The sequence below is a fragment of the Telopea speciosissima genome, chromosome 2 (genome assembly GCF_018873765.1).
Source record: "Telopea speciosissima isolate NSW1024214 ecotype Mountain lineage chromosome 2, Tspe_v1, whole genome shotgun sequence".
Lineage (NCBI taxonomy): Eukaryota > Viridiplantae > Streptophyta > Magnoliopsida > Proteales > Proteaceae > Telopea > Telopea speciosissima.
The window spans coordinates 25,039,025-25,110,913 of record NC_057917.1 but is presented as its reverse complement, the minus strand read 5'-3'; the positions used below and the strand labels follow the sequence as shown (position 1 = coordinate 25,110,913).

Below are 71,889 nucleotides of genomic sequence, written 5' to 3'. Positions count from 1 at the left end.
CCTTCAGGGTTTCTCTTGAAAACATTTTTCCTTTTCAGGGTCTTTTTGAAAACATTTTCCCCTTCAATGTTTTTCTTGAGAACATTTTCCCCCTTTTGTGCCTTTCTTGAAAACATTTTTCCTTTTAGGATTTTCTTGAGAACATTTTCCCCTTTTTGGGCATTGGGCAGTGCTGCCACCATTCTGCAGCGCGGTGGAGCTCTGGTCGCTGCTCGATGGCGTCGTGGAGGCGTGGCTAGCCTATAAATAGAGGAGCCTTGCCCCCTCCTCTCTCATTCAATCTCTTCCTCTCCTCTCTCTCCCTCTTCCTTTGCTCTCTCTCTTCTTTCTTTCCCTCTATCTTTCTCTCCTTTTTTTCTTTCTTTCTTTCTCTCTATTTTCTTTTGCTTTCTTTCTTTCTCTCTCTTTGTGCTCTTTTCTTTTCCTTCTTGATCATGTCGTCAAGAAAGAGGGCCCCGTAGAGGGGAATCCCCCATGGGGTCAGTAAGTGACGAGTGGGTAGAGTGGCACACGGGTACCATATTGAAGGATACTGCCTACCACAAATGTTGTTGTGTTTGGGGGCAGGGCCTTAAGGAGGTAAGTGATCCTTCCTTTTATCCTCTTTATTATGATATCATTTGGGTTTGTATTGATTCTTGCTCCTTAGCCTGTAGGATCTCCATTGTCCTCATTATAAGAAGTATTGCCGCACAGATGATGTTCGAGCATGGTACTTACTGCTTTGCCCCGCAGTGAGGGAGAGAGTTGATTGGACAAGACTTGGCTGTACAACCTAGTTGATTGCTTCAAAGTTGGATACCTCGGTGGTGCAGGCTCTCGTGGAGCATTGGTAGCCGGGCAAACATACTTTCCACCTTCCAGCGGGGAAAGTGACCATCACTCCTCTTGACTTCCATATGATTACGGGACTACCTTTTGGTGGGACACCCGTCTAATTATCCAAGGAGGATTGCTTGAGGACACTGAAGGATATTAGCAGGCTCCTCGTATTGGAGGTAACAGAGCGCTCAATTTGCCTTACTGCTCTACTGAAGAGTCCTCTCCAGAGCGTTTGGACCAGGCTGCTATGCGCTTTCTCCTGTATCTGATTGCGAGTTTTTCTTCTGTTACCTCCGAGGGTTCACGGATACTTCCTTCGCCCATTTCTTTACGGATCTTGACGAGGCAAAGTCTTGACTGGGGAGGGTCGGCATACGCCCACTTCTTGGGGATGCTTGACTTACTCCCCTTGGCATTCCTGGCCTCACAGGCTATGCCTACGTCCTCTGGGTACGCCTATCTCCTTCTTCTTCTATTTTTTTTACTCTTGCATACGTCATGGTATTTTCTTATGCTCTTTATTATTTCTTGAGAGGTGTGTGCTATAAGGTACTGGGGGTTCACACTCCTACATTGACAGATGCGACAACTCTCCACTTTCTAAGGGCTATGCGATGGGGACTGGGGAAGACTGGGAGAGGTGTCGTTGTCTCAGAGGAGCAACTGCACCTTTGGCTTGATGATCTGACCGTCGAGATGGTATTACTATTTCTTCCTTCCCCTTACTGCTCATTCATTTTTCAGTACGCCTATGCCTTTGCATTCACCCAGAGGCAGATTCTTTTTTATGGTCTGAACAACAACGCCCTTTATCTAGGAGAACAGGTCACTCTTCAGTGGTCCGATGGTCAGCTGGTGCCACAGCTTCCTCCTCCTTCTATGCATGTTATCCTCTTGGCTGCTAACCTTGTAGAGCTGAGGGTAGGGCTTCATGCTTCTGAGTCGACCTTGTCTGGCCAATCCTACCCCTATCAGGAGACAGTCTTCGTCCTCTTGACTAAGAGGGCCCTGTGATAAGTGCTTATTCTTTTGATCCTTTGACACTCTTTTATTTACTCTTCTCCTTGACATCTTTTTTTTTGAGATAGTATCCAAGTCATCCCCTTATCCCAGGCGTATATGGGTTACCCACTTCTACTAGGGTTGGAGCTAGTTCTTCTCGACCTGTTCCTGGTAGGGCTCCCACTTTGCCGCTTGCCGGCATGAGCAACCACATTCCAGGGTTTCGAGGGTGTACTATGCCCTCTGTGATGGATCCTCATTCCACCATTGCTCCTAGTGTGCTCGACCCTTGATCATGATTTAGGGCTCCCACTTCCTTCCGACAGAGTAAATCATCCATTCTTCAATTTTAAATTTCTTATAAAATTATGGTGCTGACTTAGCCATGTTATGGCAGATCGATGCTGAGAGATATGTTGACATGCGTTGAAAGCAGGGGAGCATGGACGTAGTCTTCTTTGAGCAAACGAGCATGCTTCGGGAGTTGGTGAGTACCTTTCCTCTTTTGGTCTTGGTACTTAGTATTTCGGAAAAAATAATTACGTCCTTCTTGTTAAGGGGGCAAGCTGTTGCTTTTGAGGATATCCTATGATGCATTAGAGGACCCTAGACAAATTTATGAAGGGGAGATAAAGAGGCTCTAGAAGCAGGTTTAATCCATGGGAGGTGACCCTGGTCCCTCAGTAATGGATCGCAGTGATGGACGAGGAGGTGGCCTTACTTTTTGATGATCACTAGACTTTTTTCTTCTTTTCTAGGATGATTTTAATTATTCTCTTTTTGTTAAAGATTTTAGGATGCTTTTTTATGCAAGAAAGAAAAACCCTTCTTCTTCTCTTCTTCTTTTCTTATAAGATGCAACAATAGAAAACAATATTATGCAAAAGATGATCTTATGCAAATATGAAACAAAAATGAAGAGCAATCTCATAAAAATTATTATTATTTTTATTTTTATTTTTTGTCTTATGCAAAAGGTAAAAAATAATCTTATGCAAATGCTTGCTACAAATATAGCGCAATCATGTACAACCATAGATAGGTGATTATGCTTACCAAATATTTCTCATTTTTGTACTGCACAACACTTGTCTTACACAAATGGTTAGTTCACAATTATAGATGACAACATCAACAAAAACCTTTGGATTGTCTAACTTGTAGAAATGATCTGTGAGTCCACTACAAGAAAAAGGGTCTTTCGCGGCATTTTTAGACGGGCCTTAGCAGGGTTTATTAGTAAACGCAGTCATATAGGAATATTCAACGGCGTTTACTAACAAACGTCGGTATATAAAGTATAATACATAGAAATCATGGCGTTTATATGTAATTGCCGCTACACATACATCTTTGGGGACGCTTGGTTTGAATTGCCGGGGTATGTAACAATACAACTGCGTTTATTTGTAATCACCGTAATATCATACATCTTTTGGGGCGTTTGTTTCGAACTGCCGGGGTATGTAACAATACAACAACGTTTATTTGTAAACGCCGTAGTATCATACATCTTTGGGGGCGTTCGTTCTGAATTGTCGGGGTATGTAACAATACAATGGCGTTTATTTGTAAATGCCGTAGTATCATACTATATTATCACTTAACATATGTATTTTCGGGCGTTTAGGAATAAACGCCGTTATATGGGAAACAATATAACGACGCTTATTAATAATCGCCGCTTAATATAATACCTTTTTTTGCGAAAAAACTCCAAGCTCTATTCATTTCCCGCCTCTTGCCGCGCGATAACTGATCGATACCCTCTCTAAATTCTTAAATCCCAATCCCTCACATTTCTCTCTCAATCTAGCACGATCGTTCTCCCTTAAATCCCAATCCCTCACGTTTCTCTCTCAATCTCTCGCATTCTCCCTCAAATCTATCTCAATCTCTCATAGTCTCTTTCACTCTCGCTTCCGCTGCAAGCTCAAGACTATTTGTGGCTTCAGCAGACAACCCAAACTATTCACTTCCTGCCAACTGATCACCGTCCCTCTGTCCCTCTCTAATCTTCACTCTCTCAAATCTATCTCAATCTCCCACATTCTCTCTCAGATTTCTCTCAAATCTCTTTCAACCTCGCTCCCGCTGCAACCGTTGTGGACCATTTGGGGCTAAAACAGCCGATTGAGGATCAAGGGGAAGATTCTAGGGTTGGTGTTGCTCCAGCTACCACTGCCAGGACCTCCAGCCTGCTGTAGCTGACGGCGGTGTTGCTCTTGGCCTCCCTGCTCGGGGACAAACTCAACTCTCTACAAAGAACAAAAAGGTAATTCTTTTCCAAGGATTGAAGCTTCAGCATTAGTACATTTTTTGCAATCTTGTATTTGTAGATGACTGATGTTTTGCTTACAAACTTTCATGTCTACTAATTTGTGCTAGAGAGGATGTCATGCATCTACTTGAACCAGAGTTTACAGGATGCTGTTTAATTTTTAATCATGTTTGATTGCTTGCTTATTTGTACATCTTGAAAGCTTCAGTTAAATGTGATCCAGAGAAAGAAATCTAATGTTTTTGGGAAATTATAATGTATGGTGGATGTTTGTAAGGCTGGTTCTGACCTGGGAAATTCATGTTTTTTTCTGTAGTATCTTTCTCTTATTCCTTCCATTATCTCTTTAGGTGGTGTTGACAAAATTATTATGTATATCTTATCGAGGCAGCAAACTAGATATTTATTGTTGTGCTGGGTAAGCTGTGATGCTATCTAGCTATGCTTACATCCAGAGCAATAAGAGTGGTGAACCAAAGTGTTTGAGATGCCGGGCATCAGAAAAGAGCATGTTTGACTGATTACAGTTCAGTTCCACAGTGGGAGCATATATAAAAAGTTAGCATCTATCTCCCTGTTGTTGGGTAACAACCATAGCTCCTAGTAATGATTTCCACAGTAAAGTCTTTAATCTTCAGAGGAAGCTAGGCTGATCATATGATAGGATGACTATTAGGGATCTTACTAATTCTGAAATAGGGTGTAGAGTCCCTGATTTATAACTGGGCAGCAATGCTGGATCTTACTAATTCTGAAATAGGATGTAGAGTCCCTGAATTATAACTGGGCAGCAATGTTGTAAGCTGATTTTATGGTGAATCTCCCAGTTTTTGCAAGTATCCAAATAATCTTTATCTTGTCCACCATGACCACATCAAATGTAGAAAATAAAGCTCTATATTTTCCTTTGAAAACACAAAGTGCTCTAGTTAGGTAGTGATGGAGCAATGCACTAGTGAGTATTGAGTATTTAAAAACCTTGAAATGTGAGAATAGAGTATTTAAAAAGCTTGAAATTTCATGATTTTCAAGATATGATCCACCAAACATTACTAATGGGAGTTGGTGTTAAAAGACTCAAAAAAAGAAAATTCTAAGGCACAATCATCGGGTCTGTATAAAAATTGATTCAATCTCAAGCAACCAAAATAAAGATGCAGCAAGGGACCCAAGAGGGGATGACATGTGAATCTCAAGAAAGAAACATGTCACTCAGCTTCAAGTGTAATGAAAAATATCTGCAAATTCGCAATAAGTAAAAGATTTGACCTTACAACCCCTTCTACTCTAAAGTCTAAACCATTGGAAGCTAGTTTTGTTTGCAAAAATGAGTAAAACCCATCTTAAACAAAAGCTTGTGGAGGTATAGGAGTGATTCTATTACCACTTAAGAAAGAAGTAACACTTAAGAAAGAAGTCAACTAGCAAACATGAGTTTGAATGGTTCTTGTTGAGTTATCTTGTCTTTTGTTTTCTTTTAGTATGCCCAAATATCATGAAACTACATGACAAGTTCATGGAGAAAGTAGCAGAGACACCCAGCAAGGCTCTGGTTAGCATTGTGGCACTAGATGAGTGGCAGTGTAGTTTCAAGCTTTGCCTCCTCTATGGTCTTCTGTATAGACTGTTACCTTAGAAACTAGAGTTTGATGCCCTCAGTTTAGAAGTATGAAATTGCAGGAATGCTTGGGATCGGGTTCGAATAGGTATAATATATATTATTTCTAATCTATATATATATATATATATAAAACCAGAGAGTTTATAGTAGGCTATTTCTGTCATTCTAGTATTGGGAGTCTGGATTGACTGGGTAAAGATCAGGAACAGATGTGGAAGACCCAGTCCATGGTCCATCTATAGATGTACTATGGGTGAGGCTCTCAGTTATGCTCTGATCTTGGCCATTTTGACAATGATTCCTGATAGCCTTGAATCTCATATCTTCACTAGAGATACTTGAATCTGGAACAAACTCCCGAACTGCAGCTCAGCCTTCAAGCATGCTTACCACAACTGACATGGTAGGTCTAAGAGTTGGAGATGCATTAGTGAATAGCAAAGCCACATTTAGCACCCCCAACAGCTCTTCCTTTTTGAATTCCAAACCCAACTTTTCATCCACTAATTCCATTAAGTTTCCTCTTTCATTCAGAAAGAGGGCCTGAAAATTAATTAAGGGATAAGAGTTGTTGTATTGAATTTGAGTACAGTCACATAAAGTGATCTTCCACAACGTGCAAACATATAAAAAGTAAAGAGGGACAAAACTGAAATATAGCAAATTAACAAAGTTACCCAGTCTAGAAGGTAAACACATTCCTCCTTTCGCCTGAAGTTGGTGTTGCTCTTCCCACTGACAATTTCCAAGGCAACTACCCCGAAGCTGTAAACATCCACTTTAACAGTCAGGTAACCTCTCATGGCATACTCTGGTGCCATATATCCTCTGTAAAGTAAAGATAATCTCCACATATCAGGTCAAATTTAACTACAAAAAATTCACTCAAAGTCCTGCATGGACAATAGTTCTCATAGAGTCCTTCTAGTTTTCAGGATGGTACATATATGAAACTTTAATCAAATATTTTAGAGAAAGAGATACTGGATTTGGAAATCTCATGATGTCAAATATATATGTATTAAATTTTGGAAATGATAAAAAAAAATAATGGTTTTCTCTTTTTTGTTTATTGTAGAGGATTTTCTGAGAGGAATTAAAATGACTCACATAGTTCCAGCAATTCGTGTGCTGATGTGAGTGTCCTCTTCATTAAGCTTGGCCATGCCAAAGTCAGATATCTTGGGGTTAAGATTTTCATCGAGTAAAACATTAGTAGCTTTGATGTCTCTATGAACAATCTTCAATCTAGATTATGCGTGGAGGAAAGCTAAACCTCTTGCTATCCCAATGCAGATCTTGTGTCTCGTAGGCCAATCCAATTTCAGTTTACTTTCTTCTGGACCTTTAAATGATCAAATAAAGAAAAATTAGAGATGCTCATATATTTTGAGAAAATGTTTCCTACACACACATTGTAATAACCTTTTCTGATGCCCACTTTAAATATCATCTTGTGGAGAAATTATGTGGCTATTCTGAACATTGGATAGAGAGAGCATGGTCTGGATTGGTTGCATGTCAAATTCAAAGACTAATACATCAAATACTATACTGTGTAATGGTCTGCATCGCCATGTATTTCAATGCACATGTACGGCACTCCAACTACTAATGCATACTTTCCCATTGCCAAGATTTTCAAAACTCTGTTTTGCCATGTGGCAAACTCTGATTGATCTGAAGCTTGACATGTGAGCAGGGGGCCAGGGGGTCATCCCTACAGTTAGATTTTAGTTATGGCATTCACCCATCTGACAACAAATTTCGCATTTATGTGCATCCCAGAGACGACTCCTCCCCCTCTCGTCCCATCCTCGAAGTTCCAATGAAGTAAGATTTCTATTTTTCAACAACTTCCTCCTTCCTACAAAAAAAAACAAAAAACAAAAAGGGAAAAGAAAAAGAACTGTTTTATTGGCAGAAAAACACAAAATCACAGATCAAAGAGATAAGAGGTGCTACAAAGTACTTGTTCTTTAAGCTTTATCTGAGGGTAGATGTATTGGTCTGAGATAAGACCCATGTCTCTAAGGACTGATCAAACCTGAAAACCTCATGTCAAAGGGAATAATGGCTGCTGAAATAACTCAAAAGAGTCACAGAATTAGAAGGTTAGAGGATAAACACAAACCAGCCAGCAACTCAGGCTCAAATTTGGACCGAATGGAGGCCCATGTGAGGGGGATATTATGCTTTCAATATTCCCCTGATCTAGTGAGAGGTTATAGAGATACAGGCCTTTCAATCTGCAGCAGGAAACTTATTGAACAAACCAACCGCAGGCCTATTCTGGAGGTCTCTAAAATTGCAATCAGCAGACCTATTGATACGAATGTTGTTGTGGAAGAATACTTTACTCGAGATTATCAACATATGAACATGCAGACTAGGGATCTGAGACGAGTAAATATTGGTGGTGTTGATCTTAGTTGGGAAAGGACAGACTTAGAAGGAACAACAGTTGATGCAACTCTCCAATAATAATTCGATAATTATTTTGTGGATTGTATATCTTTCATATTATTATGACTTTTCATGGCAAGGTGTTTATTGTGCTTAACTTTTATTTATTTATGTAAGTTCACAATTGATATATCTGATATACTTACTGTGATTGTGATCTTGTTCCAATGCAGGTTTAGGAGATGAATGAGCACCAGAGTTCCGAGGGCCCTAATACTAGCTCTGAGGGCCCTAGTATTAGTTCTGGGGGCCCTAGTTCGTCATCGTTATCTAGAAGTATAACTTTCAATTTCTAATTTTGAAAACATAATAATTATGCTAATTACATTAAATGAATACCATTTTGCTTACTAATAATGTCATATTTTTTTTATTGTAGGGCGTAAGAGAGGCCATACAAGAGCCTTTCATGTCTATAATAGGCCAAGTATTGATAAAAAAGATATGCGGACAAATGATTTTGATGTTATAGTTGGTGATTACAGAGCTGAATTTTCCACATTCTGTGGTACCCTTGCTAGGTCCCCAACACTACTACCGTTAGCTTATCATGATTGGAGAGTGATTCCGAAGCATTACAAAGAAGATACGTGGAATACGATTAAGGTATGGTGATATCACATCTTATATGCATGTATAAAGGAACTAAGAATGCATAGGTATGTTGTTATTGTTGATGAGTTTAGACTTCTATCTACTAATTCAATATGTTTAATAGGAAAAGTATAATGTGCCGGACTCAGCCCAACGTGTTGTGTTTATGAGAATTGGCCACTCATGGAGGGATTACAAGGGAGAACTGAAAAAAGTGACAAAGGAAAAATATCCTAATCTATTGGATGCCCCTCGCCCTATTAATCCTGTAGAAATTCCAGAAACTCAGTGGGAGTACCTCATTGGGAGGTGGACATTTTCAGACTTGCAGGTAATATGATTTTTTTTAATCAATTTATTAACATAATTTCATTGAGTGAAATAATTATGATACATATTTTGCTTATGAGTTTTATGTATGCGATAGGATAAATCTACAAAAAATAAAGAGAGTAGATCGAAACAAACTATGTCTCATACGGCCGGCAGGAGGGGCTTTGCACAGGTTATTGAAGACATGCGGGCTGAAAACTCAGATGGCGAGGGACCTTCCAGAGTACAATTATTTAAGAGAACCCATACAAGGAGAGATGGCAGCATCATAGATCAGGCTACGAGAGAAATCATAGTAAGTATTCCAAGGCTATTGTTCGATAGTAATCTCAACCCCTTTCATACACTGTTGCTGTATTTTTTGAAAGCAATTCATTATCAGATTTTGGGACTCTATTTTTTTCCTTTTTCTCTTCTCAATTTGTGATGCTTGAGATTTTTCTGGATCTTGCAAATGTATATGAGTCAGTCTGAAAGCACAATGCTGGCTAGCTTTCAAAACGCCCTTTAAGATACGTCATCTGCAAAACATGAATTCTGGGCAGATTTGCGCGTCTCTATGGAAATGACCATAAGTTTCTCACCCAAGCTCCATTTGACCTGATTAAAATTTTCCTGGAAAGCCAGCTCATATATCTTCATTTCTTTTGTTTTGATCTCATCCAAATTCTAATTATATCATAGCTCAAAAAAATCTGAAGCCGCTGCTGCTACTAGTCTCTGCATCTGCTACTCAACTGGGTGCCTATATATATATACAACCACATTGCCCATAAATGTACTAAGTATGGAATGTATGTTATTTTCTATTTTGATGTTAACCTGTTTTACATTGGTTTGTAGAACAAGATTGATGAGAAATTGGAGGAACAACCCCCAGAAATGAGAGAAATGAGACCTGTCCAAGACAAAGCGTTTGTGGAAGTGGTTGGCCCAAATTCAAATGGCTGAGTGCTCGGTCAAGGCTTAGGTGTATAGCTGACTACTTTTGGCACCACACCAAAAAATATTGAGGCAAGACGGCAACAAGAAGAAGCGCAAAGAGAAGTACGAGAATTGAGGGAAGAGCTTAGAATTGTGAGAGAAGAATTGACAGAAATGGGTACTTTGAAAGAAAAGTTGGCAGAAATGGACACTTTGAAAGAAAGGTTGACAGAAATGGATGCAATGAAGCGCCAAATAGAAATTATCACCCAAGGGCTCTTGGGTAGAGGTAGTTCACAGTGTTCACTTAACTTATGTAAGTTAAAAATTATTAAATTTTGTTGGTTTGTTTATCTTAAGTACTATATATATTAATCTTGATCACCTATTAATTTGAACAACTGATAATTGAGGCCGTTGCATAAGGTGGCCTAGATTTTGATAGTCTATCTGTACAGGTAAACTTTCAGGCCCTCTTTCTTACATCCATCAATTCTATGTTAGGTTGAAACTAAAAACGTTTAGAATTAGAAATCACAAGATTAGATTGCAGGACAAATCCTTAGGAACCAGAATAGGGAGATCTGAAATAACTTGAAACTGAGGAATCTGATGGGGCTGTAATCTAGGTTGGAAGACAATATGGAATAGGGGAATAAACCGTCAAAATATGGTTCCAATCCAATGGTTGGATCTGAAGTTGTAGCATAACTGACTATGCTATGAACAGTGGAATAAAGAAGGCCTTAGTGGACTCGAACAACCATCTTCTTGGAACATGCTCATGTTCCAAGTGCTCTACCAATTTGAGCTAAAGACCCATCAAGTAGTACTTTATCAAAGAGCCAAGTAGCCAACTATTTTTTTTTTTTTATTAATGGCTTGTTGCCCCTATCGAATTCTGTAGTGATTCAGATTCAAGTTGCTGTGCTGATTCAATAACAGGGTTAGTGGTGATTCTATAGTACATATCTTTTCTTATTCCATTTTCTTTTTATCCATTCATGTAATTATAGAATAATTAGGGGGGTTAGGGATAATATCAAAACCCCTAACCGACTTCTTGTTTGGTGCTTTTATTATTAAATACAAGGGGATAGAGCCTCCTATGATAGAATCGCACGGAGTGTTCGATCTCTCCCACCTTGCGGCTTCTTTTTTTTTTTCTCTCCTTTCTTTCTTCTTCTTCTTCTTCTCTCATTCTTATGTGAGTAACCGAAAGTTCAACCCACATAGAAGGGTGATGGAGCCATTTCATTACTAGGGTGCAGACCAAGCTAGATAGATGGGAATTTTCTTTACTTAAAGTCCTACAACTAGGCAAACTTAAAGTCCTACAGCTAGGCAAACTTTATTTTGTTGTTACATATGTGGTGGGCATTTTCATTTTTCAAACCTTCAAACAAAAAGATAATATCACACAAATTGAGGGGAAATCAGTAAAGAAATTATAGAAACGAGTTTGGAATTGGCCGACATTTCTAATTCCGTCCCTGTTTTATATTAGGATTCGAGTTTAGGAAGTATGAAATACATAAGCATTTTTATTTCAGAAGTTTAGAAATTCAAATCAGTGATGATCGGTTACTCCAAAACAGTAGTGTGGGCATCTTATTGAAGGGGTTAACCTTCAGTGCTAAATGTTGATATATTTCAACCAAAATATAACAGCATGCTCCAACATCCAAACCAGCGGTGGAAATGGTTCAGCTTCAACTGAGAGAACTCCAACATGAGAAGCTAACCATGGCTGGAATCTGGGTTTTGAATCGCTACTAATAGTTCTCTGAAACCCAGGTAATAGGAAGTTCACTCAATGATCTATTAACAGAATAATTTTCTGATGGGTATTGTTGGCGGAAAGGGAAAATTCTGACTCACTCGCAGTAAGTGATCTCACTACAGGGAGGGTAGTAGGCCTTGCAATCTAGGGTTTTATTCATCCCTTGGGTTGAGTATTAACATAGCAATGATGGGTTACCGGATAAGGTTGGAGAGTTTAACAGGTGATGGTTGCAGCCCCAAAACTACTACTACCGAGAACAACCAGCAACAATACACAGTACAGTAATGTAAAGGAACAGAATAGGAAGTCAGAAATAAAGAGAGAATAACGGGAGGGAGAGGAGAATAGTACCTGAGTTGCAGGAAGGAATCAAAATCGTAGAAGAGAAGGAAAGGGGGGAAGGGGGAATCTACCAACCTGGCCGCACTTGACTCAAAACCTGCGAGATAATTTCAAACGTTAACTCAATTTTCCATTCAATTCAACTCTATCATATGTGCTTACATTATATATAAGTAAATGAAACCCAACTCAATATGGAAACCTATTCAAGTAGGAAATAAACTCAAATAAGGAAACTACCAAATAACTGCTACATAACAGACCCACCATTATAAAATATAAGATTGCTTCTATGCAAACTACGAGCCCCCTTTTGACCAAAAAACTAGGTTGGGCCAGTTGCGTCTCGGCTTGGGTCTCCAAAGTGGGTCATTCTGGTTCAACCAGCATAAAGCAACTGCATCAAAATATGCATATCTTTTAATCATTTAATAAATATGTTGTTGTATTTTCTCACAAATATATTGATTTGTTTTACTCTTTTGGATTTTACATAAATAAGATTGCAAATTCATATTGTTTGAAGATGAAAACCATAGACTGCTTACTTTTGGAAGGGGTATATACTGCTACAGGATAACATAAATATTCTCACCTTTATCATATACTTATCATTTTCCAGCATCATATATAAATTTATAAAAAAAAAAAAATTATGGGAAAAGTTAAAACAGAATCAACATAAGATCTTTTGTTTGCTACAAGTGATGTATTACTTGTCTATGTCTTTAGATTAATGTTCCTTGCTGTTCCAAACACATGACATTGTTTGTCGCTACCACTTTGATCCCTTAGATCATTATGAATGGTTTTTGCTTAAGTGACCATTTTTAGGTGTATGTTGATGCTTATTCTATTTTCCATCAGTTTCATTATGTTTCCATCATTTTCAAATATTTTTGAACCTGTTGATATAATTTAGATGAAATGCTTTTATTTCCGCAGGGACCAAAATATAGACTGAAACAAACCTTCAATTCATTGGGACAACTTCTTAGGAAGTTGTTAGATAGAGGACCTGCTATGCAGCTGCATTCACCCATCATTAATCCAGCAGAACCCAAGTACCCAATCCACGAGCCATAACTCCTTGAGACTTATAAGTCCAAACCATTCTTGGATGGAAAAGACATGTGAATAACAATAATAACTGAAGGTTGATTGCCCTAGAGTAGCTTTTTGCCTCTCTTCTTTTCATTATTCTCTAGTATGTTATGCTGGGATCTGAGACATTTGTTGGTATTATCTATATCGTCCTATACTCTATATGGAAGCCAACTGTAGACACCAATTTTTGTCACCACCTTCAGCAATGATGACAACAAGACACGGACAGACATCGGTATCTCTCTCAAGAAGGACTCTTGTCCCTACATCTGAACCAAATCACCCTAACATCCATAAAATGACTCATAAGACCCTTTACTGAACACTGAAGGAGGTACTGCTCACCCTCCCCCACCACGGCGGAGGGGAAAACAAGAAAAGACCAAGCCCAGGGGCCCAGAATGGCCCAAAATCAGGAAAAAGTGGTACTGCGCTCCCACGGCATCGTGGGTTCCTTCCCACGGCATCGTGGGGATGTGTACTTGATTTCTATGGCGCCATGAAGGGGTGTGACATCAGCCTGCTGACGTCACACATGACGTCGTGAAAAAGTCCCCCATGACACCGTGGACATCTCCACGGTGTCGTGGAGAACTTATCTGGCCAAGGGTGAGGGTCCTCCCTCCCCTATAAATAGGAGGGTCCCCCCTCCCTCCAAAACACGATTTTTCAGGTAGGGAGACCCTCCCAGCTCATTTTTTGGCCCCTTTTTTTCAATTCTCTCCCTCTTGAGCGTTTGTTGGAGCGAGACTCCGAAGGTATGGGTAGATCCTTCGATTACCCATTCGAGTAAAGAGCGGTTCTTATCCCATAACTTTGTTATCCTGTCAGTGTACGGATAACGAAAAATCCCCTTCGCAGCCGTTATTCTGTTTGCATACAGATAACAAGAATCCCTTACATAACCATTACTCTACCCGAACTTTGAGTAGCGAAACCCATCTCATATAGTCCTTACTTTGTCTGAGACAAGCCGATCGTCCGTCTCTACCTGAGCCATGGGACATCACATATTTCACACTTGGTGCGCTTTCATATATTTTGTGTATTTCTTGACAGGTATCTGTCTCTTTCCTTATTATTTTTTGGCATAATGTAGACAATTAAAGTAACTCATTTTAGTGTACATAGTAAATGATATTTCCTTCTTTGTCATGATTAGTGCATCATAACTTAGCCTTACATGTTAGTATAGGATATATTATTAAGGGAGAATATTCGAAAATCAGCATCTAGTAGAAAGACTGATTTATCTGGGCGAGGTGGGTGCCTAAAACCTTCCCACCCTCGTAACCTGACTACTTACCCTGAATCTCTAACCAGACCATATGGAATCACGTAGCCCTTTCCGCTAACCCCAGATGAGGCTACATCCATTGGGTCCTAGGCCCTAATCCTAAGTGGCGACTCCATTCCTTTATAAAGCATGATCCCAATCCCCATGATGATATATTGGAACGATACGCCGTTATTCATCGAAGCCAATCTTTGTCGCCATAAGGCTAAGGAACCCTCGTCCCGAGGACCACGGTACTTACACCAACATATGTGCAATTCTTCGGTGTTCACACTTCAAGTTTTGTTGAGAACAAATAGCAAGTGCTTCCATGTATTTGGATATATGGATTATATGGGGGGAAAAATTGTATTGAAGCACTTAAGGAGGAGGCTTGCCCAGTTGGTATGGTATGCCATGAGGTGTTTTAATGGGCAAGGTTACAAATTCTGGTCTGGCGGTTCACACAACTATGGCTTGGTTGTGTGAACCGCCAGACCAGAATTGTTTTAAATTTTGAAAGAACTGCTTGGTGAGTTATGATGTCTATTGACCGCCGAATATCCAATTTAGGGAGGAAGTGTAAGGTGTGAGTGCCATGGAGTTTTAAATGTTGTCCTGCTTCTTGTCTTTCATATGCTAATTGGTTAGGATATCTATTAATTCTCTTGAGCCCCATTCAATAGCTTGAAAGAAGCTATGCAAATGCGATCTTTGTCTTTGTGATGGAGTGTTGCTTTTTCATTACCATAAAGACCAGAACTTAGGCTTTTGTCAAGTAGAGTCATAGTGTTCTATTTTCCTCCTTTTCAAATCTTTCACTACTCTTCAAAAAATATGTACTATGTTGGATCTCGACATTTACTTTGTTTTAAGCTCTGGCCAATTGGTTGAGTTATCGAGTATAAAACTTTATGTACTTTGTGTAGTCGAGATAAATTATAAACAACAAATCTACATTCTTGTTGGGCTTGGTTGATACTTGCATGATAGCATATACTCATAGTTGATCTGATTTTATGATACCTTTATTACATATGTAATGATCGATTGTGGTTATCAAACTTTAATGCTGTTGCCGCTGTCAGTGATGTGGTTGCTTATTCTTGATGTTATTGCCTTACTTGGAAATACTTGTGTTGTTAGGTCAGAGAGGTGCTTAGTTGCTCTTGTGTCATTGTGAAGGTGAGTAAAAAGTACAATGAAGTTCATGTTAACCCATTTTCTGATTTAGCATAAATCTGATTTCTTTCTCTTATGGTTTCCCATCTTCCTACTGATGTGCAGGACTATGGGGAAGAATCTGAGGGTCTTAATATCATCCAGGAGTATGTGAAGTCACATTATATTAATGCACTAAGAATTGAAAGCTACATTGTTTGAGGTTTTTTACCTGGAGTCGATCAATGGGAATCTTTCTTTTTATTTTTCCCCTTTTGTTGTTTGTAGTTGATAACTAGAATGGACTAAATGCAGTTATTTTTTGTTGGTGGTTGTGAACCAAGAGGGGTTTATTTTTTTCCTTGTTAAGTTGAGATTGAATTAATATTTTTTTAATGTTTGGTATTTCACATTTAGTGGATGTTGGGTATTAGTAAAATTACTGTTTTATGTGGATGAATGTGTATTTTTATGGTTTGAAATGAATATATATTATATATGAAACAGGGGGCAGGGTGGTCATGCAGGCTGTGCTGCAGCACAGAGAACAGTGCCTAAGAAAAAAAATATTACTTTTGGCGGTGTTATTTACCAAACATCGCAATAATCTAAAATCCATCATATATGACGGTGTTCAAGAAACGCCGTTGCCATATATTTTACCGGCGTTTACAAACAACTGCCGCAAATAACCTACATTTTCCAACATATACCGGCGTTTCTTAAACGCCACTCTAGGATATTTTACCAGCGTTTATGTAAACATGCCACAAATAAACCATATTATACCAACGTTTACCATTCTATAGCGGCGTTTCGAAAAACGCCGTTCTAAAGTATATATGGTGACATTTGTTAGCAAGTGTGGGCGAAAGTATACTTACACAGGCATATCGTATAGACACCGTGATACATTTTTGGCGGTACATTTGGCGACATGTGTGCGGCATTTATTACAAACGCCGCTGAAGTATATAGCGGCTTTTTGTTTAGCTACGGCGGCACATAAAAAATGCCGCAAAAGACGCTTTTTCTTGTAGTGGTCATTTAAGCATTTTATTTTGAAAATCCATGGTTATTTGCATACTTAGTAATGCACAATTCCAGGCAGACATATTATTCATATCCCCGTTACACGTGTAGGCTCGACAAATATTAACAAGCCAAGATCGAATGGGTAAAACTTTGACCCAGTGAGTCAGAATGGCTATGAACAAGATGGGTGGATAGGTCATTCTCCCCTTCCTCTATATTCAGCATTTATTCTTTTTTTTTTCTGCATGGTCATTTCGCCTCTTAGGCCGAGGCTCTACAACGAATTGGAAATCCCCATGGACAACATCCCCCTTTAATTTCACATGCTCTTATAGGGGAAAAATGACCGCTCCACACCCCCCCCCATAAAAGGCAAAAATTTCCTCCCTATTGATGCTTTTGTGTGTGTGTGTGCTCCCATTGGCCCCCTTGTGCATGCGAAGGGGCCACGGTCCCCCCATAAAGAACTCTTTCCTTGGAAAGCAAAAAAAGTTGCAATTCTTCCCTTACATATATATTGGATAAAGAACTCTAACCAATTGCGCCGAACAGCATGTACCAGCGCCCAGGCACAGCCGCGTGCAAAATGACCGGTACATCCCTAGAAAGATGAAAAGGACCAAGGTTGTGCCGCTCATTTCATGCACGACTGTGTCTGGACGCAGTTACACACCACGCGAAGCTATCGATTTGCCTTCTATACCTTTTTTTTTTTTTTTTTTTATGAATAGAAAAATATATTATACTAGGAAATAAACAAAGTATTTACAACATCCCGATCATATAAAAAGTATCGATGGGGAAGCAAAGCTTTCCTAGCAAAGTTAATAATCCAAACTAACATAATACTATCAGGGTTCTCTACGAAGCACATACTATCCTGGACATAGTCATTAAGATCAATCAACAAAGGCATCATATCCCATGGCCAAGAGTTTTTAGATGGTTGTGGAATATGCTGAAGAAGCTCCTTTGTTGAAACCCAACTTCTTTGATCTTAATATCTATACTAGAAGTATGTCGAAGGCAAAAAATAAAGTTGTTGCCTCCGGTTCTAAGGTGTTATACATAGTCAAAAAACTCGGATGAACTGAGATTAACCGTCCCTGGAGCACAAAACAAAAAGCCCAAGCCGAGGAATCTAAGCCTGGGTGGAAACTTCCTGCACATAATAGAATAGGAAAATCAAAATTAGGGAAACTTAAATCAATAATTTATTGGCAAATCAGATTTAATCATGGTTGCACTATTACTATCAATAAATAATGGTGGTTCAAGATTGAGATCCGTTATCCAATGATTGATTAGTGTCATGATTTTAATTGGACCAGCCTTAGCATTTCCAACAATAATTTTGTTTCTTGAATCTCAAATGAAGTAATAGGTAATTATAAAAACAGAAAAAAACCAATTAAGAGATTATTTTCCAAATGTAGCTTGAGGGAGAAAAGAAGTGCAAAAAGATTCCAAAGATGGATAAGAAAGATGTTCAGTTCTCAAACCCAAAGGGCCCACTGCCCAAATACGTTTTACCCAATTGCATGATAGAAGTATGTGCTAGATCGATTCTATAGAATATCCGCACATCAAATAATTTGACTCAATTCAATTCCATTTTGCTAAAATTTCTATGGTAGGAATGCCTGCATGTAACACGCGCCAGAAAAATATTTTAAACTTATGATGTAGTGACAGTTTCCAAAAAAACTTCCACCAACGGATAGATTTAGAATTGAGATGAGAAGACGTATTATTAAGAGATAGAAATCGTGAAGCCCGATGCGTAGAGAATTGGCCATCCTTTGCTAGAGTAAACCACCAGCTATCATCATGAACTGATAAAGGAATATTAGTAATTTTTGGGATAAACCAATAGGGGATGCATGATGAAAGCATAGAAGTATTCCATTGCAAATCTGAACAAAAATGACTTACCATTTCATTCTTCATGGTTGGATTCAGAGAAGATGGTAAAGAGCAAAATTGAATATTAGGGGTCCACAGATCATCCAGAAAGAAGAATTGTTACCATTACCTATGATCCGAAACGAGATTCTTTTAAGGACCGGTATCATTTTGGCAATGCTATTCCAAGTCCATGATCCACGCTTTGTTATTACTTTAGACTGAAAGATTAAATGGGAGGGGAAATACTTTTCCTTGAGGACCCGGGCCCATAAAGTGTTTGATTAGGATAATAATCGCCAGGCAAGTTTAAGAATTAGAGCAGAGTTAGCAATAGAAGCCCTGCGAATACCTAAGCCGCCAAATTTAATCGGGAGACCGATTTTATCCCAATAAAAGAAGTCTTCCTTTCAGAAGATGATCCTCCTTTCCAAAATTTGATGCAAATGGAGTCAAGAGCTTTGCAGATCTTATTTGAGAAGGAGAAGCAAGACATGAGGTAGGTTGGAATGGATGTGAGAACCGATTGAATCATTACCCACCATCCGGCATAAGATAAGAAATTAGATTTCTAAGAAGCAAGTCTGTTATTGACACGAGACACTATATTATTCAAATCTTTGGCCTTAGATCTGGAGTGGAAAAGGTTGACACCCAGATATGTGGCTTTTTTGGACATTTCCTGAATCCCGATAACGGAACATAGGGCATGTCTTTCAGCAGGTGGAACATTTTTGCTAAATCAAAGACCACTTTTTCCAAAGTTTATTTCTTGTCCAGAGAAGTCAGAGAAAATGTACAAAAAAGCTTTGATTATGCGGAGATCTTCGACTGTGGCCCTGCAAAAGATAAAAGTATCATCTGCGAAAAGAAGGTAAGAAAATTCAGGTGCATGTCTAGTAATCTTAACGTCATGGAATAAATTAAGTTCCCTATAGGCATCAAGGAGTCTGGACAACACCTCCATAGCAGAGATGAAAAGGTAAGGGCTTAATAGACATCAACATATTTATTTATTGGGAAGTAGTTTTCTGTCCGGGAGTGTGGCCTACGCCAGTCACTCCCATGTGTCTATCTCTCTCCTCCTTAAAATGAGGGGGGCAGAGATGTCTTTTCATATGGGAAAGAAAGTGTCACACCCGTATCCCGACAAGGGATAAAATACAATATCAGGGTATGATTGGGGTGACACGCGTCATCCCACCTCACCGCCAGGATCTCGATGCAGTGGCCAACTCACAGTCATAAACCAATATTACAATACAATAATATCAGAGTGCGAAAGATAAAGGAATATTACATTTCCAACGATCATAAAATAAGCGGAAGCGTTTACAGTAGTTACCTCATGTTCACACGGCTAAGTGATACATAAATAGTTTGGATGGATATCCCGAATGACCATAGCATAACTACCCCAAAACAAGTATAATAATAAATATTTATACAAGGCACGTGGCCCCAAAAAAAAAACAAAAGAAGGGAACAAGTCCCAAGTATCAATACAGCCCGTAGGCACAATCATCATGGGCAACCATCGCCATGATCCTCAGTCACGGTCTCTGGCTCCACAGTAATCATCTGCATCAAAATCTAAAAAGAATGTGTACACGGGGGTTAGCTCCACCGAGCTAGTGAGAGAGAAAAGGGGATGCACAATCACACAATCACAAATAGTCCATGGTGCATGCTATTATTAATTCATTTACCACCTAACACACAATGCTAAGTCAATGGGTATATGCTACTGCAATAACTCGGGAAGACATTATGGATCCTTCCATTCTCACCACAATGCAACCTCAATTATTACTATGGAGCCCGCGCCGGTCGTAGTCATCACCACCCAGAGGCAGACCCCGATAACCATTACTACCCTGGCCTGGCCTCTCTAACTCTCCACAGCGGAGTGCTGCGCTACCCAACACCTAAACCCCTGTTGGTAAGGGTCGTAGCATAGGAACGAGCCTAACCACGGATATACTACATGAATCCTATCGTGTTGAGAGGTACATCCGGGTGTGTCAACGTCCCATTCCATCTAACACCGGTACAGCACAACACGGCGCATACAGCAAGAATGAGATGCAATATACAATTCCACGTATCACGGGGGTTCCGGTGCGATTTCCGCACCGTAACCCAACACAAATCCATATCATCCAATTCATCATCATCGAATAAGAATAAATGCAAATATGCAATCATGCTTGAATGATAATGTCACAATATAATTCATAAATGCATGAATAAGCAATAGTAAACAAGCTCAAACAGTCACCCAAACCCACTCACCAATTACTTCAAATGGAATTTGTATAAGCGCAACGATTCCCGCTCAAAATCACCCCATTGCACATATGTTGGCGCCTATGGAAGTGAATAAGAGTGTGAGAGAGTGTAGGGGAGGCCTCATAGAGAAACCCCACCGTTTACATAAGTTATAAGCCTTAAAAACTGCATCGGAGGCAACGTCGGACTCGGCAGGCCTGCCTCCGACCTTGCCTCCGACCTTCCCTGCGGCTCGGGACACATCGGAGGCAAACATCGGACTCACGCATCTTGCCTCCGATGCAACCCAAGTGTGATTTCAAGGTCTTTAAAAGCCCAGGGTTGTCCCATTTGGTTCTCTAAGCCTCAAGGGACTAGGGAGGGGTGTCTTGGAGTCTATTTGGGTCTTAGAAACACCCAACATTCAAAGATTTAAGGGGGTTTAAAGGATCAAAAGCTCAAAAATCCAGATTTGGGGTTTTCTTTGGTGGTTGAAGCTTTAGAATCAAATAGATTCAGCAAGAGGTCAAATAGAGGTCTTTATAGGATTGTAATGAAATGGGATAGCATCCTACAAGGGGAAACTACACATGGCTCGAGCTAACCCTTTGGGTTTCCAAAAAGAAATCCCCATCTTGGGGCTGCAACCAACGAACCACCCAAGCTCAAACGAGCAAGGGGGAAGAGAGAAAAATGGGGGAAAAGGGCACTTGGCTTACCTGGTTTGAGGTACACACGAGGTGCCCTCTTTAAAGCTCCAAACCCAGAGCCGTTTCCTTCTTCTTCTTCCCTTCCTTCTCCTCCTTCTCCTCCTCTCTTCAAAGCTCTCCTCTCCTTTCACGATTAGGTTAGGAAAGAGAAAGAAAAAAAAGAAAGACTAAGGAATAGTCTTACCCCTCTCTCTCATATAGACTTCACATTTATTGGCCTATTTGGATAAGGCCTCATAAGTGTAACCTAGGGTCTATTTGGGTAGGGTCAAACATGGCAGGGCACCAATAGCACCTTAGCCACAGGGTCTCACCCACAAGGGTCCTTGTTAGCAGCATTGGATGCAGGGTCGGAGGCAGCCAGTAACCTTGCCTCCGATGCGAGTAGGAAGGTGGTTCCCACCATAAGAGGTCAGGGCCTTTGGACCACACTTCGAGGGCTTTGAGAGGGCAGTAAGCACACAACAAAATTTGGTCAACTACTTACCCCTGACACGTCAAGGTGCAACCTCCGTGGTCCCGACTAGTTTCCACAGGCAACCTCGTACTATGGTCAATATAGCTGGGTTTGACCACCAGTGAGAACAACTCACCGGCATACGTGGCAGTGATAACTACACGTCACGGGGAAGAATTAATAATTAATTATACTCCTGGGGTGCATCCGGGTGTGTCAACGTCCCATTCCATCTAACACCCGGGTACCAGCACAACACGGCGCATACAGGCAAGAATGAGATGCAATATACAATTCCACGTAATACGGGGGTTCCGGTGCCAGTACTTCCCGGCACCGTAACCCAACACAAATCCATATCATCCAATTCATCATCATCGAATAAGAATAAATGCAAATATGCAATCATGCTTGAATGATAATGTCACAATATAATTCATAAATGCATGAATAAGCAATAGTAAACAAGCTCAAACAGTCACCCAAACCCACTCACCAATTACTTCAAATGGAATTTGTATAAGCGCAACGATTCCCGCTCAAAATCACCCCATTGCACATATGTTGGCGCCTATGGAAGTGAATAAGAGTGTGAGAGAGTGTAGGGGAGGCCTCATAGAGAAACCCCACCGTTTACATAAGTTATAAGCCTTAAAAACTGCATCGGAGGCAACGTCGGACTCAGCAGGCCTGCCTCCGACCTTGCCTCCGACCTTCCCTGCAGGCTCAGGACACATCGGAGGCAAACATCGGACTCACGCAGTCTTGCCTCCGATGCAACCCAAGTGTGATTTCAAGGTCTTTAAAAGCCCAGGGTTGTCCCATTTGGTTCTCTAAGCCTCAAGGGACTAGGGAGGGGTGTCTTGGAGTCTATTTGGGTCTTAGAAACACCCAACATTCAAAGATTTAAGGGGGTTTAAAGGATCAAAAGCTCAAAAATCCAGATTTGGGGTTTTCTTTGGTGGTTGAAGCTTTAGAATCAAATAGATTCAGCAAGAGGTCAAATAGAGGTCTTTATAGGATTGTAATGAAATGGGATAGCATCCTACAAGGGGAAACTACACATGGCTCGAGCTAACCCTTTGGGTTTCCAAAAGAAATCCCCATCTTGGGGCTGCAACCAACGAACCACCCAAGCTCAAACGAGCAAGGGGGAAGAGAGAAAATGGGGGAAAAGGGCACTTGGCTTACCTGGTTTGAGGTACACACGAGGTGCCCTCTTTAAAGCTCCAAACCCAGAGCGTTTTCCTTCTTCTTCTTCCCTTCCTTCTCCTCCTTCTCCTCCTCTCTTCAAAGCTCTCCTCTCCTTTCACGATTAGGTTAGGAAAGAGAAAGAAAAAAAAGAAAGACTAAGGAATAGTCTTACCCCTCTCTCTCATATAGACTTCACATTTATTGGCCTATTTGGATAAGGCCTCATAAGTGTAACCTAGGGTCTATTTGGGTAGGGTCAAACATGGCGGGCACCAATAGCACCTTAGCCACGGGTCTCACCCACAAGGGTCCTTGTTAGCGCATTGGATGCGGGGGTCGGAGGCAGCCAGAACCTTGCCTCCGATGCGAGTAGGAAGGTGGTTCCCACCATAAGAGGTCAGGGCCTTTGGACCACACTTCGAGGGCTTTGAGAGGGCAGTAAGCACACAACAAAATTTGGTCAACTACTTACCCCTGACACGTCAAGGTGCAACCTCCGTGGTCCCGACTAGTTTCCACAGGCAACCTCGTACTATGGTCAATATAGCTGGGTTTGACCACCAGTGAGAACAACTCACCGGCATACGTGGCAGTGATAACTACACGTCACGGGGAAGAATTAATAATTAATTATACTCCTGGGGTGCGGGTATAACATTCTCCCCACCTTACAAGAAATTTCGTCCCCGAAATTTGAGGCAGCTAGGGTCTCAAGTGATAAGGGCTGTTGGATAACAACAACCCAAGTCACCCACATCTTAAACTAAGTCAAAGGTCGGGTCAAGATGAGGCAGTGCCTACATGTTGCAGCAAGTCAGGTTCCACAATTCTCTTTTCCTTACAGGGTCACATTACCACCGGGGTGTGGTTCACAATAACCCTAGGAAAACAGGGTTCCAACTACTAAGTTAAGTCTCAAGGAACAAAGGTTCCCTAGATCTTCCAGATCGGGTGATACCACTCTAGCCTTCAGTACTCTGGTCATTCTTGGGTTACAGGATTTAACCTGTCCATGGCCCAACATAGGGTTCACATTCTGAAGGCTTTCACATCTGGTTGTCTCATTACCTAACCCAACTTTAGAATGATTTGGAATATTGATGGAATCTCCTATTGTTCACTCCCAGTACGGAGGGAACGCATTTGGTGATCCATTACCCCATTCATATCTGTCGTTGGAGAAGGTTTTGTTACATCCTTCAGTTTTAGCTTTCACAACCTTTAAACCTATAACACAGTTATCCCACAGGAAAGAGTCCACATCAGTCCTCTTTCGAGAACCAACAACCTTTAATAGTTTTGGTCCAAGTCAACTCTTCAAGCAGGTCTCAATAAATTAACCTACTCGGTCATTAAATTCGTTATTCATTACCCTAAGGTTTGGTCAACCAAGGTCAGGGCTCCAACTAGTTTCACAGCAAGGTCGAGGTAAGTCATACTTATAGTACCAGAGAATCACTCTAGTCACACAAGTCCAAGGTTCTAAGGGATAACTATATATATATATCACACCAATATGTAGGCATAGATTCAATAATTACATTCAAATTCCTATGGACATATCTGTCATCTAGGTTAATCCACCAGATCAAGAAGTTCTCAGGTACGACTCGCTAAGTCCTTTCTTTGGAAAGTCAAATCACGGTGTAGGACTTTCTCTATGAGTCTAAACAAGGTTTGGATGGACCAAGTAAAGTCCAAATAGAGTCATCACTAGCTTGAGGTGTTATGAGTGACTTCCAAATACACGTGACCTTCATGGCTTACTCAAATAAACAGCCCAAACCAGCCTATTACTCTCCTTTCCTAGTACCTACCCACAGGTTTAGATTCTACGCACCCCATTAAGGGTCTCTACCCGCATAGATTTAAGTTTCCCTATCCATAAGGTTTGAGTCCTTACATTCATAGGGTCTATGGATCTTCATCCTCAAGGGTAACTCTTCTCCTTTTAGGTAAGAGAGGAGTCACAGCGGTTACCAATGCCTGCTAGTTCTTATTAGCTGGCCCAGTCGGGTACAAGTCCTAACCTCTTTCAATTTTTAGGTATTAACTAGACTCATGTGGTCCCCACAAATGGGTCACACAACAGGGGTGTCCAATCTAGGGTATAGGCACAAGATCATCACATATAGGTGTGGTCAAAAGGTCTCCAAAATAGGCTCAAAATCTTAAAAGAAAATCGGGTGGACTCACGAGCGACGTCAGCACTCCGGGTGCATTCGTGGCTCCTCCGTGAAAATAGGTAGAGCGGATTAACGGGCGGATGTGGAATGCAAATCCGTTCATTCGTCCGGTCTCAGAAGTCTCAAAGGCAGAGAGAGTTGAAGTCAAACGGATCTACGGACAGACGCATGAGTGTGGATCCGTTCGTTGATCTGCACAGTTTTAAAATGATAATTTCGAGTTTTGTGCGGAGCGGATTCACAACAAGTGGATCCGTTCGTTCGTTTGTTCGTAGAATTTTAACAAAACAGAGCCACGAGTTTTAAAACGCATTTTTGGCTCCAAAGAAAAGGACATAACCGCAGGGAGAAAAAGCTCTACAGGGACTTTCGTTCAAGCTCCCCTTAGGTGGTTTTCTTGTAATCTTAAGCCTCAAGGTTCAACTCTTACTTGTTCATGATATGACTTTCTTCTCATTCCTACTTTCTCTTTCTTGGATTTGGGATGAATCATCTCAAGTTGTGATCATGTCTTGATTTTGCTTGTACTCCCATGGCCATGTACACCAAATTCATACCAAACCGATTGGCCGAAACTAGGGTTTTTAGGTGTAAATCAAGTCCTATTTGATCGATGACACTAAGTTGTTGGACCCTTGTTTGATTATTGCATCTTTTATAAATTTTCAAGTCTTTGTAAACATTTTAGAGATTGTTGCTATGTTTGTCATGTCTAGTTGAATTTTACTAGGATTATGTTCAGGTTTTGGTTGTGGTAAAGTCCTCAATTCACAATATTTTGGGAAAACTCTCCAAGTTCAAATCTAATTCTTTTACATGCCATAAAATCTCATAGAAAATTATCACAATGTCTTATCTTCAAACATATTTTCTTGTATACATGATTGTTGATAAAATCCTTAGAATCTTTCCTCTTCTCTTTTGCCATATTTGATTCGGTCTTACTAGATAGGGCTTAGCTTACATTCTCTGAGTTATCACAAATCATATTTACTTGTTTCCCAAGATTCAAACTTCCAACCACAAAATCTAAAAAAATTTCTTTGAAGTTCAAGGCATGCTCCATGATTGAATAAACCCATTTCTTGCTTGAACCCACTATTTTGCATAAAATATTACTTTCTAGGCATAATATGGCCATTAACCTCTATCATGTATGATTGCATTCATATAGTGGCCATGCATTCCCTTTTTCCCCAACTTCTTAGATCACAATTTGATAAAAAAAAATCAGAAATTTCTAGCCTAAGAATCCTGCTGTAACTTAATTGCCTTGGGAAAAGAATCAAAGGCTAGGTTTTAAACCCCATAACCTTACATTGATCATCTACTTAGGCCTTAGCATTCAAGGTATTAATTTGCTATCTACTTGGCTTTTGGCTGCAGGTTAAAACAATCAATGGCTCCAAGAACACGGCGTGCATGCGTGGAACAAGTTGCACCAACTGTCCTAGATCCACTTTGGTTCCAAAAGATAGAGGACCAAGAGCTTTATCAAGACTACTTCCGCTTCAAAAATATAGTGGAAGGGGTGAAATGTAGTGTTGGATGATCTCAAAGCATACAATGTGGAACAGAGATTCGAGGCATTGGGGTGGACTAACATTCTCAACCCCCCTGAACCATATTACCCAAAACTCATCAGGCATTTCTATGCAAATCTGAACACCGGGAACCCGGGCACACAAAACTATCGGGTTGTTTCATATGTAAGGGGGGTTCCTATAGCCTTCACTGCAGCATAGTTGGCCGGCATTATCAATATCTCCATTGGGGAAAAGAAGACCTACTATTCACCTGGAAGGTATCCCTACTCCTTCATCAGGCGAGAGGTAGTGACATTCTGTCAGCCATCAGGCGGCTAAACCTACGAGTGGTGGATGGCTTCGATGAGGTCATAAAGCAACTCTTCGACCAGACTCGGCGCCTAGAGGGTATCGAGAGAGGGGTAGATGACATCAACACCTTTCTTGGTCGCGGTGGTGACGGTGGTGCAAATGACTAGCCCAGCTTTCTCTCAACAAATTGAAGTTATCCCGGATCAGTTCTTCTAGTTCTTGTCTTAGGATGAACAACTGGGAACTTTTAGAAATGGTAGACTTGTATATTTAATCTGAGATAACCAGAATCAAAAGTTTCGAATTGGAACAAATGGGGTCTTGCATTCTGAGTTGGGAAAGGCACAGTTATGCCCAAACAGAGAATCTGAAACAATTATAGTGTTTAGATTGGTATCTTTTGATTGAGCAGGATGGAGTCATATGTTTTTGTTGGAATGGATGAAATCATGAATGTTGAAATGGGAAGGATATGATTGCCTCCCAAGAAGATTTGGAACAATTAGATATTTGTAATTAATCTTATATGTATCTCGATGTATTTGCTTAATTCTCTCTTGTTTAAATCATTGTTGATATTTGTACTTGGTTATGATTGATTCATTATTGTTTATGAATTTTAACATATAGTTGCTCATTTATGACCTACTTAAGACTCAACCAAGCAATTACTTAGTTGTAGCTTAACCGCCTATGGTTCAAGTCCTAAGTTTCATGTTGCCTATTATCTTCTAAGTTATTGTTTCACCACAATCAGTCTTCTCCTATGTCTGCACACAATCATTTATGTTCTTGAAGATTTTTAGTTTAGAACCTAATTGTAGAGAGTAAATCAAGAGTCCGCAAGACTGTGGTCGGTGCAGAGCATCATTGCTCTGATACCATGTTGTCACACCCGTATCCCGACAAGGGATAAAATACAATATCAGGGTATGATTGGGGTGACACGCGTCATCCCACCTCACCGCCAGGATCTCGATGCGATGGCCAACTCACAGATCATAAACCAATATTACAATACAATAATATCGAGTGCGAAAGATAAAGGAATATTACATTTCCAACGATCATAAAATAAGCGGAAGCGTTTACAGTAGTTACCTCATGTTCACACGGCTAAGTGATACATAAATAGTTTGGATGGATATCCCGAATGACCATAGCATAACTACCCCAAAACAAGTATAATAATAAATATTTATACAAGGCACGTGGCCCCAAAAAAAAAAAAAAAGAAGGGAACAAGTCCCAAGTATCAATACAGCCCGTAGGCACAATCATCATGGGCAACCATCGCCATGATCCTCGATCCACGGTCTCGGCTCCACAAGAATCATCTGCATCAAAATCTAAAAAGAATGTGTACACGGGGTTAGCTCCACCGAGCTAGTGAGAGAGAAAAGGGGATGCACAATCACACAATCACAAATAGTCCATGGTGCATGCTATTATTAATTCATTTACCACCTAACACACAATGCTAAGTCAATGGGTATATGCTACTGCAATAACTCGGGAAGACATTATGGATCCTTCCATTCTCACCACAATGCAACCTCAATTATTACTATGGAGCCGCGCGGTCGTAGTCATCACCACCCGCAGAGGCGGACCCGATAACCATTACTACCCCGGCCTGGCCTCTCTAACTCTCCACAGCGGGTGCTCGCTACCCAACACCTAAACCCCTGTTGGTAAGGGTCGTAGCATAGGGAACCGAGCCTAACCACGGATATACTACATGAATCCTATCGTGTTGAGAGGTACATCCGGGTGTGTCAACGTCCCATTCCATCTAACACCCGGTACCAAGACAACACGGCGCATACAGCAAGAATGAGATGCAATATACAATTCCACGTAATACGGGGTTCCGGTGCATGACTTCCGCACCGTAACCCAACACAAATCCATATCATCCAATTCATCATCATCGAATAAGAATAAATGCAAATATGCAATCATGCTTGAATGATAATGTCACAATATAATTCATAAATGCATGAATAAGCAATAGTAAACAAGCTCAAACAGTCACCCAAACCCACTCACCAATTACTTCAAATGGAGTTTGTATAAGCGCAACGATTCCCGCTCAAAATCACCCCATTGCACATATGTTGGCGCCTATGGAAGTGAATAAGAGTGTGAGAGAGTGTAGGGGAGGCCTCATAGAGAAACCCCACCGTTTACATAAGTTATAAGCCTTAAAAACTGCATCGGAGGCAATGTCGGACTCAGCAGGCCCGCCTCCGACCTTGCCTCCGACCTTCCCCGCAGGCTCAGGACACATCGGAGGCAAACATCGGACTCACGCAGTCTTGCCTCCGATGCAACCCAAGTGTGATTTCAAGGTCTTTAAAAGCCCAGGGTTGTCCCATTTGGTTCTCTAAGCCTCAAGGGACTAGGGAGGGGTGTCTTGGAGTCTATTTGGGTCTTAGAAACACCCAACATTCAAAGATTTAAGGGGGTTTAAAGGATCAAAAGCTCAAAAATCCAGATTTGGGGTTTTCTTTGGTGGTTGAAGCTTTAGAATCAAATAGATTCAGCAAGAGGTCAAATAGAGGTCTTTATAGGATTGTAATGAAATGGGATAGCATCCTACAAGGGGAAACTACACATGGCTCGAGCTAACCCTTTGGGTTTCCAAAAAGAAATCCCCATCTTGGGGCTGCAACCAACGAACCACCCAAGCTCAAACGAGCAAGGGGGAAGAGAGAAAAATGGGGGAAAAGGGCACTTGGCTTACCTGGTTTGAGGTACACACGAGGTGCCCTCTTTAAAGCTCCAAACCCAGCAGCCGTTTCCTTCTTCTTCTTCCCTTCCTTCTCCTCCTTCTCCTCCTCTCTTCAAAGCTCTCCTCTCCTTTCACGATTAGGTTAGGAAAGAGAAAGAAAAAAAAGAAAGACTAAGGAATAGTCTTACCCCTCTCTCTCATATAGACTTCACATTTATTGGCCTATTTGGATAAGGCCTCATAAGTGTAACCTAGGGTCTATTTGGGTAGGGTCAAACATGGCAGGGCACCAATAGCACCTTAGCCACAGGGTCTCACCCACAAGGGTCCTTGTTAGCAGCATTGGATGCAGGGTCGGAGGCAGCCAGTAACCTTGCCTCCGATGCGAGTAGGAAGGTGGTTCCCACCATAAGAGGTCAGGGCCTTTGGACCACACTTCGAGGGCTTTGAGAGGGCAGTAAGCACACAACAAAATTTGGTCAACTACTTACCCCTGACACGTCAAGGTGCAACCTCCGTGGTCCCGACTAGTTTCCACAGGCAACCTCGTACTATGGTCAATATAGCTGGGTTTGACCACCAGTGAGAACAACTCACCGGCATACGTGGCAGTGATAACTACACGTCACGGGGAAGAATTAATAATTAATTATACTCCTGGGATGCGGGTATAACAGAAAGAGAGAGACTCATGGGAGTGCTGACATAGGCCACACTCCCGGACAGAGATCTTTTACCTTTATTTATTTATTGAGGTTCAAGAAACCAATACAAGCCTTCCCATTTGCACTCTTTCTTAGACTGACTACTCTTTTACAGGTCCTCACTCCTCAGTCGCAAGAATAGCTGTACCACGTGGAGCACGGACGCACTTGCCACTTGGTCTTGCAACCTGATAAGCCTATCCCCACATATTTGTAGCCTTTAGGATCTTGGTAGTAGTGGTACTTTCTCATACTAGTCTGTCGGTCGTCAGGTAGGCAACTGTAATTTCAGCATTCTCCTATGACTATTTCTGATGCTAAAATTGAAGATGCTAGCCTGCCACGGCCACCAGTATCCTCTGCAGTGTTGTATGACAACGTTTCCCAATTCAACTACTCTTAAAGTTGCTAAAAGAGCTTCAATTGCTACTGCTAATGCTACAATAGTGATGATGACAACTGAGAGAAGCGTTGCTACCCAGCAGAGGAGGATAATGTCAGCGTTCGAAGCTCATCTTTCTCTTGTTCTTGCTCTTGCTTCCCAGGCCTCTTCTGTTTCTTAGCGCCGTAAATGTTCTCATTACATAAACCTATTTACTCTTTAATTATCCATTGAAATTTTGAGAAGAATTTGTGTTGGGCACTGAATCGGTCCTCTGTGTTTTTGTTTTTGTTTTTTTTTTCTTGGGTTTTCTTTGTTAGTCGTGATGGATTTGGCATTTGAAACGGCCAAGTATGTTTTCCCAAAGAGTTTTGATAACCGGAACTTGGAGGAAGCTTTGATGTCGGGTAGTTATTTTCAGTGATTTGAATTCCCCTAAAACTTTTCCTGGTTTATTTCCATCTGTGTGTAATGGTTTTGTAGTTTCATCCTTTTTGGGTGTGTTTTGTGGTGGTTTTTGGCTCTTCTGCAGTTTCAGATCTCGAAACTGTAAAGTTTAGAGTTTTGAAGTGGACGGACCAATATGAAATCAGACAAGTAGAGGTGTGCCTCACCCATTGGCTTCCTTATACTATGAGAATAGTGTCCCCCTCTCCCTTTTTTTCCTTCTGTGATTGCCTTGTGTTCCTATTTCTGAACTTGGTACAAAATAAATTCTAGTTCTGATTGTATCAATATTTCCTTTTCCCTGCAACATTATGTTTTTCTGAGTCATTATACTCTTTTTTTTTTTTCCAAAGAACCAATGGATGTCTCTCTTCTACTCTGGAAGGAAAGGCTTTGGGTCCTCTCTTTCACCTTGATTAGTTGCTTATCTATTTGCCATTTCCATAGGCTAAGAGTGGGAATTTTCTATAAACATAAACCAGTTCGTAATACCCAGAGGAGAAACAACTAAATATTCTAGGACTTTGTTGGTGTATCTCCAGACTTTCACCATTATCTCATCTCCAAAAATGGTAGACGATATGTTTCTTAAGGGATGTACATTTTTTTTGTTCTCAGGATGGCCAGTCAGCTGTCCTATTCATAGATTGAATAACACTTGAAAACCTTAAGATACGATCACATTCAGAACATTCTGATTTAAAATTGTTGAAGAACTAACCAAAACTATTAACTTCAAAGTGCAAACTTATCAATCCGTGTAACAGGTGCATGCCATCCAATATGCCAAACCACAATAGAAACAGACAATCCAGTCGAGCAACATTTGGTAGTTTGCTGTAACAATTCTGTATCTCACATCTCAGATCATGTCCCTCCATCATACCTTGTCAGCTATGTAATTACTACCCCTGTTGATTAAATAAATTTTTTTTTCTTAAATTTATCTCCATATATTTTGAAGAAGTGATACACCACACTAAAAAACTTCAGAATTTTCTAATGGTTAATTAGGTCATCACTGTTAAAATTAGGTCATAACCTAGGATTGCTATTCTTTTATTACTTCAATGCTCGTAGTTGAGTTAATTGAAAAGATGTTGTCAAACTTATGTGTAGATTCAATAACTAGAAATTATGATCTTCTTCTATCCTTGTTTTGAGAGCTGGGAGACAGTTCTTCCATGGGGATGCTTAGGTTTTTGGGAGATAGTTCTTCTTTGGGGAAACTTAGGTTTCTGTGGATTACTTGGGTATGTTCTGTAAAAATAAATAAAACTTTAGTTTTTTTTTTTTTTTTGTTGTAAAATGATAGTGCTAACAGAGTAGCTATATGAGTCCCTAGACCAAGACAAAATGATATTTATTATCCTTGTTTGAGTGGAGGAATCAATCGATAACTGTTTTGTATGGATGCAATCCGTCAAATAGTGGATCAGATCCCGAAAGAACTTCAACTCGAGATTTCAATCTTCTTGAGTTCCCTTCCTCCCCTCCCCCCCCCCCCACTTACCAAAAATATTATTTTTCTTCAGTTCTACTCCTAATCCTTATTGATTCTATTCCTATTTGGAACTATTATTGTGAAATAGCCTTACTTCATAGCAGTGGCAACAATGCGTGGGAAGAGTGGATTTGATTTCAGTGGTGCATCTCAATCTTTCAATGTGTTAGCGGAGTACCTTTTTGGGAAGGTACATTAATACCGCTTAATGAATTAGATGGAGTATTCTTAACTTGTTCAGATCTTATGGTCCTGGTACTGTTCTCAGAATGCTGTGAGTGAAAAGATGGAAATGACTACTCCTATTTTAACTCGAATGGCTCAATCAGATGGGGAGAAGATGGAAATGACAACACCAGTAATAACGATGCAGGTAATCTTGTACATGTATCAATTGTTAAAAATAGTTACAGCATCTACGATGATAATGTAAAAGGAATTTTGAGGTGAGTTCTTCTTATGCATCTGATCACCTGTGTTATATGTGCCCTGCTCTTGCCGAGTATCAAAATTTGATATTCTCAAGATCTCTATCTAAGAGATGAACAAATTATAATTGTAATCTGTTGATCAGTCTCCATTGGTTCTTTGGGTCCGTAGAGATAACTATATCTAAGATAAGTATGTACATATATCAGCATATATAATGATGCCCATAATTTATATATAATTGAATATGATTACTTGGTACCCTAAACTAACTGGATTCCTAAAGATAATATTGGTCGTGATTGGGAGCCCATAGCTTTCAAAAGGCATGTGGACAGTTTTAAGTTACAGTTTGATCAGACACCCAACACTGACATTATATCCCCGCGTTTAGCAGGGTCTGGGGAGGGTCAAATGTATGCAGCTTTACCCCTATTTCCAAGTGAGGATACAACTGTCTATGGATGACATTTGAAGGTTTCTCTTTCCACTAATTCCTGTTAGGGGTTTACAAGATTGGCATTTTTATTCAATGTGCCTATGTTCTATTCTTGGGTCAAATTCATTACATATAGTTACATCATTCAAGAATTAGAGTTATCTTTGTGGTAGTTTAGTTTTTCATGATTTTGTTGACTTTACTTTCTTTACAATTTGTAGCAGTGAATTTCTTGACCTTTTATATTCTGCAAATGTTGGGGTGTCTTCACGGTCTGTCTGTATATGTGTGCGTGGGTGGGGGGGTTGTTGTACTTGGTTGAGTGTCTTAGGGGTATTCTCTATGCTGAGACCATAAACTGCTGGATCTAAACTGTTTTGCATGGATTTTATGTTGAGAGTATTCAATATAGTTTTCACTTTCTTTTTTTTTTTTGTAATTTATATTAATTCTATCATAGGTGACTTTGAATCATGATGATTCTTTTACATTTCCATTTAGCTGGGAAATAAAGAGAAGTGGGAGATGTCATTTGTCATGCCCTCGAAGTATGGTTCCAACTTGCCATTGCCAAAAGATCCTTCTGTGAGAATTGAAGAGGTCCCAAGGAAAACTGTTGCAGCAGCTGCTTTTTTAGGTTTGTCCTCATCATGACCCATGAATATTTCATGTATTCTGGTAGTTTAAATGGACTAAAATATTCCTGAAGATTTCCTTGATCATCTTTCCCTTTTTCTCCTCCCTAGTCCCTACTCTTTGATAAATTTAAATGCTAAATCTCCATGGGAATCAACCCCGAGATTATGTGATATTGTGATGTATTCTTACACTTAAATTTTCAAGTTCCTTCTTTTGCAAGTTGAACTACTGCACTGGTGTGGAAGTTCAATGAGCACCTGATTGTTGGTTGTTGAAATTATTTATCCACCCGTGTCCCCCTTTGAATAGTCTGCCGTGTTAAAGGCTCTTGTATGATATACATATTGTTTCTTCCTACCTACAAGGTAAACCTTTTAGAGGAATCAGTTTTTACATGGTATCAGAGCCTCAAATTTGGATCAAACACTCTTCAAGCATGAGAGAAGCTTCCCTAAAAAAAACGACGACAACAAATAAGAAAAACCCTAAATTGATTTTTGAGTGTCAAGGTGTTGAAAAAAACTTGACAATGGAGATATTGATTTGTTGGCAAAAGGGCTAAGGTTGTTGTTGAAGGATGCTGATTGGTGTAGAGAGACTGTTAATAGCAACTGGCCAAGGGTGCTGATGTGGATCTTCAAGGATGGAAGACTCAATCTCCAATGGTTGGGCAGATTCGATCCTCAAGAGATGAAGACTCCAAAAAATGCAAAGAGTGGCAGCAGCTAATTAATCCAACATCTTCTAAACCATAATCTGATTGAGGCAGGTAGAAGACAACACAAGATTAATCGATCACCTCATTTATGCTGTCCTTATTGCAGATTTCAAACTAAGAAGAAAGGGAGAAGAAGAAGCAGAAGAAGAGGGTGGAGGAGCTAAAGAAGGTCGAAGGTGAAGAGAGGACTGTTAGAGGGAGGAAGAAACGATGGGATTAAAGCTGGTTCTAACCCTAGATCATATTTGCTCTAAAAAAAGGTCAGCCTTTTAGAGTAAATGGTTTCAACATGGTATCAGAGCAGGCCAGGGGTCACGGTATCAAGTCCCTACGGGAGCAGGCAGATGTTGAAATTATTTGTCCACCCGTATCCCCCTTTGGATAGTCCGTCGTGTTAGAGGCTCCTGTATGATATTCATATTGTTTCTCCTTTTCCTACAAGATCGGCATTTTAGAGAAAGTGGTTTCAACATTGGTATATGTTGTGCCTTCGAATTTTTGGATGATATTGTAAATGTCATGGTTATCAGAACTATGCTTGCCAGTGAACCAATTGATCAGCAGGAACCTTGATGGCTTGGGCCCATAGAAGACTGGATCTTTCAGAATTGGTAAAGAACTAGGCAGTTCCTAGGATATTAGTGATTTGACTACAAAAAGATCATATTGAGTATTGTTGGTTTGGTTTGGAGTAATGAAAACTAGTCAAGCTGTGTTGAGCTACAAATGCTTTCTTGGTGATTCAGTGGCTTGTCATTTATCCAAAACTATGATATCAGTCCATTAGGCAATATAATAACTTTATCGATTGAGTATCTGATGCTATTACGATGTTATTTTTTGATATATGAACTTTCTACTCAACAATTTTATTTAAAAAAAATTAATTCTCCGAATAGGGTTGAACTTTTTGAAGCTCTAGTGTGTTCCTGTTCTAGTAGTGTTTGTTGGTCAACTGGGTCAACTGAGATTTGGTGGAGTGGTATTGTCATTGTTGGCAACCTTATTAGCTATATTGGTGATGTGGTAGTAGTATTTGATGAGTTGGAAGAGCTGAAATAGTCAAACAGTCACTTACACAGCTATAAGGGTATTTTGATCATTTGGCAGGGTTACAGGGGTAATCGCACTTGAAGAACACCATTTAACAGCATATTAAGTCCTTATATAGTGTTTGGCAAAGGGGCAAAGTAGCAGGTGAAGGTTTCATACTGTTAAAGTTGTGATTTCATAGGTTCATACAATGATAGTAACTTTAAAGGCATTTTTTGGAAGGTTTAGTGGCAATTATGGGTGAAGTAATCTTCACGAGAAATGAATTTCATTGAGTTGCAGTTCCAATGCAACTGGTTTCGTATTATTTCAGTTTTGGACGAGAAAGTACAGATGTTTTCATGTCAACGTGCAAAAATAGAGCAAATCTGAAATAGGCAAAAGCCTATATACTTAGTCAAAATTTTGGCTTACATCTTTAGTACTATTCTGTAAACATTGGATTACCATTGTTTTGCTAAAACTCCAAAATCTCCTCGAGTGTCAGATCGGCATCTTGCATCAGATTTGGTTCATTAAAAGAAAAAGAAAGAAAAAGAAAAAGAAAAAGGAGGAAATAAAGGAAATAATTAATTCGTAGTGGAGTGTGATGTCGACATGACATCACCCCTATTTCTAACGAAGGAAGAAAGTGTGAAAATCTCTAACACGTTTTCCTTTTGTGTATGGTTTGCCACGAAGAATCTTTTTATTAATGGATTTGCCACTGGTTATCAATTTTGGAGCATTCTACTTTGGAAGGTCATATATTGGCCATCTGGAGTCCAAATTGGACGAAATATTTTTAAAAACTGCATGTTTTTTCGAGAGCTATCCATTGGAGCCACTTTTAGAAGCAGAAAACGCAAAGAAGATGACATTATGCACAGACTACTGTAATTGATCGATCTGAGATGCTGCTTTAAATATTGAAGAACGTGCACGACATCAGGAAGGCTTCAAGTAGTGGGTTGGTCACGGGATTAGGGAGAGGTAATCTTTTGTTCTAGGAGTCCAATTTTATATTTAGGGTTTGATTCATGTTAAGAGAATCCTAGTTTGTTCATGTTATTAGGAGGGACTTGTAATTGAATTTTTTATATTCATATTGCAATACCAATCAAGTTGGGGCTTGTTTGGATTGGGGTTGTAGCCTAGATTTCGTTGTTGCGGAGTCAGAAGCAGGTATTGTAGCACCTAAGCTATTGTAGTAGTCAAATTCGAGTTGAGTATTAGAGGAAATACGAAACCCTTATAGGTATTCCTCCGTGGATGTAGGCAGGTTGGTCGAACCACATATACTTGGTGTAATGTGTGCTTGTTATTTTATTTTTGTATTCTTGGAGTGTGTTTACTGCAGAGTGATGGTGCACTGTCTGGTAGACCTGGCCACATAGTGGTTGCGAGGTGGACATGCATGTGTGATTGATAATTACGGGATTGCTTCGACCAATCTTTGTGTGTGATTGTCATAGCCACGGGATCAAGTTCGGAAGAATTCTCGAAGACACTGATTCACCCCCCGTCTCAGTGCACTTGGGATTATCAATATTGGTTGCACTCAACTTATGTGTACTTTCTTGTAATCTTAATATGTATTGCATCTAACTTGATTTCCATTTTAAATAAGGTTTTGTCACAGATAAAGAGGTTAAGGTGAAGGAATCAGAGCTTCGGGATGCTCTAAGGAATGATTCTCAGTTTCAAGTAAAAGAGGATGCATCAGTGGAAGTTGCACAAGTAAGTCTCTGAAACAACTTGAGATTTTGGGCAATTTATTTAGCTCTTAAGGGAAGTAATATTTTAATTTGCCATCCACTTCATGTGAATGTGATTGCAGTACAATCCACCATTTACACTTCCATTTATGCGTCACAATGAGGTCACACTGGAAGTTGAAAGGAAGCAATAACATTACTCCACTGAAAATGTGAAGTTATTTCAGAAAATCAGAGTATACAGAATTTATACACAGGATATAAAAGTGAAAGCCTTTTGTCAGTTGCTGCCTAGTTGGGTGTGCATGTAAAGTCAGATGTTAATAGATTTCAAGTTTAGTTGTTTAAGCATAAATGTGTTGAAACATTTTATTTACAAATCCAGAAACCCCCTCCCAAAAAAAATGTTTGTCTTTGTTCTCCTGCCTTTTAATTGTGTTCGCTGATCTTTTTTTTTTTTATGTTTGAAACTTAAAAAGTCCTCTGATGGGAATTGCTAAAAGTTATTAATTAAGAACAGTAAATGAAATGCTTAAAATAACTCAATTTTGTGTCAGGATGCTATGGTAAATCAGTTTCAGTAAAACAGAAGAAGTCACCATTACTTGAAAACTCACTCCACACTCGCTAATGTTTTCCATATATTTTTTTTCTATTTCTGAAACCAGAAGCTTAAGAAGCTCCAATAAACGAGACATAAGCAGAAATTGTTTAAGAAAATCACCAGACTTGATGCCAGTTTTCTCTTTTTTTTCTCCTGTATTAAATGACAATAGATTTAGTAAAGGGTCTCGCTTGGTGCAATTTTGTATAATGGGAGTGGTCCTTTTTTATCTTGGGGCATAATTAGTTTGATTGCACTATAATATTCCTTTTAGTAATAATGAAAAAAGGTTGACAAAAAAAATAAAAATAGGACGAGGATAAAATAGGTGATACAGAGAGGAATTTTTATCTGCTGCTGTGCGCATCGTGTGGCGCAGCAGCGGCCATGTGTGCATAGCGGGCACCACTGTACGTACATGGCCGCTGCTGCACAGCAGCGCTCCAGTTACAGTAGCGGATAAAGTTCCGAGAGAGAGCTCTTCTAGTCTTCTTGTATGATGAGCCAGGAGTTTCCATTTAATCTAAAGGAGGTGCAGAAACTCAATGCAATCTTGAACAATGTTGATCATGTGAGTTGGCTCACTTGGTCATTAGGGGATACAACAGGTTTAACTAGGAAAACTCTGCATTTCCTCATTGGATGATAATAAAAGAATTTCCTGCATCTAGTGATTGGGTCTTATTATGAGAGGTCCAATTGTTCTTATTTTAGGGTTGGTCTAGAAGCAAACAAGTTTAACAAAGTAGAAAAGAGAATGTTGGAGAAGTTCTTCCACAAACGATATGGATCTGGATATGGCTTTAATCGACTCTCATGTTGTTATTGTTGTGTTCATTGATCCATCGTATTGATCCTATGGATTAAATATTTCAATATTGGCTAAAATTAATTAATAGAGGATTGTTCATTGGCCTGCCATGGAATACTAGATTACAATTAATTAAAGAGTAAACATCTAGTACACCCACTGAGGTTTGTTCACCTATCTTGTAGCCCCCCCCCCCCTCCCCCTATTATTTAAAACCTTACTTACAGACCCATAAACCTCACGGTGTTAGTAAGGTGTTAGTTTTACAATGTAAAAGACCAAAATAGCCTTTGTACATCTTTTTCCAAATCATAACAAAACCCTAAGTGAAAGAGATGGCCTTTTGAAACCGATCTCATCGTCTTCTTCCTCTCCTCTCCATGGATCTGCAATCGGCCCAAAATCACAAGCTCTGCAACCATTTTTGGCGATCTTCCTCACTCTCCGTGAAAGGGCTTTGCAAATCGATTTCTCCCAGCTTCAGATCTCTCTTCTCCATGGCCTACAACCTCCGTCACTGGCTTGTAGCAGATCTATAGATAATGAAATTCTCTCACCTATAATGCTCATGGGGTAAACTATGATTTTATCTTATGGTTTTATCTAGGGCCAATTGAATCTTCTACCCTAAAGCTCTTCTAATCTTATCCTTATCCAGTTCGTCTTGTGAAACGTCACATTCAAATTCGACACTAGAAACTGTGAGCACTTCTCATGCTTCTTCGGGAAAAAAAAATCTAGGGTGTATGGAGTCCCCAATCAATATCTTTGGAAATTAATTGCATATCTCATGCTTCAATGAGTGCAGGCCTGCCATGGAGGCCTCACTAAGAAACTCGAATGTGTGAGGGCACATCTCACGCTTCAATTTAGAGGTAGAGGCTTGTAGGGAAGGAAAGCCTTGATTCCCTATCCCTTATACACCTGCAAATCAAGTCTCTTCATGAGTACTCAAGGCCTATAAATTGAAATCAACAACAACCATTTAGCGACACAATACCCTTGACAAAAACTGAAACACATTACACCAACAATGGCAAACTATACTTCATATAGAAATTTGCTTATGAGCAAAACCAGAGAAGAAGAGGAAGAAAATGAGATTACCTTCCAGAGGTACAAAAAAAATCATTTCAAGCCTTCCAAAAGAGGACGGTACAGCGTTTCAGAATTTTATCTGCAATTACCAAGGCTTCTGGTATGTAGGGCCACAGAAAAGAGAGATCTGAAGCTGGGAGAAATCGATTGTATCGAAGAGAGAATGAAGGAGAGATGGCATGGTGAGATTGGTTTCAGAGATGGCGGAATCAGAGATAGGGTTTGGGTTTGGAGAGTTCAACCATGGCCACTGGGGGTTTAATGACCGAAATAAAATAAGAACTAGGTTCGCCGTCCTCTTTTCCAGCCTCTGCAACCGTCCCAAACACTCTCAAACTCTATTTTTTCTTCCAATAGATTCTAATTTATCCAAAAGGGTATTATGGTAAACTCCTATCACCATAAGGGTATTTTGGCCTTTTAAGAATTTTTGGCCCACTGACATCATCACTTAACCGGTTCATCCTAACAGAATGGGTATTCCGTCAGTCCCAAGGGTCTGTAAGTAAGGTTTTAAATAATGGGAGAGGCTACAAGTTAGGTGAACAAACCTCAGGGGGTGTACTAGATGTTTACTCTTAATTAAAATATACTATTTTTTTTTTTTTTGGTTGGAAACAACCCCATAAAGATTGTTAAATGCCATATGCAAACCAAGAACATTAAAAGGGCTGTAACCTGCTGTCTTGCTTTCGCATGTTTCTTTAAGAGGGGGGGGGTGTAAGTCGCTCCTAACCTTTGGCATTTTTGAACAGTGGCTAGTCTCAGATTTGAATCTATGTCTTCAACTTTGGGGGGGGGGCAGCATAACATTTTACAAGATTACTAAGCTCTAAAGTGCATCTGCGAAAAATCTCTTCCGAGAAACGAAATACATTTCAGCAAACAGGGACGTGTTACCAAGCAGGTCTTAAAAGAAAAAAAAAAAACAAATAAAGAAATTTCTTCATCTGTGTTAATCTCTTGAATTTCTCGTCAATGGAAATTGACTTGTCCATGGCCAAATTAAATTCTTGTTGATTCTATTGCTCCATGAATTGTTGTGAACATGTAACAATTCAGTAATGTTTGGATCTTTTCCTGATTCGAGATAGATATTCTCAGGTCTTATTTGTATTCATATAGCAACTCAGTCTTATCCCAACTAAATGGAGTCGGCTGCATGGATCCCGTTTGGATTCATATCCGGCCAAATTAAATTCTTGTTGATTCCATAGCTCCATGGAAGATGTATCTGTGTATAATATAATGCAACCTATTCCATTTTTTAGACACCACCAAGCTTATAGTTGTACTAGACAACAAGATAGGATTTGGCCTTTGGATGACTCAAGTCAACGGCTGGAATGATGGGTAGAGGTTGAGTTTAAGGACAGTCGTGACATAATCAAGATTTCATATGAATCGAGTTTGAGCTTTCAAAAGTTGTAGTTGCAGTGTTACCACTTACCACCACCAACAGAATCACTATATATGTGTGGAAAAGAGACAATTTTATCTTTTGAATTTCCATTATTAGTGTGATATATGGTTACAAGAACTTGAAGCAACATTTCTTTTCTTTGGTGGGCTAGCTTCTTGCTGAAAAGCAATGATAGAGAAAAGAACAGTTCTACTAGAAGCTACTTAATTTGTTTAAACTGTAAAACTTTTCATGATCTTCATTCTTTTCTCTACTTGATTTTCTAGATTTTGTAGTTTTTCTTTTGTCTCTCTTTGTATGGTAACCTCAAATTAAAGAAAGCAAAAGGGCTTCAATAGTACACATCATTTCCCTCAGTTATACTTTCAAGCTCAGGTTTCCAAACTTTTGAACTTCCACTTTCACCAACAGCTTTCCTTTGTCAATTTTGAAGGTGAGAAATCATCTCATCATCAACTGAGAGGACTCCCTTTGTTAACATCTCCTTCAACTTTTGCTTAGTGATAACTAAACCCTCACAACACTAGTAGTTCCGTGTCCAGGCTCCGACGTCATTGGTCACAATGCATGAAGATGCCGGCCAAAGACTGGAATAAGGGTGTCGGCGGAGATTACATGACCAGTGAAGAGCTCATCATATAAGACTTGATGAACTTTCACTGGTTCTGCTGGGTATTCATCAAGGATCTTATTCCCTTCCATCTTCATCATCAACTTGATAACCTTCTCTTGTAGAGTTAAGCAGTTCCCCATGGTCAGTACTGATCAGTATTACACTGCCAAGTACTGGTAATGGGAAATCTATCAAAGTGGATGAAGAGTGGTTGGTTTTTTGGTGAAGAGTGCAAATTAGAGAAGGATGTGTTGTATTTAAAGGTTCAAGGGTACAATATTGCCCTCTCAGTTCCTTCAAAATTACCAAGGGATCCAAATCATTTGCTCAGTGGAGTAAATATTCCCACTCCATTGTTTTAGTGGGAAATGAAGAAAAGTTTGGATGATCACACTGTCGGACCACTGAAACTCTAATTTGTGGTTCATAGCCTGAGATCCAATTCATGGGTTGCTAATCTCCAGAGTAAGACTGGAGAAAACCCGCGCTTGATGTCATATAAAGTTTCTATCCTAAAAATTCAAACCGGTAGATGGAGGAATTCTAGAGCTGTGTTTGGTATACATTCTTGGAATGCATTTTAAGTCGATTTTGTATTCATAGGCGATAAAAACAATTATATTTTACCATCTGAGAATACAGAATCAACTTAGAATGTATATCAAACGCTGCCTAGGTGTGTAAGGGGGCTATAGGCTAATTAATTGCCTGTTATTAGATGAAAGAATAATTGTATATTATGTTTGATATTCACCGCTCTTTACAAGTGATTTACAGTAATATAAATACAGGAATGACTGAGAAGGATTCTCAGTTACTGTCTTACTATACAAAGGTGCAGGAAATAATAGGAAAGATACTGCTGTGCTCTCTACCAAAGGAAGCTCCTGAAATAGAAGATTTACAAGGCTGGACCGAATATAGCTTGCCATGTATGGCTGAGCTATATTCGGCTGATACACCCCCTCAAGCTGATGATGCGATGGGTCGAATCTTAAGCTTGTCACTGAGGAAACGGAACCGGGTCGAGGACAACCCTTTTGTAAAAATGTCCGCTAATTGGTCTGCCATTGAGATGAACTGAACTGAGATTTCTCGTCGAGCGACCTTTTCTCAGACAAAGTGATAGTCGATCTCAATGTGTTTTGTCCGGGAATGAAACACTGGATTGGCTGATAGGTACGTGGCTCCAATGTTGTCACACCAGAGGGTGGGAGGGTGTGGCACTATAACCCCAAGTTCTTTGAATAAGGCCACCAACCATGTCAATTCGACTGTAGCATCAGTCATTGCTTTATATTCGGCCCCTGTCGAAGAGCGGGCCACTGTACGCTGCTTACAAGAGGACCAAGATAGTAAGTTGCTGCCAAGAACCCTCCTTTGGATCGACGATCTGTACTGTCACCAGCCCAGTCAGCGTCCAAATAGGCCTGAATATGGGAGTTGGGCCTCTTGTCAATTAGAAGACCATGAGATTTTGTGCTCTTTAGGTAGGGTAGGATACGCTTGACAAGGGACCAGTGCTCATCAGTTGGGGCGTGCATGTGTTGACAGGCCCGATTTATTGCATATGCGACATCAGGTCGTGTGAGTGTGACATACTGTAGAGCTCCCACAGTGGAGCGATACAATGTGACATCATTAAATGGTGCACCCCCTGTCTTCGAATGCTTGCTTGAGACCGGAACAGGTGTGAGGACCGGCTTGCAATCTGTCATGCCAGTCTTTTGTAAGAGATCTGATATATACCTCTGTTGAGATAGGATAAGGCCCTGGGAACGGGGTACGGCCTCAATGCCCAAGAAATAGTGTAACGGGCCGAGATTGTCACACCCCCATCCCTGAACCACGGGAAATACAATCGGAGCATACAACTATGCTCTCCAGCCACCAGAATCACTGATGCAGTACCCAAGACTAACTCATTCACAACGACAGATAATAGGTAAAAGGAAAGGATTAATATTAATAACATCAGAGTTAGCAGAAGCTAGGTGATAGCATATAAAATATTGTCTATTCAAGTTTACCCCTTCAAGTACAATTCGTTCTAATCAGGATCTATGTATTATCACTGTATAATAAATACACCTATCAAGAGAGGAATAAAAAGAATACACATTTGAAACAAAAGATAGTTTATCAAAGTGTAACAAAAGATGGCCACCAGCCAAGAATCACTGTTCCCTCGTGGAACACATCTCACAGTAGCACTCCGGTCCATGATCCTCATACTCCGGAGTCCACCACTCTTCATGACCTTTTTCAGGAGTCTTGAACTCTGCGCCATCCTACTCGAATGTACCTGCATCAACTAAAAATATGTTTCCTTGAGGAGTGAGCTCCAACTGAGCCCAATGAGTGGCTAAGCCACACAAGCATACACAATAATAATAATGCATGGGGTTGACTGCAAGCCATACATGATGGACGGATACCAAGGTGTCCCATACCACCAAGGTAGACCGTACATCACATATAATTTACAATCATGCTACATGAATGAATGATGATGTATAGTTTTATTGTTATCCACCTAACACACAACTAAGTCAGGTATAGTACTATAGCAACACCTTAGGTTGCATCCCCGACATCGGTACCATAAACGGATGGTATACCGACGATGACAAACCCGAGTCGCGCTGGAAGCCTACCGTACCGGTCTCCACCAAAAAATATACGCAAACCCCCAAGTCAAATCCCGTCCTGGCGTTCAGCCCAAAATATGGTCGGTGTCCGAACTTCCCGGGTGGGTATACCCGAATAACGGTCGGAACCCACGGATTTGACCGACACCTAACCCCCTGTCGGTAAGGGTCATAGTACTGGGTAAACATTTATCCTAGCCAGCATTCACCTATTGTATGAGTGAGGTACGTATGTGCATAGGCCAGAGGCTGAGTCCATAGTTACCAAAATACGGTCGGCCGGCTATCCTCTCGCCCCTCTAGCCCATACGTACGTATACAAGTACGAGATGTGAATACCGAAGGTAGTCGGTCGGTCACCATCCCGTTTCCACCTAATGCAATGGATAACTCTAATGCAATTTCAAGTACGGCAATCTCAAGCCCAGCACCCACCGGCACTTGGATCCCTCTTCCGAAGCCCTAGATCTACATGCCATGAGTGAGTCCATATTATGGAATCCCCAGGTCCAGCACCAACCGGCACCCGAGTCCCATAACTAAATCCAATACCATTCACACCATAGTGCAATAAAATAAATAATATCACAAGACAAGAATGTTAAGTCCTATCAACATCTAAACATTTATATCATCCTATATCTTACCAATAATTATATATTATAGCACACATGCATGAATGGCATTCGCAAGACACGACACACAAACATTCCATAAATTAAGACGTTTGCTTAACTCACTCACCTTGATTCTCAGTCAATCATCAGTACAGAGTTCTTCAAATCGGTGTTCGATGCCAAGTACACTGTCCCACGTACTAATACGCCCCCGAGCCGGGTCAGACAACCTAAAGAGAGTGTACAACGTGGGGAGAGATTAGTGCCTTAGGGCTAGAAGAGTTGGGCCCCATAGAAGAGTTGGGCCCCATAAGTTATCAAACAAGGCTAAAATAGGGGACCGGCACATACAACAAGGCTATATCATGTGCCTGTCCATGTGCCTGTCCTTCTCAGACTTCCCACCGGCAGATCTAGGTTCTCAGGGACTGGCACTTGCATGTGCCTATCCATGTGTCTGTCCCTCTCAGGGACCGGCAGATCTAGTTTCTCAGGGACTGGCACTTGCATGTGCCTGTCCATGTGCCTGTCCCTCTCGGACTTTCCATCGGCAGATCTAGTTTCTCAGGGACTGGCACTTGCATGTGCCTGTCCATGTGCCTGTCCCTCTCGGACTTCCCACTGGCATATCTAGTTTCTCAGGGACTGGCACTTGCATGTGCCTGTCCATGTGCCTGTCCCTCTCGGACTTCCCACCGGCAGATCTAGTTTCTCAGGGACAGGCACTTGCATGTGCCTGTCCATGTGCCAGTCTTGCTGTTCATGCCATTCTGAGAATGGTTTTACCTTGGGGTAAAATGGGGTATTCTTACGGGTTTTTAGAGGTCTCTTTGGCCATGAAAACAACTCAACCAAGGTGCCATAGCACACCCCCAACATGGGTTTGTAAACCCAATGGTCGATTGATTGGGTTTTCATCCATTAAAATACACATGGGAAGGGAACTCATAGGTTTGGGTATTGGGGTTTGGAAGTGTCTTTAATCAATGTTATTTAACACACCTCAAACCACACATCTACGGTCTTCCATGAGGGTTGGTGAAACCCATAAATGGAGGTAAATCCCCAACTTAGGGTTCATAAATGGAGAAGGGTGAATGGGTTTAAGGTAGGGTTAGGTGCTTCATAGTTAACCATTAAGGATTTGCCATTAATGGCTCTTCTAATAAGGTAGGTGAAGCACTCAAGGTATGCTCAACCGATTCAAACCCTAGGTAATAGAATTAGGGAAAGAGAGATGGAGAGAGAGAGAGAGAGAGAGAGAGAGAGAGAGAGAAAGAGACTCACCAAGGGTTGATGATGATAGCTTGTGCTCCACCATACTTCTCCCTTCTCCTTCCTTCTTCCTCTTCTTCTTTCTTCTTTTTTCTTCTTCTTCTTTCTTCTTCTCCTCTTCTTCTTTCTTTTTCTCCTCTCCTCTCCACGATTTAGGATTGTAATGTGAGATGAATAGTAGTTTTGGGTCTTTAATAACCCATCTAGGCATTAGGTCTTGTTTGGTTAGTCTCAAGTCCTTAGGTCCATTTGCTTAGGAGCTTGTTTGGTTAGGTATAAGCCCAAGGTCTAGTTTAAGTCATTGGGCCATTAGATGCACTTGGGCCCATGGCCCATGGCCCATGTCCTAAGTTCTAGTTACAAATAGAAAGAGGATAAGCTCCTAAGCCCAAGCCCATTCTAGTTCTTATGCTTATTAATGGTCATGCATAGGCATGAATTATTCGGAAAGTGACTTACTCCCAGTCATCGCTAAGTGGATAAGGGCGATTCAGGTGCGGGCCCCACGGATCTCCATCATAAGGGAATTCCAAGAATATGCTTTTGTGGACGATTTTCCCCCTGTCTCTGACTGTGGATCTTTCCTCGAGGACTTCCCCTGTTTCGCGGTCGACAGTCTTGTGTGATGGCTTGAGTATTATGACCCACAGTTCGCGAGTGTACTCTGCTCCCAGTTCTACACAAAAGGTTCAAACCAGACCGGTGGTCAGATCGGGTTTCAAACGGGGTTTTGGGCACGGATTTAACAGAGATCTTTTATAGAAAAGTCCCTGGACAGCTGTTTAAGAAGAGCTGATATATGTGTCGGACGGCTGCTCGTGACCAAGATGTCATCCACATAAACCAAAATATAGGTCGTAGTCCCTTGATCAAGATATATAAAGAGGGACGGATCTGTTTGTGAGGCCCGGAAACCTGTTTGGAGTAGAAACTGTGACAGGTGATGGAACCAGGCACGTGGGGCTTGCTTGAGCCCATAGAGAGAACGATGTAATCGACATCCATAATCAGGGCGAGTGGGGTCTTCAAACCCAGGTGGCTGAACCATGTGCACTTCCTCAGATAAATTGCCTTGTAGAAAAGCATTGCTAACATCCAACTAGCGGATAGGCCACCCATTAGTCACAACCAAGGAAAGAACCGTCCTGATAGTTGTGGGCTTCACCACTGGACTGAATGTTTCATTGTAGTCTATTCCTTGCTATTGATGAAAGCCCTTGGCAATAAGGTGGGCCTTGTAGCGCTCGACTGACCCATTAGCTTTCCTCTTGATCCTGTACACCCACTTACAACCAACAACATTAAATTTGGGGTTGGGAGGAACAAGGGATCAAGTGCCATTTCGAATTAATGCATTAAACTCATCTGCCATAGCAGCCCGCCATGCAAGGCTGTGTTTTGCCTGGCTGTAACAGGTCGGTTCAGCATCATCGGGCTGGGTAGTGGTAGAGAGAGCCTGAGGGCTTGAGGTTGCAGGCAAGGGCTGCGGGTATGGTATGGGTTCGGTTGCAGCATAAAGCTCCGATAGGGATCTGGTTTTTGGGCAGGCTCGAAGAGGCACATGGTGTTGTGGCGGGCTGGTTGGTGGGGTTTGAATAGGGTTGATCGGCTATGTAGGTGTAGGGGTTGGTGATGGGGAAGGTGGGATGTGCACTAGTGGGCTTGCCTGGGTTTGTGGCGGTAAAGGTGTAGGTAGTAAGGGTCCTGCCATGTGATGCGTAATTGGTGCCAATGCCCACGGTGGAGATGGTACGGTCGAGGGAACAGGACCAAGAAGGGACGGTTGGGAAGAAGAAAAAGGAAACACTGTCTCATTAAAGCGCACGTGTCGTGCAATGTATATCTTATGTGTGACAATGTCCATGCAGCGGTACCCGGAATGAGACGGGTTGTACCCTAAAAACACACAGGGAGTGGAGCGAAACTCCATCTTGTAAGAGTTGTAAGGTCTTAGATTTGGAAAACATAAACAACCAAAGACACGCAAAAAAGTATAATCAGGAGAACAATTATGAAGAAGCACAAAGGGAGATTTACCTCCAGTAGCACGAGACGGCATTCGATTTATAAGGTAAACGTTGCCTCAAACGCGAAGTGCCAATAATGGTGAGGCACCATTCCTTGGGCAAGCAAAGTCAACCCTGTTTCAACAATGTGGCGATGACGTCTTTCGACAGTGCCCTGTTTTTCATTGGTGTGGGGGCAAGCAGCACGGTGTTGTATGCCTAAGGGGGCAAAGAACTTTGAGAGGGAAAGAAACTCCCCACCCCAATCTGATTGGACGGCCTTGATTTTCCTGGAACACAGACGCTCTACAAGTGCCTGAAATCTTTTAAACACATCATAGGCCTCTGAGTGACGAACTAATGGGTAATACCAAATATAACAAGTATGGTCATCAACAAATATAATGAAATAGCGAAAACCATTAACAGAATTAAAATGCTAGGGTCCCCAAATGTCCATAAAAATTACATCTAAAGGAAATGAACTACGAAAAGCTAAAGAATGCAAAGTTTGCCTACTCGACTTTCCAAGTTGGTATGCCGTACAAAGATGGTTCAAAGAGGAACTAGAAATAGGTAAATTATGTCTATGAATAATAGTGTTAAATATTTGTGCATGGGGATGGCCAAGGCGACGATGCCACCCATCAGAAGAAGTGCGCTTAGCAATATTGGCAATCAGCGTTGACTGTGCTGTTGGAAACGCGTAAAGTCCATTATTGCTCGGACCAAAAAGTAGAGTGCGCTTGGTTTTCTGATCCTTCACAAAAAAAGAAGATGGGTGAAACTCAAAAAATACATCATTGTCACAAGAAAAACGCTGAACAGAAACAAGGGATTTTTGCATATCAGGGACACAAAGTACATTAGAAAAACGAAAGGAACCATTTGTAGAGGGAAATGAAGAATGTCCAGTATGAGTGATCGAAAGACCATTACCATTCCCAACATGGAGTTGATCAGTACCTGAATACGCATCATAAGACGACTGAGCCTGTAGGTTTGGTGTAACGTGGTGGGTTGCACCAGTATCTGGGTACCAGGTGGCATGAGATGGAGGGGACATGGAAGGGTATGAAGTGTAGGACGGTGGGGAAGGGTTGGGGTTATTCGGCCAAGGCTGTGAGGGCTGATATGCATATGGCGGTGGTGGTGGGTAGTAAGTGTGGTATGCGGAGGGATATGTGGCTGGGTTTTGAGGTTTAGAATAACAATTGGCTGTGGTGTGAGTGTTACGGTTACAAAAAGAGCACCACATCTGACCTTGCTGATTGGAGCGAGAACCACGGCCACGACCACCGCGACCACCACGCCCACCTCTCCCACCCCTAGAAACACCACGGTCAGATTGAGCGCGGTTGGGTTGATTTGAAGAAGATGAATCACGAGTGGCAACATTGGCGGTGGGCTGCTGCTGGCGTCAATGAGTGATAATTTTTTCAATGAGGACATGTGCAAAAATTCATGAGTCATGAGCTGTGAGTGTAATTCATCATAAGAGACAGGGGTCAAATGCCCCGCTAGTGTAGGAGTGATATCTCGAAGATCCGATCGCAAGGACCGGAATATGTGGATGTTGAAATCTATGCTGGAAATCAGAGCTCCAGCAGCGGCAAGGTCATCGGCGATTGCCTTAGCACGTTGCATAAAGGAGGCAACAGATTCTTCAGGCTTGTGAACAAGATCTTGCAGAGCAAGGTATAAGGAGAGAATGCATGTAGCGGAAGCAGATGCATAGGCCATTGTCAGGGTTTCCCAGATATCCTTGCTCGTGGCTTTCCCAATAATAAGTGGGAATACCTCCTCTGTGAGGGAGGAGAGAAGTAGACTGCGAAGAATGGCATCCTGTTGATGCCAAGTTGCTGCAGTTAATGGATCGGTGGGGCAGGTTTTGGCCTTGAAGGATGGCCTCAATCTGTGTACCCTAGTACAGAAAATTTTTTGGAGATAACTTAATGGATATATAATGGTGAGCATTGGGAACAGATGTGGATAAGGTCGGTTGAAGGTTTAGAATCGGATCAGTGAACATGGTTGGGTTATGCAACACTGGAAGAGGTGAAGTAAGAGTGGAGCTGATGGTGGCAGCGGCTTGCAGCAGATCAGTAGTGCTTGAAGAGGCTGGCGTTGAAGTGTTTGGGTCCCCCATTGTCGAATGGCTGAGCAAGAGAAAGCAAAGAAAAAAAAAAATAAGAAAAAGAGAAAGGCTCGTTGGAGATTAGGATGGCTGTGATGCCATATTAGATGAGAGAATAATTGTATACTATGTTTGATATTCACCGCTCTTTACAAGTGATTTACAGTAATATAAATACAGGAATGACTGAGAAGGATTCTCAGTTACTGTCTTACTATACAAAGGTGTAGGAAATAATAGGAAAGATACTGCTGTGCTCTCCACCAAAGGAAGCCCCTGAAATAGAAGATTTACAAGGTTGGACCGAATATAGTTTGCCATGTATGGGTGAGCTATATTTGGCTGATACCGGTGTAGAACTAACCTCCCAACACTACTTCCCTTGCTCTCATCAAAACCGAACAAAAAAATAACTGCCTCCTTTATATGCTCCACCACTAAGTACGTACTAATTAAGTCACTGTTTAAGCAGTGAAGTTGGAAGAAAGAACAAAATGGTAATGGCTCTATTGTAATTTGAAAGAGTTTTGGTTTTTTTTTTTTTTTTTGTGTTAAAAAGGAGTTTTGTTTCTTGCAGCTAGGGGGAGAGAATCATCCAAATGAGGACACAGAATATATAGTCTACTTCCATACAAGAAAAGAGACTGAGAACCCACTTGAGATATGAGAAGAGAGATTAGGCACCACTTTATGGAGAGAGAGGAGTTTAGTGCGGGAGTGATGCTGTCATAACGCATGATGACAGAAGGATGTATTATGCATTTTAGAAGTGGACGACTGGGCGTAGAAAACGATCTAAAACAATGATACTGATTATGATGATAATGAGTATTTGAAATAATAAAAAAAAAAAAACTCACCCTCGTATCCTTTTGTTCTGATACTATGAGGAATCGGTTTATTGCTTTCTCTTGGGTTGGGATATCTTAGTGCCGCTCCACCCCATCCCCTCACCTTTAACCCCCCAAATTTGCTAGTAATGGCAAGGTTTAGTAATCATAATTGGGCATGGAATCGTTCAGACCCGATTCTGATCCGATTCAGCCTAAATCGGTCTCATTCAGTCGTTTTTAAAATATTTTATAGTGAAAATAGAATCGGTCCAATTCAAGGTGGATTACAATTAGGAATTGATCAATTCGGATCCGATTCAGCTGATTTGATTCCAATTCAGACAATAACGATTATGAATGGTGGAAATCAGGATCAGTGTCAACCGATTTTGATTCAAATCGATCGATTCACCAATCCGATTCCCAATTCTTAAAATCCTGTTTGACGGATTTTTTTTTTTTTTTTTTTGATATATTTGTTTTGAGCTGCTGCTCTATTTGTGCTTTGTAGCCGGCCGTCTTGGGTGGCATGTGTTGAGAGATTGTTTATTCTTTGTTTTTGTTTTTTGCTCGTTTATATATTATATATGAAAAATAGAAGACTGTCAGGTTGCATGGAGCTTGCACCCAGAGATAGGAAAGGCAAAATGATTGCCCCGCCTCGTAGAATGAAAAATCACACCCATGTTGGATACCCTCACATGTGTTATTATTGACCCCCACACTGGTGCAAGGTTTCACATAGCCTGGCAGCGACTCCCCTTCCTTTATTTATTCATTAAAAAAAAATAAAGAGAGATTTTAAAGCGAACCTCTTAAGAGATTCCATAGCATGAATAAATGGTTTGCATTTATGTTTTGACTCTAAACAGTACAGTAGACATGCATGAAACCAGTATTAATAATAGCTGACTGGGTATAGGTATCTACAGTTCGGAATTAGTTTCATTTTGGTTAGCTAAGAGGGAAGCCTAGTGCAGTTGGTGAGCTTTGGTGCACTTCATGCCCATGCTCACCAGGAGGTATCGAGTTCAAGTCTCCTGGCGGATACCTTTCTCCCTCCCCATTCCCCCCCCCCCCCCCTCCCCTAAAAAAGTAAAATATATGTCTACATAAAAAAAAGAGCTAAGAGGGAAGCTTCATAACAGAGCACAGAAGTTTTCAAGAATCTGATTGAAATTGGCAGATCGAGTATTTCCCAATTCTAATTAATGCAAATTACCACAACGTATTTTGAAATTGGTTAAAAATGCTCTTTGATCTTCATTTCATCATTTTTTTTTTTCCACTTATTTTAGTTAGAAAAACAGTATAAAATCATAAAACTTACCTCTTGTAGCTATATTTATAAGAATTTTAATAAAACCCCCAAAACTGACAGATCACAAATCTGTGGAAACCTTTGCTTCTTCTTCCTGATACTAATTTTTAGGGTTTCACCATGGATTCCTAGCTGATTCTGATCATTTGATTTGAAATCAATGGAGGCCGATCCCATGTCTGATTTCAGGTTTTAAAACCTTGATAGTAGCAGGTGTTGTATATAGAATCTCTTTGCTATTTGTGTGAAAAGAAAGGCAGCGTTTCAGAATGGCAGCAAATAGGTTCTATCAAGGATTTGGAGGGTTAATGATATACACATTTAAAAGGAATTTGGTGGAAAAGCTTGCAGATGACGTGTTTGATTAAATTCCAAATTGACACTTGAAACCGTCTATAGCACCGGCACTCTCACATCTTTTTTTTCATGATATAGTAATTTCGTGCAAGAAAACTTTGCTTAAATCTAAAGTAGTAATAATAATAACCAATTTCTTAAGTGAGCATTAGATGGTGAAAGCACTTAAGCACCATCACTTACACTACCTACATCATTTTTTAAATCCAGTGCATGTCCTATTGGGAGAGAAAATTATTTTTGGATCAGAAAAAATTAAAAAAAAAGGTACCCAATGCGCAAGGTTCTCACCACTGCAAGGTCTGGAGAGGATCATAATGTATGCAGCCTTACCCTTGCCTTCGTAGAGGCTGTTTGCAGATTTTTGGCTTAAATAAACCCAAAATAAAAGAATGAAATCTGATCTTCTCTCAGTAACTTGGAGTGTTGTCCTCCAGGAACAGTATCTTATCTATTCATCTTATTGATTACAATGGTATAGTCATTCCAGGTCGCTGCTTTTGTATATATAAAAAATAGGATACTAACTAGACAAAAAGGATGATCTACAACCATCAAAGCATATCCTGGCCAGACAAAGCGTATGCCTACATTAATACGTCGCTGCAGATGTTAGAAAAAACAGTGAAGTTTGATCATTAGGTCTTAATTAATTGTTTAAGAGGTTTGGTGAAAGGTATGCTATTGTTGACAGTGGAAGTTGATGCAAATTAAACGGCAGATTCTTGAGTGCTCAGTGGAAAGCAATATTGCTTTAGGAGTCCATGATTCCTTTCCCATTCTCTTTCTCTTCTTTTTGGTGTTATAAAAATTGGAAATTATTTGCGTACCTTTGTGACTTCTAGTAATATTGAAAATCAGTTCTAAGTGGCACCTAAATATATGCTCCTACAATACCTCATTTTCAGTCTCAAAGCTTCTCGTGAGCATGATATTCTGCCTCCTCGACTTTCTCATGTTATAGAAGCTTACATTCCAAAGAACAACTTGGCTATTATAGAGTAGTTATATCGAAAACAGATCAAAGTTTTGTGTGTGCATGAGGAAGGATGGTGCATGTTACATCAATCAGAACGGCAAAAGGATTAGCAGTTCATGTTCTCTCTCTTTGTTTGCAGAAGAGTATGTAACAAAGCTGCTAAGAAATTATAATATAGTTTACCACATTGAGGATAAGGCCTGCAAAAGAGGCTTGAATTGATGTTTAGAGAGAGGACTGTACATTGGCCTGCCTATGGAATACTAGTCAGATATAAATCTCCAAGACATGGAACATAAGGTGTAAACAACATTAAGTTGAGCAAGTCAGAATACAGCTTCACATGTTTTGCCAGAAAAACAATTTTCTCATTCATGCAAAGATATCCCCCATCCTAATCTTCTGTAGAAACAAACATGTATAATATACATGCCCTTCCTAAACCCAAAATAAGAAGGAAAAAAAATGAAAATAGAAGCACCCAAAAAATCAATAGGATACAATGAAATGGATGACAACAAAACCTGATCTATGATGGTACAATGAATGGGATGACCATTGACATGAATGTATCATAGGCAAGAGTCGCTGAACCAGTGTAGTGAACATCTTTCTCCTTGAATTTTTCCGTTAAACCCTGCAGTAAAAAAAGCACAGAACAAATTTATAAACAAAGAAAGTTTAATCACAAGAACCAACATGTGGTTGCTGTGCTAGAATCTAATAATTTTACTTTAAAATCAGCAAAGCCCCACAAATTTCACAAGTGTCAAAGTTTTGTGTTATTTCATTCAAGTATTTAGGTGTTCTAAGAGTTTCCACCAGGTTTTTGTTAATCACAATAAATTTGTAGCTGACTTCAGTCAGCTGCATGCGTTGCCCCGCTTCTTGGTGACTTATGTACACCTCTAACCTTGATAACTCTATTTATAATGCATAAAAATGTAGCTCACCTTTACAATCATCCCACATCTGCACACACCCACAGACAGAATATTAGATATATAGATAGATGTTGGTGACTAAAGAAATAATATAGTATTCTCCAGAAAATTTCTTACTCAACAAAGCTGTCAAAATTAAGTTCAACCCTACGGCCACTTCCATCATCATACTTGGAGATCAAAACTTGAAGAACAGAAGGTGGGACAGCAAATCCAAGACTGTAAAGAGCATCTTTCAGTTCCATTGAGTCAATTTTCCCACTCCTGTCCCTATCAAATCTCTGAAAGATGGCCTGAAAACACAAGAACACCTTATTCATAAACATTCACCCAACAAAAAAGAAGAAGAGTCAACTTAGGTTCAAAACAGAAGCTGGCTAGTAAATGGTGAATGGCAGATTAGGAAGTGCATTTTGATTGCCTGAACGGCCAAATCATACAAGTGGAATACTCTGTTTTTTTTTTTTTTGAGGAGATGGGGGGGGGGGGGGGCGAAGGGAAGGAGGAGGGAATCATATTAGGTTTTGATAAGAGAGACAGCTTCCTTTGGCAGATAATGCTTCATGCTGTTCTATGGTGCATTTGGGAGGGATGTAATGTTAGGCTGTTTAGAGATGAAAAGTTAGCAGCTTTTCTGGTGGTGCAGAAGATCAGTACTGAAGTTGCTCAGTGGTCAGCAGCTCACGCTCAATTTAAGGATATCATCATTAGCTTTCTGTTTCATGATTGGTATCTAATTATCATATCAAAATCCGTCTGTTGAGGAAGTATTGAATATGTACAGCCTCCTCAATTGGGTTATATTAAACTGAATTTTGATGGGTGTTCATTGAGGAATCCAGGTCACACAGGGTTTGGGGGATTGGCTAGAGATGCTGCTGGAATGACTCTTAGAGTCTACTTGGGTCTCATAGCAAATAGGCAACTCTGCTAGAGCAAATAATCATTGAGAGTGGGTCTGGTAAAAGCGGATGCAGCAATGATAGGAGATGGTCCAGTCAGAGGAGTGAATGACCTAGGAGAATTGCTCATTTGATTAAACATTTGACTCACTTGGCCTCTTTAGAAAATGTGTTTGCTCACTTGAAGCCAAGTGAGAGTAATGAATTAGCTAATGAGTTTGCTAAACAAGCAGTGTCCATCCTAGTATTCTTTCTTTATGATATTTTAGCCTTTTGTTTTCTTTTTTCCCCTTATTGTAAGGTTAAGGTGACTTTGGGGGTACGGGGTACATTTTTCCAAGCCTGCCTTTGTCTTGTTGCTCATATGTTAATTCTCTCCCTCTATTAATAAATTACTTATTTGAAAAAAAAATGGGTATTTGTCAAATATCCATTCTTTTCTGGAAGCTCCTTAACTTCTCACCCTCCCCCTTCTACTTCATGAGGAATCTCCACAGTTCAAATAACAGTGATAACAGTGCATCTACAAAATTTTGCATTCTATGCCTCCAGATGGTCGAATGAAAAAAATATGACTTACGTAGTTGTCCATGAGATTTGTGCTTCTTTGTTGGGTTGAATTCAGCATTTAAAAAATCAGGCTTTGTCCAGAATAATATAATCTTGCCAAAAGAAGTGTGTTGTCTATTTTAATATGATATTTAATTATTTATTCAACAGAGTTTAATCCAGATTCACGTTTCCTCGTTTTTGGATTAAAAATTCCACATGTGCACACAATTTTTTTAAAAATAAATATTTTATTAAGAGGGATAAGGATCCCAAAAATGTCAGCTCTCATATACTGTGGTGCTAGCAAAACTAGCCATGCAATCAGCCCAAGATTTGTGGATGAACAACCATATTTCTCTATACCTAAATACTCCTCCTCCTCTTCTATTAGACAAAAATATCACCCATTTTTTTAAGACGGACTAGAGTTCTAACCGAAAAAAGGCTCTGGATCCATCTCTATTCATATTTTTAGCGGTCCTTCAGAGAAAACCAACCAGAACTGGATAAAACTATGAACCAAAAAACATAGTATTCTGTTTCTGGTTCTGTCTGGTTTTTAAACATGACATCATCTACCAAACGAGAAGAAGACTGGGAGGAAAAAATAAACTCGACCAACATTCTGAGACCAGAAATCCTCCAGATTATGTTCATATTTACACATTCTAGCTTGTCTTCCAGAAGGCACTGATAATCTGGCTTCCTTTTTGTTACCACTAATTCAATAATTGATCCCATCTGTCACATTGTCACAGATTCCCAAACCACCACAATCCTGGAGAAAATAGTCATTTTCTGTATGGATAATTATTCTTTACTGAAAAAAGAATCAGTGGTGGTATAACTCCAGGGGAGAAACATTATGCATTTCATCTTTGCACCTTTGACTTACTATTAACTTCTTCTTAGTTGATTATCATCAACCCTTTTGGCATGTACTAACAATACACTCTAGGTCCTTAACTTCTCACAGGTTGCCTCAGCTTTTAATATCCAAACTAGTTTTTAGAGAGCTTGCTTAAATTTTTATGCAGTATTTACCAATATAGGTTCTTTGAAAAAGTTATGGATGACCCTTGATACTGCAGAGTGCAGGCACAGAAGCAGATTGGTTTAGGCAATTCAAGTAGTTAGGGTAATACTGTTCTTTTTGTGTTTGAGTATTTAAAAAAATTAAGGCTCAACTAAGAATTTTTATCCAAGAATAACTACTGCCAAGGAATATCTAATCTAAAGATATAAATGTTGTTTATTAAACCTCAAGTCTGGATTAATGTGTCCTTATTTTTGAATCAGGGACATCCGAAATCCAAAAATTATTTCTAGTTGTATCCCATCAAAGCCAGTTCTCATGAAGCTGTTGAAATTGCAAATTTGTTTTTTATACCACTCTTCGAATTGTTTGGAATTGTTTCCAACTAGGAAGGAATCAGGACTGAACTGAATAAGAGCACAAGTATCTAGAATCATCAGGATGTGCTTGTATCTAAGAAAAGTTTGCATCATATGTCATTAGTATCCCCAAAAACGAAAAATCCTATTAGCACAGACAATATCATCAAATATTACAATCACCAAATAACTACAATAAACGAGAGGGAAAAGAGTAAAGATTGGACAACTCACTCGCCACTGTCCCAAACAATTCCACAACGCAGCAAACTCACTAGGCCCTGTAAAAGTGAAATACCCCGAGTCAAACAAACACACAGGATTTAAACGTAAAGATAGAACAAATAGAATTTCATAAAACATATAATTATTGTGGAAAATCAAAATCAAAGGGTGGAAAGGCGGTCAAATCTGACCAATCTTCAAAGGCTCCTTAGGATTCTTGAAAAGAAACATAAGGAACAGAATGGTTCCAATACTGAACTTCTCGTAACCAGAAGAGAGAGCCTTCTGCAACTCCAACTCGTCAATAAACCCACTTCGATCCCTATCCACCATCTGAAAGCTTCTAATAATATCCGGGTGCGTCCCTGGAGGAAAATAAACACCGTATTGGGGAGCCGAAGAATACTCATAAGAGGAAGGTTGAGCATAGGGCTGGGAAGGAGCGGAGGATTGATGGCCGTGGTACCTATGAGATTCAGAGGTTGACTCCTGCGCGTAAGATTCTGGGAGAGCAGGTGCAGAGGGAGCATAGTTTTGAGAAGAGTATCTATTGAAATCAGCCATTGGTGGTGAAGACGATGAAAGTCAAAGGCAAGAAGAGCTGGGGATCTAGGGTTCGTAACTTGAATAACTATCTGGTTCAGTTGTATTATCTTCTCAGTTTCCGTGACAATCTGGATTCTGGAGTGCTGGGTTTGGGAGTATTTATTTTGATTTCTTTACAAGCTTGACGAGTAACGGCCAGTTTTTACGCGGTACGAGGAAGCGTCGTCTCACGTGTTAAGCCGATATTAAGTCATAGTCCACCTCAGCAGCCGTGCTGTAAAAAAGAGGAAAGTTCTAGCTTCCAATCAACCAATTTATTTATTTATTTTTTTGCTGTTTTGGGTGGGTTGGGGGGGGGTAATGGCCAACCAACTTGCTCAAGAGAAGAGAGTCCGCGTTAAGGAAGCGAAAGGGCAAATAGTCCAAGACGGCGATGCCAATTTACCCTTTCAAAAACCAAAACAAGACTCCAAGAGTGATTACGTATTACCATCTATTCTATTTTTGTCATTTACAAGGGGAGGACGGATTTTTATGGAAACGAAATTAAAATGTGATTGGCTTTGAGATGTATGTTCACCGGTTGGTATGTGTAGATGATCTATTCTCAACTTGTGTGGGTGCTTGGGTGGGTCCTATATATTGTGGGTTGGGTTGACAAAGAATGGAAAAAAAAGAAAATAATGGAATATGCATTTTGTAATGGGGTAGGATTTAGTGGGAGAGAGAGAAGATGGACATGGGGTAGGCTTCCATGGGAAAGAAAAGAAATAGGAAGATGAGAGAGATAGACTAAAAAGTAACTTTTCTATGAATAGTGCCAAAGAAGAGGGGTGCCACCTCACCAGGCAAAATAAATGTATTTAATGAACTTGTTTGGAAGTTTCCCACCCCATCTGTTGCGTCTAAAAACTTTTGCTCCTCGGTCCATCTACGGGTGAGCTTGTAAAAACTGAGTTAGCACAAGAGAGCCGGTGTGACTCCGGTCAAGGACTCTCCGATGCCTAAGTCAGGTTTCCAAAGCAACAACGTTTCAACTTAGTAAAAAGTGAGATGGGCATTTGAGCTCCATACCTGAGTATTTATAGAGTTTGGATAGGATGGTGGAGAAGAGCCCTCATATGGGAAGAGTGAAGAGTCCTATTTTTGATAGGCGCCTTCTATGCAGAGTCATATTCGGATGGAGGCTCTTCACTTGGTAAGAATCCATATTTGAATGTGATGCGATCCCGTTATGAAATAACGAATGACTCAGCGTATCCCGTGATCGTCAAGATGTGCTGATGTGATTCTGTGATTTAGGCGAGTCACGGTAATCGTCCCACGGGAGGATTCGGTGACCAATGGCCAATACTATAGTGGTCGGTTCAATGGATGACCTCGAGGTGTCGGCCGGGTGGATGACGCCAAGGTGTCGGCAGGGTGGATGATGCCAAGGTGTCGACTGGTGGATGATGCCAAGGTGTCGGCCGAGTGGATGACGCTAAGGTATCGATCGGGTGGATAATGCCAAGGTGTCGGCCGGGTGGATGGTGCCAAGGTGTCGATTGGGTGGATGACGCCAAGGTGTTAGCCGAGTGGATGACACCAAGGTGTCGGCCGAGTGGATGACGCCAAGGTATCGGCCGGGTGGATGATGCCAAGGTGTCGACCGGGTGGATGACGCCAAGGTATCGGTCGGGTGGATGATGCCAAGGTGTTGGCCAGGTGGATGACGCCAAGGTGTCGGCCAGGTGGATGACGCCAAGGTGTCGGCCGGGTGGATGACGCCAAGGTGTTGGCCAGGTGGATGACGCTAAGGTGTCGGCCAGGTGGATAATGCCAAGGTGTCGGCCAGGTGGATGACGCCAAGACGTCAGTCTGGTCTTTTCTGGGGTCGGACTCCTCTACTCCGGGCAACAGGACACGCTTCTGATTAGAGGTTATTTTATGGCTCATCACTTGCCCCACTCATCAAGGCTTGGTTGCCCTTGGTGAGTATTTCCTCGGGTGTGCCGACCATACCGGTCTGTACCGAAGCTGACCATATCGGGCTCAGAGAATGGTATGGATGAATGATTTGACGTAAAATGTTGTCAGTACCATGTCTGGCGGTGCTTCGTTCTTTGCATAGCACGTCACTCGACGCCATCATTACGCTTGGGCAGATCAGTCGTCATATGATTTGGACCATTGGATCTGCTCGGCTTTTCCTCAACCATTGTATATAGACGCATTGGTTGCCCCCCAATCACTATAAATAAGTGAGTACTGTACTTCATTTGCACTTGCTTCCAACTCCAGAGCCCTCAGATCTTCCAGCGTCGATCTTTTGTGGTGTCAGATTTCCAAGTTCTCGTTCTCTCAGCATTAGTGCGTGTCCGAGCCTTTCTTCCCTATAGCTCATTGTGACCCAGCTCTCTCTCAACCTCAGTGTCCAGTAAGTCTTCTAACCCTTAGTTATGTCAGTCGGTAGTGGGTTAGAAGAGGAGGTTCTCGCTGAGCTACGAGATGTTGCACAACCGAGTCAAGAATTCGACATGTTGTCACCGATAATAGATCTTCTCGATTCGGGCTTGGATGAGCCTAGGTTGGTGGCCTCCTGACCCATCGATACAGTCGAGGTTCCTCTGCCTTAAGAGTCCGACCATCTCGCCCAGCCTATCCCCGAGGGTCGTGAAGCGGATTTAGGCTCATCCTCTGAAGAAGAGGGGTCTTCGGAGTCGTCTTCAGAGGATGAGTCCTTGGATGAGAAGGGAGATGGATCGGCAGGTTAGTCATCTTAAGCTCCCGGACCAGCTGAAGGCAGCGTCGGGACCATTGAAAGTACTGTGACCGAGGCCGACCTTGAGGAGCTTCGGGCAAGGTACGAGGTTCCCAAGAACATCCGACTCCGAGCCCCTAGTGCTCGGGAGATGGCTTGCTTCATCAGACCTGGCGAGGTGGCTCTCTACGAAGTTGCCTTCAAGTACGGGTTCCATTTTCCAATCCTTCGCCTAGTGGATGAGATCTTGGATCATTTGCACTTGTCGGCTGGTCAATTGACCCCCAATGCTTGGCTCATCCTCTACGGCTTCCATATTATCTTCAGCCGGATGGGTCAGGTAGCTACCATTGCTCTCTTCGCCCGACTCTACTATTTAAGGAAATTCAAGGAGGATGGGGGTATTATTTCTCACGCCGACCCCAGAGGAGTAAGGCATTGAACGCCTACAAGTTTCTGGTCTGATTGCTGAGCTTCAACAAACATTGGAAGCTTCGGTTCTTCTTTGCTTCTATCCCCAATTGTCCTTTCAGGACCGAGTGGAAGGAGATTGATTTGAAATATGTCAATCTCAAACCAACCCTGAACGATTATGATCAGGTTTTGTTTGATTGGATCCTTCAGAGTCAGCCCTTAAACATTTTACAACTCCAAGAGGAGAAGTTTCTCTGATTGTGGAATTTGACCCCCGGTAAGTGGTCGGCACCGACACCTCATTCTCTTAAATTATTGTTTTCTTATTGTTTCTCTCTGACTTCCTCTTTATCCTCTATAGTGGCAGTCGATCCCCCCGCCCCCGACACAGCTCACATGAAGGCCGAGCTTATGAAAGAGTGAAAGAGGAAGAAGGCGGTCGAAAAGTCTAAGGCCAAGGCGTCAATGACCAAGCTGGCCAAGGAAAAAGGCCTCATTCTCGGCATTGAGGTCGAGCACACCAGAGCCGCGGCCTCCACCCAAAAGAAGAGGGAGAGGGAGGAGTCGAGCCTGAAGTGCGACTGGAAACGGTTCAAAAATAACATCTCCATGAACCTGAAAGGCCCAGCCCCTCTCGGGGTTCCCTTGCCCTCGATTTCGTGATCGAGGGTACTTCAACCAGCCCTCCCCTCGGAAAGGCCTCATCTAGCAATCTCTCCCTCAGGCCTATCTAGCGACCGTTCCCGTGAGACTCAGCCCTCTGATCGGCGTCTCGGCTAAGGAGTGGTTGGATGCCGATCGACTGCCCATTGACCAAGCCTCTCTGCAAGACATGTCCATCTTTGAGCTGTCGGCTACCATCTTCAAGGACATGGCGATCATAAGTTTCTTTCCTGGCAAGACTTCATATGTATACACTCTGAGTCCAATGGCTGACCCCTTTCTTTTCGCATGGTTTTTCTAAGGCTACAGAGGCAGCCCTCTGTTTTGAGAGTTTGGCCTAGGAGGTTGCTTTGCTCGAGGCCCAAACCGAGAGGGCGGGGGAGGAGGTTAAGAAGGCCATTCTAGAGCATCGAGATGAGGAGAACATGAGGAAGAAGGCCGAGGCTATCTTGGAGTCCTTGAGGGCGGAAGTGAAGGCCCTGAACAAGGAGAAGACGAGGCTGGAGGTTGACATCTGAAGCACAAGGAAGAAAGCCAAGGCGGATCTCCAGGGTGCTCGAAAGGCTACAATGGAGGAGTATCTTGGGTCGAAAGACTTCAGAGAGCTACTCCACCAGATGAACAAGCCTTCATATGCCTCTGGCTTCAAGGACGGTCGGGCAGAGGTTCTCACTGAACTCCAAGAATCCCACCCCAATCTGGACCTCTCTCAGTTGGACAAGGACGCTACGATTGTGGCCAAGACTGACGTTGCCAAGGACGGCGTTAAAGTGGAGCAAATCCCAGCATCAACCGACCTCCAAGTCGACGGAACTACCGAGGACGTGCCGGCTTCTTGAAAATCTCTTTTTCTTTTTTACTATTTGTATGGACTATCCCCCATGCTCGGGCTCTTTTCCTTTTTCTTTTGTACTATGGCCGAGCTGTCGGCCTTCATTAATGAAATTTCCCTTTATTTCTCTTAGTGTTTTGCGTTGGCTTTTCTTTCTCAGAATATAATGTAGCTGTGTTGCTGACCCTCTTGAGTTAAAGGTGGCCCAACTTGACTTGACCAACCTCTTTGCCATGGAGCTTTTTCACTAGGGGATCGTGTTCGGCCCTTAGATGCGCCAATTTGTGAGATCGGTTTGTCGGTCTCTATGGTCGGCCAATCTGTGAGGATTAGTCTTTCGAGTTTTGATTTGCCGACCTATGAGGGTCGGTCTCTATGGTCAGCCAATCTATGAGGATTGATCTTACGAGTTTTGATTTGCTGACCTATGAGGGTCAGTCTCTGTGGTCGGCCAATCTATGAGGATTGGTCTTATGATTTTTTATTTGCCGAAGAGGGTCGGCCAATCTATGAGGATTGGTCTTGCAACCTTTGATTCACCGACCTATGAGGGTCGGTCTCTGTGGTCGGCCATCTATGAGGATTGGTCTTACGACTTTTTCATGATGAATAGTTAAGAGTATACTTGGATGCTTTTGGTGAGAACTTCTCTTTATTAATGTCAAAAAATTTCAAACAAACTTAGATGGAATGAACTTTACTTGAACGAATTTAAACCTTGCCACGGGCTTACAACTTTTACGGATAAAACTTTTTCAAGTTCTTAGAATTCCACAGTCGGGGTATCTTCTTGCCCCCCGGAGTCTTCAAGCAGTATGTCCCTGGGCGGATCTGCTTGGAGACTATGTATGGTCCTTCCCAATTCAGGGAAAGTTTTCCTTGGTTCTTTGGTTGCGACGCACTGGCCTTCCGTAGAACAAGGTCCCCTTGTAGGAATAAGCGCTCATTTACTCTGGAGTTGTAATACTTGGCCATTCTTTACTGGTACGTCATGTTCCTTAGTAGTGCATTCTCCCTTACTTCATCGAGAAAATCTAAGTTTTCTCTCAGACCGTCTTCATATGTCCTCTCATGGAAGTTGAGGGCCTGGTGAGACGATGCTTTTACCTCTACTGGGGTGAGTGCTTTGGTCCCATATGCTAATCTAAATGGGCTTTTGCCAGTTGGTGTCCTTACCATCATCTTATATGTCCATAGAACACTCGATAACTCTTCTATCCATCTTCCCTTGGTCTCATCTAGCCGCTTCTTGATTCCCGCCAATAAAGTCCTATTAGACACTTCAACTTGTCTGTTTGCCTTTGGGTGAGCCATTGCCACCGGGCGGAAGTCTATGTGGAAGTGCTTGCAAAATTCTCAAAAATTTGGGTTGTTGAATTGTTTACCATTGTCAGTGATCAGCACCTTTGGGAGGCCAAATCGGTATATCACCTTATTTCTGAAAAACTTCTCCATACTCTTCTCCATGATGGTGGCTAATGGCTCGGCCTCAATCTACTTAGTAAAATAGTCAATTGCGACTACCAGTTATCTTCTGTTCTCTGAGGCCGGGACAAAATTTTCGAGTATGTCGATCCCCCACGCAAAGGGTATTGGACTCAACATCGGGGTCAGTTGTGTTGTAGGCTGGTGCGAGACTGGAGCGAACAATTGACAATTCTCGCAAGCCTTCACATATTTCATGGCCTCTTCCTGCATTTTTGGCCAATAGAATCCTTGCCGAAGTACTTTGTACGCGAGTGCCTGACCCCCCATATGACTCCCATATATTCCTTCGTGTACCTCTGCCAAAGCGTAATCGACTGCTCTTGGTCTCAGGCATCTAAGTAACAGCTCTTCTCGGTTCTCTGGGAGCACGTCCTTCTCTAGATAATTGACGATTGGGTCCATCCATGTCGGACCCTCTTCTTTTATATGGTTTACCTTCTTTTCTTGGGGCGACGATTCATCCAAAACTTCAATGTATTTTGAGCTTGCCAGACTAGGGAACTCGACCTCGGCGAGCCTTGATAGGAAGTCAGCCATAACATTTCCTCTCACGCTACCCCCTAGTCATCTCAAATTATTCGAGTTTGGCAATCATACCTTGAGCTCGGCCAAGGTAGGCTATCATCCGATTGTCTTTCGCTTCGTACTCGCTATTGATCTGATTGACCACAAGTAGGAAGTTGCTTCGTACCTTCAGTCGGGTAATGCCTATGCTCTTGGCAACTTGGAGTCCAGCTAGTACAGCCTCGTACTCGGCCTCATTGTTAGAGGCTAGAAATTTGAACCTTAAAGCATATTGGATACGAAATCCTTTTAGGCTGACCAACATCAGCCCCGCGCTGCTCCCAGTCACATTACTTGAGCCATCTACGCTCATGATCCATGCTTGTTCGGCCTTGGTCTCAGCTTCTACATTTGATGGCTCAATATCTCAGTCCTCAAGGTCGGCTATGTAAAGCACTTGGCAATGAAGTCAGCCAAGGCTTGTCCTTTTATCGACGTACGAGGTCTATAGTTAATGTTGTACTCGCTCAGCTCAACTGTCCACGTGATCAGTCGACCCGACACATCGGGCTTGTGCAGTATTTTCTTAAGGGGTTGATCGATGAGTACTGCGATCGAATGAGCTTGGAAGTATGGCCTCAGCTGTCTTGTCATAGTTACCAAGGCAAACGTCACTTTCTTGAACTTGGAGTATCACATTTCCGGGTCAATCAGTACATGGCTGACATAGTATATTGGCCTTTGCTGCTTGGCCTCTTCCTTCAAGAGCACGACACTGACCGCTATCGGTGTTGACATTATTAGTTCTTTATTTGGCTCAGGTAGGGCAAGGAGGGGCGGATTTTTCAAGTATTTCTTCAGCTCTTCAAAAATGCTCTGATACTCGTCCGTCCACACAAAATCCCTCGAATTTCAAAGGTTCTTTAATGTCTTGAAGAATGGCAAGTATTTATCCCCGGGTCGAGACATGAACCTCGTTAGTACTTCTATCCTCCCATTTAATCTATGTACCTCCCAAATTGTTCTAGGAGGGGTCATCTCTTGGATCGCTCAGATCTTTGCTAGATTGGCCTCGATGCCTCAGATCGAAACCATGAAACCTAGAAACTTCCCCGAGGTCACCCCAAAATCACACTTGGCGTGGTTCAACCTCATCTGGTTTTTCCTCAATACTTTGAATGCTTCCTCTAGGTCGGCCAAATGGTGGTCAGCCTTGAGACTCTTCACCAGCATGTCATCCATGAATACTTCCATATTTCGGTAGATTTGATCTCAGAACATGTGATTGACCATTCTTTGATATGTGGCTCCGACGTTCTTCAATCTAAAAGGCATGACTCAGTAGCAGAAATTCTCTTGGTCGGTCTGAAAGACTATGTACGACTCATCCTCTTCATGCATGAGGATCTGATTGTAACCCGAGTACGCGTCTATGAAACTAAGCATTTCATGACCGGCCATGGCGTCAATCAGTAGGTCAATCCGAGGTAAGGGGTACTCATCCTTGGGACATGCTTTATTGAGGTTGGTAGAATCGACACACATTCTCCATTTCCCATTTGGCTTAGGCACCATGACAACGTTCGCCAACCAAGTCAAGAATTTCTCTTCTCTGATGAAGCCTGACCGTTGGAGCTCTTCTACCTCTTCCTTGATCGCCGAATGCTGATCGAGGGTGTAATTTCTCCGCTTCTACTGAATGGGTTTTTGGGTCGGATTGACCTGTAGTCGGTGCTCAACAATGTGCCTCGGTATCCCAGGCATGTCCGAGGTTGACCACGCGAACACGTCCGAGTTCTCCTTTAGAAAGTTGTTGAGCTTTGTCCATTGTTCCTCACTCAATAGTGAGCTTATCTAGACTATCTTTGTGGGGTCATCCTCATTAAGCGAGAAAGGGATGAGGTCTTCCACAGGTCTTCCATGGTGCTCGGTCAGCTCATCTCTATGGTCGTCAAGGAGATCTTCCACACACATAGCTGTCCCTCGGGTGTTGCCTTTGTTCTGCTTTACGAACGTCGCATAGCATTCTCTTGCCTTCTTTTGGTCACCTCGAATTTCTTCGACCCCATTCTCGGTCAAAAATTTCATCTTCAGGTGGATTGGCGAGATGATACCCCTGAGGGCGGTGAGGGTCGGCCGCCCTAGTATTACATTAAAGGCCACAATCGACCTCACCACCATGAACTTGACCTTTACTGTCGCTTAGCGTGGCTACTCTCCGAGTGTGACCAATAGCTCAATTGATCCTTTGATTATAGCGGAGGCTCCCGAGAATCCGTGTATGGAGGTTCCCTCAGGTTTGAGCACGTCATCTCTGAATTCGAATTGTTGGTATGCTTCGAGCGATATCAAGTCGATCGACACCCCTGTGTCTATCAATACCCGATGGACGGTTCACTTAGCTATTTCCACCTACACAACCAAGGCATCGTCATGAGGCAAACATATACCTTCATAGTCGGAGTCATTGAAGGAGATCACGGTCTCGGTCTTTGCTATTTTATTCGGCATCTCCGCAACCGCGATGAACCTAGAGTTGGATTTGGCTTTTCTTGTTGACTCCTGCCCAAGGCCCCCGAGGATGATGTATATGGGCGCCCCTTTGGTGCCGCTCGGCCCTAAATCATCTTCCTTTTCTTTTGGTCGGGCCTTGTTGCCGTCGGCTTTTCTGTCATCACACCTCAACTCGTCCTTCCTCCGACCCTAGTCCTCATTTCACCGACCCCCGCGCTCATCGCGCCCTCCTTTCACGTACCATTTCAAATGTCCCGCCTTTACAACTCTTCGATTTCTCTTTTTAGCTGAAAACAATCTTTGGTGTCGTGGCTGGTATCCTTGTGAAATTGGTAGTACTTGTTAGGGTTCCGAGATGACCTTGCTTGCATCAGTCAAGGTCAGCGGATGTACCCCTCATCCTATATTTGCATCAAAATCTCTTTCCAGGATGTAATCAAAGGAGTGTAGTTGGGACTTCAGGGTCGGTCCGACTTCAAGGATCGGAGGCCATTCTTTGGGCATTTCTCATCTTTATGGTCATCCTTCGCAGAACGTTTCTTATCACTCTTCGTCTCGCTTGGCTTCCAAGCCTATAGTATCTCCGCCATATTAGCGAACTCATTGCACCTCTCTAAGAGTTTGGCCATATTCTTGGTCGGCTTCTGAGCTAGGTCCTTGATGAGGTCCATATCTAAGAGGCTATTTCTCATTGCTGTGTGGGCCATAGCCTCATCCAGATCCTTAATGTCCAAGGATTCTTTGTTGAAGTGCGAGATAAAGGCTTGGATGGACTCATCGGGCTTTTTATTTACACTTAAAAGGTTAACCCTCATTTTCTTATGCTTCATGCTACTCTAGAAGTGCGTAACGAAGGCTCAGCATAGCTGAGAGAAACTGGTGATGGTGTTCAGCGACAACCATGAGAACCACGATGTAGCAGCACCTTTGAGAGATGAGGGGAAGGCTCGACATGAGACAATCTTTGTTCCACCGTACATGGTCATCATAGCATTGAAGTAATTAATGTGGTCGGTAGGGTCGGTGGTCCCATCATACGTGTCAAAGGGAGGCGACTTGAACCCCACGGGAAGAGGAGCGTTAATAATCTCTGGCAGATAAGGATGCTGCCCGATCATCGAATAGGTATCTCCTTTCGACCGTTGCTTCAGGCCTTCAAGCTGCTCGTCGAGCTCTCTTCGTCATCTCTCAACATCCATCTACCGTGGTCGGCCATTTTTTTCATCAGGCTGTGGTCGGCCGTTCTAATCGACAAGGCATGGTCAGCCATTCTACTCATCAGGCCGTGGTCGGCTATACCGATCACTGGAATGGGGTCGACCATCCTGCTCGGTCCGACCATTCTCCCGAATACTAGCCCTTCGGGGACTTTGAAGGCGGTCTTCTCATCGTGTCGGGCTTCAGCGTGGTGACTTTGGTGAGACTCCTCCTGTCAGGGGATCCTCCCCGAAAGCTATCATGGTGGCAGTGTCTGCCCTTGGTCGATCTGGTCTGCCGAGCCATAAAAAAAAGACTGATCTCCTAGCCACGGATTGCTCCAGATTTGGCGGATCTTGCGCTCTTCTCCCAACATCAGGTTGGCGGACTTGCCCCTGGTGGTCGGCCGATGCACCTGGCCAATGGGGAGAATTCTGAGGATGGGGCCTCAATGATGCCGCACGACTTACCTCTCTTCTCATTGGGTCAATTGCTTGTCATGGCGCTTCCCCCACGGGTCTCGGTGGCGGCGGTATCATGATCGGGAGTTGACCTAGGTAACCTCCACGGGCCAGCTGAGTCATCAAATTTTGAAGCATCTCGTTGGTGCGGAGCACTTGCATTTGAACATCTTGAACTTGCCAATTATTGGCCGGGGCATCAGGATCCAAGTGTCTCGGCAATAGTGGTGGCAATAGTAAGTTAACTTTCGTGCCGGTTTGATCATTTTGTAGTGGACCTTCCGGCACTACGCCTCTTCTGTCGCCTCCGTTCATGGGCTGAATTGGGTTCACAGGGTTCAAACCCGATCGAGCCCCCTCCCCCCACAAGGAGGTCATTTGACTGCTCCCTGACAAGAGGTCTCCGGGGGAGGTGAGTTTCTTGCACCTCCATTATGCCGCGCTTCTTTCCCGTGAGACGCAGTGCTTTGATGAACTGACATTAACCTTGTATTCAGTATTGTGCTCATTCGTGACATTGGTAGGAACTACAATGCTTTGTTGATGTCGATTCCTAAAAATGGCGCCAAATCTGTTGTGTCTGAAAAACTTTGCCCCTCAGTCCGCCCACGGATGAGCCTGCAAAAATTGAGTTAGCATAAGAGAGCCAGTGTGACTCTGGCCAAGGACTTTTTGATGCCTAAGTTAGGTCTCCAAAGCAACAGCGTTTTAACTTAGTAAAGAGTGAGATGAGCGTTTGAGCTCCATACCGGAGTATTTATAGAGTTTGGATAGGGCGGTGGAGAAGAGCCCTCGTATGGGAAGAGTCCTATTTTTGGTGGGAGTCTTCTAGGCAAAGTCATATTCGGATGGGGGCTCTTCACTTGGTAAGAGTCCATATTTTAATATGATGCGATCACGTTATTGTAGGATTAAGCGCTTGCCAATCCCCCAAAAGACGCTTTGTGAGAGAAGGTGCAACTTTAATTCCTTATTGCACACCAACCAGTGCCCATCGCTCCCTTGCCCGAGCCGGGATCTGGGCAGGGCATTTTGGGTCACTCCCAACAATCCCCCCCCTAAATGCACGCCTAATAACAGAGCACCCATAGTACTAATGCATGCCCAATAACGGAGCACCCATGGCACCAGGGAGACTCGAACTCGCGACTACCTGCTCTGATACTAATTGTAGTATTAAGCGCTTGCCAATCCCCCAAAAGACGCCTTATGAGGGAAGGTGCAACTTTAATTTCTTATTGCACACCAGCCAGCGCGCATTGCTCCCTCGTCCGAGCAGGGATCTGGGCAGGGCATTTTGGGTTACTCCCAACAGTTATAAGATAAAAGATGACTCAACGTATCCGCGATCGTCGGGATGTGCTAACGTGGTTCAGTGATTTAGGCAAGTCACGGTTGTCATCCCACGGGAGGATTTAGTGAGCAATGGCTGATACTATAGTGGTCGGCTTGGTGGATGACCCCGAGGTGTCGGTCGGGTGGATGTCGCCAAGGTATCAGCTGGGTAGAAGACGCCAAGGTGTTGACTGGGTGGATAATGCCAAGGTGTTGGCCGAGTGGATGATGCCAAGGTGTCGGTTGGGTGGATGACACCAAGGTGTCGGTCGGGTGGATGACGCTAAGGTGTCGGCCAGGTGGATTGCGCCAAGATGTTGATCTGGTCTTTTCTAGAGCCGGACTCCTCTACTCTATGCCGAACAGGACATGTGTCTTCTTCTAATTGG

At 41.8% G+C, this 71,889-nt stretch overlaps 3 protein-coding genes across 4 annotated transcripts; 1 reads left to right on the top strand and 2 right to left on the bottom strand.

The window, feature by feature from the left end:
• Nucleotides 1-5,857: 5,857 nt before the first annotated feature.
• LOC122652143 (probable LRR receptor-like serine/threonine-protein kinase At1g53430) lies at nucleotides 5,858-7,181 on the bottom strand. Its single transcript, XM_043845815.1, has 3 exons — nucleotides 6,837-7,181; nucleotides 6,404-6,554; nucleotides 5,858-6,269 (listed from the first exon to the last, which is right to left on the bottom strand). The coding sequence occupies exons 1-3, from the start codon at nucleotides 6,890-6,892 to the stop codon at nucleotides 6,096-6,098; spliced, it is 381 nt and encodes a 126-aa protein (XP_043701750.1). The 5' UTR covers nucleotides 6,893-7,181; the 3' UTR covers nucleotides 5,858-6,095.
• Nucleotides 7,182-31,095: 23,914 nt separating this feature from the next.
• Nucleotides 31,096-38,474, top strand: LOC122649718 (heme-binding-like protein At3g10130, chloroplastic). Of its 2 annotated transcripts, none has more exons than XM_043842962.1 (8): nucleotides 31,096-31,319; nucleotides 31,455-31,541; nucleotides 31,667-31,737; nucleotides 33,174-33,275; nucleotides 33,354-33,458; nucleotides 34,455-34,590; nucleotides 37,973-38,082; nucleotides 38,183-38,474. In XM_043842962.1, exons 2-8 carry the CDS (start codon nucleotides 31,460-31,462, stop codon nucleotides 38,252-38,254), a joined length of 678 nt encoding a protein of 225 aa, XP_043698897.1. In that variant the 5' UTR covers nucleotides 31,096-31,319; nucleotides 31,455-31,459; the 3' UTR covers nucleotides 38,255-38,474. The 2 variants fall into 2 exon arrangements, with proteins under 2 accessions (XP_043698897.1, XP_043698898.1); XM_043842963.1 differs by having other exon boundaries at nucleotides 31,096-31,325.
• A 16,614-nt stretch (nucleotides 38,475-55,088) lies between these two features.
• LOC122649957 (probable calcium-binding protein CML48) lies at nucleotides 55,089-59,414 on the bottom strand. The gene is made up of 5 exons (XM_043843222.1): nucleotides 58,995-59,414; nucleotides 58,813-58,859; nucleotides 55,847-56,022; nucleotides 55,739-55,757; nucleotides 55,089-55,422 (listed from the first exon to the last, which is right to left on the bottom strand). Exons 1-5 carry the CDS (start codon nucleotides 59,365-59,367, stop codon nucleotides 55,315-55,317), a joined length of 723 nt encoding a protein of 240 aa, XP_043699157.1. The 5' UTR covers nucleotides 59,368-59,414; the 3' UTR covers nucleotides 55,089-55,314.
• Nucleotides 59,415-71,889: the final 12,475 nt, after the last annotated feature.

Bases quoted from the DNA above. Each gene is read 5' to 3' on its own strand.
- LOC122649957 (XM_043843222.1), bottom strand. From the start codon at position 59,367: ATGGCTGATTTCAATAGATACTCTTCTCAAAACTATGCTCCCTCTGCA. The intron at 58,860-58,994 runs GTCAGATTTGAC...TCACTTTTACAG, and splicing joins TAAGGAGCCTTTGAAGATTG to GGCCTAGTGAGTTTGCTGCG. The intron at 56,023-58,812 runs GTGAGTTGTCCA...TTGTGTTTTCAG, and splicing joins ATTGTTTGGGACAGTGGCGA to GCCATCTTTCAGAGATTTGA.
- LOC122649718 (XM_043842962.1), top strand. From the start codon at position 31,460: ATGGATTTGGCATTTGAAACGGCCAAGTATGTTTTCCCAAAGAGTTTT. The intron at 31,738-33,173 runs GTGTGCCTCACC...ATTGTGAAATAG, and splicing joins ATGAAATCAGACAAGTAGAG to CCTTACTTCATAGCAGTGGC. The intron at 34,591-37,972 runs GTTTGTCCTCAT...ATTTTAAATAAG, and splicing joins TGCAGCAGCTGCTTTTTTAG to GTTTTGTCACAGATAAAGAG.
- LOC122652143 (XM_043845815.1), bottom strand. From the start codon at position 6,892: ATGGCCAAGCTTAATGAAGAGGACACTCACATCAGCACACGAATTGCT. The intron at 6,555-6,836 runs GTGAGTCATTTT...TTTACTTTACAG, and splicing joins ACACGAATTGCTGGAACTAT to AGGATATATGGCACCAGAGT. The intron at 6,270-6,403 runs GTAACTTTGTTA...ATTAATTTTCAG, and splicing joins GTGTTTACCTTCTAGACTGG to GCCCTCTTTCTGAATGAAAG.